This window comes from Amphiura filiformis, chromosome 7 (genome assembly GCF_039555335.1).
Source record: "Amphiura filiformis chromosome 7, Afil_fr2py, whole genome shotgun sequence".
Lineage (NCBI taxonomy): Eukaryota > Metazoa > Echinodermata > Ophiuroidea > Amphilepidida > Amphiuridae > Amphiura > Amphiura filiformis.
The window spans coordinates 64547730-64614653 of NC_092634.1; the positions used below are offsets into that span (position 1 = coordinate 64547730).

At 36.4% G+C, this 66924-nt stretch overlaps 2 protein-coding genes across 2 annotated transcripts in view; both read left to right on the forward strand.

Moving 5' to 3' along the window:
• LOC140157472 (uncharacterized) overlaps positions 1 to 7921 on the forward strand; it is an 11638-nt gene extending 3717 nt beyond the window's left edge. The window contains exons 2-9 of the mRNA XM_072180674.1: positions 2874 to 3086; positions 3825 to 4079; positions 4619 to 4702; positions 5060 to 5329; positions 5567 to 5758; positions 6186 to 6293; positions 6557 to 6638; positions 7293 to 7921. Coding sequence (XP_072036775.1) covers positions 2915 to 3086; positions 3825 to 4079; positions 4619 to 4702; positions 5060 to 5329; positions 5567 to 5758; positions 6186 to 6293; positions 6557 to 6638; positions 7293 to 7866 — 1737 coding nt within the window. The 5' untranslated portion in view covers positions 2874 to 2914 and the 3' untranslated portion in view covers positions 7867 to 7921. The remainder of the gene's footprint in view (positions 1 to 2873; positions 3087 to 3824; positions 4080 to 4618; positions 4703 to 5059; positions 5330 to 5566; positions 5759 to 6185; positions 6294 to 6556; positions 6639 to 7292) is intronic.
• A 35334-nt stretch (positions 7922 to 43255) lies between these two features.
• LOC140158007 (uncharacterized) lies at positions 43256 to 57291 on the forward strand. Its single transcript, XM_072181256.1, has 3 exons — positions 43256 to 43290; positions 43465 to 43982; positions 56853 to 57291. The coding sequence occupies exons 1-3, from the start codon at positions 43256 to 43258 to the stop codon at positions 56882 to 56884; spliced, it is 585 nt and encodes a 194-aa protein (XP_072037357.1). The 3' UTR covers positions 56885 to 57291.
• Positions 57292 to 66924: the final 9633 nt, after the last annotated feature.

Here is a 66924-nt window from a genome sequence, read left to right on the forward strand (position 1 = left end):
CACTCAAGGCTATCCACATAGCCGGGGTCACAAACATTCTAGCGGACGACCTCTCTCGAGGTCGAGGTGCGGGCCCGACAGAATGGGCACTGTCTCCTCAGGTGGTCCAAACCATCTTCCGAGTAATGTTTTATCCGACAGTGGATCTGTTTGCATCAGCAAGCAACCACCAACTACCAGTATATTGCTCCAGGATGCGAGATCCAAGAGCACTGGCGGTAGACGCACTACACTTGAACTGGAGAGGAATGACGGCCTACGCATTTCCTCCAATTTCGCTGCTACAGAGAGTAATACAGAAAATAGCCAGCGAAGATTGCAACATAATACTCATAGCACCCTTTTGGCCAAGGCATCTATGGTTTCGGCCCATGGTGAACCTTCTCATAGGTACACCTCGGTTTCTTCCACAGTTACCAGACCTCCTGAGACAGCAGGATCTGGAGACAGTGGTGCCGACCATTCAGCTGGGTCATCTGAGGTTAACTGCATGGCCGTTATCAGGCAACGCTGCGAGGAGAGCGGCTTTTCACAAAAGCTGCTAACCTCATCGCCCACGGTAGAAAAGACTCAACACTCGGAATCTATTCTGGACGTCTGGGTCGATACTACAAGTGGTGCGAAAAGACAAATTGCTCTCCTGCCAGAGCAACTCAGTCTCAGATAGCCGACTTCCTCACGGAAGTGTTCGACTCTGGCTTACAGGTAGCCACAGTTAGCAACTATAAATCGGCTATCGCAGCGATCCATAGGGGATTTGAGGACGGATCAACTCTATATAAGAATGACTACATCCGTCTTCTCCTCAATGGCATGTACAATTCTCGTCCCCCTAAACGTAGAATCGTTCCTGCATGGAATCTAAGCAAAGTTTTGGAGCTTCTCAAAGGAGCACCATATGAACCGATGAAATCTGCCACGTTACGAGAGATCACTCTCAAAACGGTCTTTTTGGTAGCGCTAGCAACCGGCCGTCGTAGGTCGGAATTGCAAGCTTTATCGTTCAAAACTCTTGTTTTTTCACGCAATGGCGTCTCTATGACCTTTAAAGTAGGTTTCATAGCTAAAATGAACGCCAGACGTTTCAACACGGGTCCATCTTGCTTCCGAGGATTGGCACTAAGTCATCCGTACGAGAAGATAGACTATGGTGCCCTGTGCGGGCTATCGAACACTATATTTATAGGACCAGTAATATTAGGGGATCGACTGACCAACTTTTTATAACCCATGCTAAACCTAACAAGGCAGCTTCGAAACAGACACTAGCACGATGGTTGGTTTCGCTCATAGTAGATGCTAAAGCGTTCGAAGGAACATGTGCCCCTGCGGCACATTCTACTAGAGCAGTTTCAGGCTCGTGGGCATTTCAGAAAGGGGTCACTCTGAACGAGATTTGCGAAACTATATCTTGGAGCACCGCCTCTACGTTTACTGATACATATCTGCGTAATGTCGGAGAGGACGACTCCAGGGTCAAGTTCGCTAAAGCAGTCTTGACGAGGACTTCGACTAACAGACAATAAGGGTAAGATAACAATTAGCATTAATGTCTTAATCATTGATTGTCTAACCTTATTTGTTTTCAGGAATGACCAGGTCATAAGTGTATTGAATAACTTTACTTGTAGACATTCTTGAAATCCTATTGTCTTTTTAGTCTATGTTTTGCTTTTTAAGCAATTCTTGTTTTTGCTTTTCAAGCAATTTTCAGGGTTTTTGCTTTTTAAGCAATCTTCTTGGTATCTTGCTTTTTAAGCAAAATGGGATTTTCCTGACCTCGCGTCTAAATAACAGACCGCACCTCTACCACCTATTAGCGGTGCTAGTCAATGTTAATGCAATTTGTATTTGTATCAACATTGAAGGTGGGTAGTTCTATGTATAAGTATGAGTAAAACAAGAGTGTTTTTTCATACTAATAATAGAAGTCTACCCACCTGAATATGTTGATCCGCCTCCTTAACCCCCTTGCGGTATGTTATTTCTCTGGGCGGTGGGGAGTGAACAGGGATCGTTGCACGCATGCGCTCAACTCAAAGGGCGCCGATAGGTCGGTCTTAGGGACAGGTCAGAAAAATCTCTGTGTGAAATTATGTTGAAATCACGTTGTATTTGCAAATGGACTTCAACCAGATTTCAACCCGATTTCAACCTAAAGGTTAGTTGAAATCAGGTTGAAATCAGGTTAGGTTGAAACTTCGACGTTGTATCAACGTTGATTCAACGTCGAAATCCTAACCTGTGCCCACTGTTGATCTCTGACTTCCATTGCACATAGAAAGAAAAGTAAACAGCTTAGAAGGTAAGTTCTAATCGTTTCATGATTCTTATATCAAGAGGAGCAATTTGATACTATTTTAGCCCAAATTGGTTTGAGTTGAAATTTTGACTCCAGTAGAAGCAAAAACACGGGAACTATATTTTTCCTAAATATGAGCGGTTTTGGGTTAACTCAACAAAGGACAAGTCGCAGAAAGCACAAAACTATACATTTTCTTAATCCTTGTCATTAGTCGAATAATTTGATATATCTTTCATCAAGACAGAAGTATTTTCAGTTTTTTAACCCTGTGTGACCTCTAGCGTAAAACGTACCCTACAATTTGAATCCACTACCCCCTAGCAGTAATCTAGAGGGCCTATCCTAACACCTCATGGTATTATACATTGGTAGAAAGGGTTGTTGAACCCAATCATTAATTAAGGCCCGTATGAGATACACCTCTTAGACTAAATAGTTTTTACTGTAATGATAATAGTTTTAATAATTCATGTCATCTGAATTAACATTCAGATGACATGAATAATTTCAATGCAAAACTATGAAATTTCGTCTAACACCAACATTATCATTATCTTTGATCGACAAGATTCTAGGCTTCAAAACGCCACTGTTCATGTTGGAGATGACATGGACACAAGCAATAATCCGGTGTTTGGAAAAGTTTCTACTGTTGGAAACATTGTGCAATTTACATGTGGTCTTCAAGGACGTTATATCAGCGTACATGTATCGAATGTGAATGATAATCATTTAACCATTTGTGAGTTAAAAGCATATGATGGGGATTGCCCGGTTACAAGTAAGTGCGTGAACTAATCAGGTGCTCGTATTAATATCAAACATAATTAATTAGTGCAAATATTTATATAGGAAGCAATAAAAAGATGAACATTATAAGAAACTACATTAATTATGGAATATTTAATACAGATCGTTTAAACCGAGGTGGGTTCTATAGTTGGTTTCAACCCTTGTCATGCAGTGATATGTCGTATTACTTAATTATGGCACGGTTAGCAATCCATTATCATGATAATGGAAATCCCAGTAATGACATAGATTATAGTAATAACTGTTAACCAATGAGTGCGTTGCATATCTTTGGTATGCGAACAATTTTTCTTAGCTGCATACATTAGTTAGCCGGGCGTTGACTTGGCCAATCACATCGTATTTCTGATATTTACTTGTTTACATTTAAAAGCCATAAATAGAGGGGGGTATAGTAAATGGTAGAACGGGTATTACGATTCGGGTTATAGGAACAGATTCTCTATTTTTTGCTGATTTAGCAATGCAAGAGAAAGGTCTTAGGATAATTATAAAACCAGAGGCAGTTGAGAGACTGCACATCCATTTTGTCCGTCGGAATTGTTCGCAAAAGCAAGTTTATCCGACAATATTGGCCACCGAACTGTAAGATTGAGTACCTATTTAAGCTTACCGATTCACTCGCCATGTATAGCTGCTAAACGTCACTTTTGATAGCGTCGTCATTATGACGTTACATACCTCTTGTCTGTTTTCATCAATTAAGATATTACCAACATCAGATTACAAGACTCTCCACGTGAGACACCTAATACTGGAAGACTGCAGGTGTTTTCCAATAACCAATGGCATGACGTCTGCTCCGATGGGGACGATGAGTTAGGCAACCAAGATTGGCGTATCAAAGAAGCCATTGTAGCATGTAGACAATTGGGATATCCAGGGACAGCAATGATAACTAAAGGACAATTTGCGAATCAGACAGCAGGACCAGTGATAGCCAATATGTACTGTGATGGAGGTAATATAAACAAGACTTTTGGATTAAGTGATCATTAAAGTGATACCTTTAAAGTTATCTTAAATATTTGATTATTATTCACTGAAAACAGAATCGTAAATGCTAGCCAAGGTATCCATGATATCAGGATAATATGATTGTCCCAAAGAAGAGTAGTCAAGTTAGCGTAATCGATAAGGAATTCGACTATGGTGCGAGAGGTTGCGGGTTCGAACCCCGGAGGTGGTTAGTACGTACGCTCTCGTGTAAACAATTGAATTAGCTTGAAATCCCCCTGAACAAGGAACTTACTGCTAATTGTCTCGTTGTTACTCGGGGAACTGATCCTGGCTGCAAAGGTCTATTATGGAATGTCTAGGGTGTGCGGTTCTTCGCTGCAAGTCCCTGTATTGTTGTTCAATGGTTTATGGAATGATGTGTGGCTGTAGTAAAGTGTGATAAGGCTTGTGGATCAACGTCTGCGCGTTGTGCCTGTGTGTAGCGTAAAAAAATTACTGCGCTTTTTTTTTTTTTTTTTTTATTGCTTATAACACTTACAGATGAAGAAACGCTGGACGACTGCAGATGTACCGAGGGAAAAGAAAGTTGTGGCCATGGTAATCACGTTAATATAATATGCACAGGTAGGTAACATCATAAAAAAGTGGTAAAACTGTTTACCGTCGTGAGGCTGGGGTAAATCCGAGGTTAAATCCCCCTTGAATTCTGATTTTGTCACTCTCTACATTCATTATTGTGTCAGTTTGCACGAGCCTAAAAAAGTCATTTGTATACGAATTTGAAGTCGAATCTGGAATAGAAAAGTTGGAATTGGGAAAACCTTTTGAGTCGATGATGTCGTCATATAACCCGAGACATCATGTTTAAAATTATTTCAAAAACAAACGAATAGCTATTTGTCACTATGCAGAGTTCACAAAGATATCGGTTACACCGTGGTGGATGTTTATATAACATAAGTATTGCTGTTGCTCTTTCAGCACCTGGGTATCAAGGGTGTTTCCAGAATGTGTCACCGGAAGATGGAATGTCACATGATCAGATGACGGTTGGAAAATGTCTTCAATTCTGTCGAAATATCACTAATCCTGTAATGGAATTTGCTGGTCTAAAATCTAGAACAATATGCCTTTGTGGTGATGAAAATGCAACTTATGAAGGACAAGTTAGTGACAGCGAATGTAATCTCCCATGTGGTGGAAATGATTATGAAATATGCGGCAGCGAGGAATGGGTGTCTGTTTATAATTGTAAGCAAACTTCTTGCTTCCGAATTCAAATCAAAACTCGCTCCTTTTTGAAAAAGAATATAGTTCCTGTGCGACTATTGTACATAATAAAAATTATAACTACCATAACATTGCTTTCAAACATTTAAAATCAAACCTTCTTTAGGATCTAGGATCAATAATAGCAATAATGAAATTAAAAAGTGTATAAATTAAATATAATTACATTATCGCAACGTCTACCTCTATTATTTATAGTGTCTCTAGGACTTTGTGAAGAGCCACGAATACCGTTTGGAAGACCGCTCGAAAGTGATTATTCTTTTGGAAAGTGGGTTACATTTGAATGCGATACAAACCATGAACTACTTGGAAGCGCCAAATTACAATGTGTGTTAGGGAATACACCAAATGATTGCAAATGGAATGAGGACTTCCCATCATGTCAAGGTATGTTCGTTATATTATTCCGTAGAATTCCATCTACAGGCATATGTGCCTCTAAATTTGGGGTTTGAGCAACCATATTACTGATACATACGGCTGTACAAACATGTAATATTGTAAGCCTTATTTATTGTTTTTGTGGAGGGTGTCTGCCTTTCGCCAAAAACACTCTTTTAGAGGCATATATTCTTATTATTATCCAATGTGGATGATCTACAGTACTTTCGATTACTTTAGATGGTGTGTACATTATCATATATCCGACTGACAGATACGCGTATAGGATTTTCAGAAGAAATATAAGTATTTTAATATAAGTATTTTAAGTTAAAACTTGCTGATTGAGCGTGTTAGTGGTATCAGCGTCATATTCTGTACTTCAAATCAGCAGAGTATTCAACGTATTTGATCTGGTGTATTTCTTCACCAGTGATACCACCTGCTACTACCAAGGAGACACCACCTTCTACTACCAAGGAGACACGCACAACGTCACCCAGTGGCAAAACTCCGCAACCTCAAAAAGGTTTATCAACAGGTAATAAAAGGCCGAATTTGAGTTGTGTTCATCTGATAAACATAATAATAATAATAATAATAATAATAATAATAATAATAATAATAATAATAATAATAATAATAATAATAATAATAATAATAATAGTAATAGTAATGAATGATTATTTTCGTGTGATACAAGAATATATTGGTCTTTTTTGTATGACAAGAAAATACGTCTTTCAATTTTATATCATTATTATGCTGACTTGTATATACATTCAATATTATTTATCTTCACAGGGACGATAATCGGAGCGGCTGTTGGATCATTAGTGCTTATATTAATCATGATATTTCTGGTTGTGTTTCTTCTAAAGCTAAGGTATATATTACTATTCCTGTTTTAAGCTGTACGTGACCTTTGTAGTCTAGAGCCTGTATTCGCATAAACTAAAGGGTGTCTTAATACACAACAATATTTTCTCAAATGCATTGTCTAACACCTATACACTGCACGGTAGAGTAGTGGAGCGGGTGACAACTCTGCATAGTGACGAAACTATTCGTCTGTTTGTGAAAATCATGTTAAGCCGCTTTGATGTATTAGTGAACAAGATTTTGGAGGACACTGCAAACTAACCTGTATGCCATCCTCTATTATTTCTCTAATAACATTGAATCAATTAATTTCACTGTTAATTATTTAATATGCCGCCTTCTCCAGCTTTATTTTTGATGAATTAAGAATTACGTATAAAGCATTTTATTATGACAACCATCTGGCCATAAAATTAAAACTTCTCCACAGAAGAACTGAATTACACCTGTTACTTTGGTGACAGACAGAACAGAATTTACATGGATGAATTTTAACCTTGACTAATTCCCCAAGGAACTTGAACCAAAAGTGGGGCTTCCACTGAAAACCAATTCAGTACAATACTATTTTCCATCATCTATATTCTCCCAACACATTAACTGACTTTCAAATACGCAACGCTTATACGTACATATTTTTGTTTTTGTCACAATTCAGGAAAAAACGTGCCGATAATCAATCAAAACCGACACCCAGTACAACTACCAATCAATTCAATAGGTCATATGACTTGACAGTTTCCGGTGTCACGTCTAATCAACCATCCAATGATACCATCAAACAACCTGTGTATGCTAACTCTAACCAAGAGAACCAATCTGCAGGTGCGATATATCATGATTTCCCAGAATCATCTACCGATGACGACCCAGGTGCGATTTATTACTCCCCTGTTGGTCCAACCGCTACTGGCAACAACAACGTATCAGTCATTTATGCTAAGCCGCAGAAGAAACGTACAAACGTGGATACAGCAGAAGACGGGAGTCTGTACTACGCTACTTCAGATACAAAAGAAAGCGTGGGTTGGGAGGAGAATGCTGCGTATGATAGTTTTGCAGGCGATGACGGCAATGTTGAACGGGAAAGAAATACATACGATAATAAAAATGGCGGCGATGATGCAGAAGGGTGGGAAGATAATATGTTGTATGGTGTAGGGGATAGACAGGGTGAGAACACTACTGAATGGATGGATAACGATATCTATGCCGGTTCCGATGACGAATGAACTTTCAAAGAAGGTGGAACAAATCCCTTCCGATTTAGCAATAATATAAACCTGTTACATTTGCTGAAACCTTGCAAAAATCAAGGCTTGAGGTACAATATATGTGACAAAGTCTGAGATATTTAATAAAACGAGGTGTTCCGCGGTTTTATTCATACGGTGGAAATACTAGTCGAATGCAAACACGATGTTCACAAGACTGTACGTACATGGCGTACGTGATGGTCATTTCATATAAAATCGATCGATAGAGTGACAAGAAATGCAATGTTACAGTATTGCTTTAAGGGGTCGAGCAGTCTTGTTTCAAATATCTCCGAAATGAGAGAAATTTGCCATGTTTGCTGTGAATTTTTGCCTAGCAATATTGATCATAGGTTCAAAATTGATGGTGCATATCAATGACCAAACTCTCTATATTTGAGCCTGATCACTTGTGTAAGGTCTTAGGAAATTATGTAAATAGGCGTGTATATTTGATGTTACATTATTGCTCACGCACTTTCTAGTGGCAACGAAGATTTCATGAATTTGCTTTGCGTCGATTTCGCCAAAAGTTCGCCTTAATATGTTGGACACTCTATATAAATAATTACGGTACTTACTTTCAACTTGAGGGTAAGGCATGTGCCTTAATTGGTATCGTTTGTGCACACAATTCATCGTGATTTTGCAAGCTTGGAAACGCCTATTTCTTATTGCTATTTTGTCCATCAAAATTTAAAAAATGTCCCACTTTTTTAACGAAAAAGGCTTCTACACCCATTCCGTTAGCAAAGAAACCCAAATTTGTGTGTATTTAGTACATGCATCCTATTCAAAACGTCCACTTTAGTGCTGATTTTGGCCTTTATATGTCATATCTACAGAATTGATGTTATGGAATTTTTTAGCATAAATTCATTGATTTTAATATTTCTTACTCACCGCCTTGCCTCGAAATTTCACACATAAGGAGACCAAACACAAGCGTTGCACAGTGGTTACTATGTTTCTTCCGATTGGTGTCTTGAATTAGTATAAATCCACATTTTCCTGGTAAAAGTCCATTGCAATACTTCATAACTAAAAACATGTGTCACCCTGAGCAGCTCTGGATTCAGTGTCGATATATTTATCATCATTTCAAGGGGTCTCAATGTAGGTTGTCAATATACGCTTAGTGTATAAAACCGAACTTAGTCTCTGCCGCGATACTGCCGAGATCATTTTTCTACTGCCAAAACATGTTCTAAAAGCCTTCTAAACATTGATCGCTTCGGCTAACGACTACAATTTACAGGGACCGGCTTATTCTATACACTGTTCAATAGCCTTATTGTGATCTGGAGCTAGCATTTTTTTCCTAAATATCGCTTTGAGCATCTATTGGACTATAAACCATTCGATAAAGTAGGCTGGACATAGATCGGAAAAAACGACAACCAATATTCTATATTCCAACATGTATAATTATTTTTAGAGTAATTTAGTGATGAGTTATTAGTAGAATTTAGTGTCGAGTTATTAGTAGAATTAGAGTTAGATCAGAATGGGGTATTTGGGGGTAGCCCGGGGGTAGGGTTGTGTTTGAAGTCGATGGAGTGTGGATTTATTGATGTGGGTGCTGTAGAGGCGGTGTGGGATGTGCGTGTGTGAGTATTACGGGTTGCGAGGTGGAATGTGTGCATAGGTGAGGAGTTGGAAGTCAGAATTAGGATTCAGAGAGTCAGGGGTTAGATAAGGTTTGGGGCTAGGTTTAGGTTTAGGATTAAAACTTAGGTTACAGGTTTAGGCGGCGTTTAGGGTTATGGTTGGGGTTAGGTTTAGGATATATTTGTGTCTTATCATTAATTGTGAACAAAAAGAAAGAAAGAAAAACAATAAAAAGATACATTTCAGTATATACCTTCATATTACATAAATGTTTCATTCAGTCAAACATTTTACCTCAATCACCCTAAGAAAATAATACCACAAGGCAAGGGTAAAAATTAGGAAAATTAACATTTTTCGGCAGGCATAATTGATGACGTTTTAACGTGAAATGTGTACAATATTTCAAAACAAAATTGTTTTTTGTTTAGGACAACGGATCAATTTTTAATATGCCACAAATGGCCATATTAAAAGATAAGCGCACCCTAAAACAAGCAACCTGCCCTACACACCATCACATGTTACGCCACACTATAGGCCTACATGCTACCACACAGAGAATGCTGCAGTATTTTAAAACGTAGTCTAAAAACTCTGCAAAGTAAATCACAACTCGCCAATACTATATTCCACAAATATGGACATCAATGTATTCGGATCACTGAGGTGTGTCCAATTTAGACATTGGAACTGATTTCTATAAAGCTTAACAATATCAATTGTTATACCTTTACGGTTAAGCTCGGTTGGTTTATTCAGGGATGAGACACGGGACAGCTTTAAGGTGATAGAGGCACAGGTGTGTAGTTCGATTCCAAAACCACTAACTACCATTCATACCTATCACCTGTTTTTATCTGTATTATCATTCGAATTGCCCGTGGTACCTTATACGATGTCAAAATTTTATATCGATGATGAGGTTGACATGAGTGACATTATATTGTATACCCTCTGTTGCTTTAGACTTGACCAAGGGTTGACCAGGGATATGAGACAACACAACGGGGTGGGGGTGGGGGTGTCATATAAAGCAATTGTTGAATAGGCCTATATTGTATGCTTTCCCACATGTGACTTATAGAACCAAAGCCTTGGGCCAAGGCTACTATAATGGGCTGTTCCAGATAATAATCAATCCCCCCCTATAGAGGGCACTGGTATTCCATACTCTTTTTGTATGTATTCTGGTCTGGAATTCCAGACTTTTTTCACCCAAATTCCTTCACATCATATAATCCAAACCTATAGAGGGCGTCGGAATTCCAGGCTTTTTTCCCCCAACGCGTCGGAATTCCAGACTTTTATTCCCCCAGCGGCATCTGAATTCCAGACTTTTTTAATCCTTTTTTCCCAATGCGTCGGAATTCCAGACTTTTTTCACCCAAATTCCTTCACATCATATAATCCAAACCTATAGAGGGCGTCGGAATTCCAGGCTTTTTTCCCCAACGCGTCGGAATTCCAGACTTTATTCCCCAGCGGCATCAGAATTCCAGACTTTTTTTACTCCTTTTTTTCCCAATGCGTCGGAATTCCAGACTTCAAAGTCATGTACTCCACACTATAGAGGGCATCGGAATTCCAGACTTTTTCCCCGAACGACGCGTTGGAATTCCAGACCCCCCCCCCTCAACATCCAGTGGACTGGACTTCCAGACTGTCTTCCCCCATGAAACACCTTCAAAGTCATACTCGAAATCTATAGAGGGCGTTGGACTGCCACCCCCCCCCCCCGGCCTGCCAAGAAACCTTTGCCTCCTCCAGGCGGCGAGTGGCATGATAGAGCCGGCAACTTGTGAAACCGCCTGGCCGTTTGGCATTTTCCATATACTCGGTTAGTTTTGTGGGATTCATTATCGAACCCCAACGGTTTTAGCTTGTGTTTATATTATTTATTAACATAGGCCTATTTGTTTGTGATATTTCAAGCGTTTTAAAATTTCAAAATAATCCCATTCAATTACACGGTTGACGATGAAAATTTACTGAATTTAGAGAATGCACGGCGACCACCACCTGGCCTCCTCCCTTTTCACATGCCAAATTTTTGGGATCCCAATTTACAAACCGTAAATGGTCAAGAGCGCAGGGAGTAGGAAAATTTGCCAATTTAAGTGTTTCCGTACTGCGTTTTATTTAAAAGATGGCCTATGTATGCCAAAATTAGCCTCTCCCCTGTCTAGCCAATAATTGCTCCCCCTTTCAGCAGGTAAAAACAAAATCCTGCTCCCCCCCCCCCCCCATTTTTACCCTCGCCCAGGGCTCATAATTTAATACTGCATTACCCAAATATACCCATTTATTTCGTATGATGCCCGGGGTGTTTTATCATCATTCGTGTTGGACATGTTGTTAATATGCGAGTTTTAAAACTCTTTTACACATTCCACTTTGTAATTTTGAGAAATACTAGAAAGAAATCAAATTCAAGAATATTATTGAACATTCAGCCATAATGTAAGATTTCTGTCAATTTTGTTATTCAAATTACCGAAAACGCAGAAATTTTAGTAAGACCTGCTAGGAAGGGTTTCTGTCCATCTTAAAGCCATATTATAACATTTGCTGAGGAGAACGCCCTCAAAAAATTTTTTAATTCAGGTTTTTACACGATTGTAATGTACTTTAGTAAACAAAGATTCTCTGCAAAAATCAAGACTTTAGGTGCTGTAATTTTGTCAAAATCCGAGATTTTGAATAAACCGCCTGAATCAGCGTTTTATTATTAAGATAGAAATATTAGTCGAACGCGTATGCGATGTCAACACACCCTTACGTACACGGCGTGCGGGACACACACACGCCCCCCGGTCGTACCATATTACAACCGCCGGCGTGACATACATTGGCGCTAGTTGTAAATTCCGATTTTCTTTGCTTTACCTCACTTGTTCGGCTCAAAATTAAAAGGGGACATATCTGACAGTAAATGCTAATATTTTATTGAAAATTAATACTAATCTATTTTTAAAGAAATGTTATAATATGGCTTTAAGCTGAAATATCAAGGATTTTGACCGTTTAAAGACCCACTCAGCAGTGGCGTAGCTAGAGGTTGTGGTGCCCAGGGCTAAGGATACATAATGGCCCCCCCTCCGATACTTGGAAAAAGTTACCCGGTATGAGATATCTAATCTATTTTTATCTTTTTGGAGGCTAAAATGACCATCAAATATCACTAAAAGCTTGAATATTTGGCAACTAAATTTGATGATTTTTTGGCAAACATATTTTGAAAATGTTCTGATTTTTTTCAAAACTGTTCAAAATCAATCAAATTTTGGCCTGTACATGATTTTAGCAAAAAGTTTAAAAAATGGTTTTCTTGTTGTTTTTTTCGTTGTGGAGAAATCTAGGCCTACTATATACAAATAACTAATTCATGGTAGATCAGCCCCCACCCTCGATTTACTTTCTTTTTATCTGTATACCATCAATATTTGTTATACCAATAGAAAGTGTTTTTTCGTGGTATATTTTATTATGTTTACAAAAAAATGAACAAAAATATTGCTGTAAGGCCTAAAAATTGTTTTGTTTTGTTTCCTGTACACCTTTGTTTCATAACCACTAAGGTATAGGACATTTTTTGTTTTAGCTATAGCCCCCTTTCCAGAAGTATTTAATTATATTTGTACTTGCTCAAGTAGCATTTTGTGCAAATTTTATTACACAATTTGTTGCCGTTCTTTTTTATGAGTATTTAAGTGCCTAAAACGGCCTATAGTGCATTTTCCAACCTTCTCTAATATTAATCTCCATAGACTTTACATGTAAAATGAAAAGGTCCATAAAAAAAAGAACGGCAACTTTGCACAAAATGCTAATTGAGCAGGTACAAATGCAATGCACTATAGTTTTCGTGAGGGGCCTATACGAAATATTTTTTCATGTATTTTTTTTTCATTTCAAGACTAGATTAAAAAACAACAACAACAACAAAACGCATTTCGCATTTGACTTTTTTTGACTTGCTACAGAAAACAATCATGTTTTGTGTGTTTTTGGCCTTATGTTAAATAAAACATTTTAATATAATAGTTGATGCCGGAGTATGAGACAAAAAAGTAGTATGCGAGTGAAAAATATGACATTCGATGAGACAAAAAAGTAGTATGCGAGTGAAAAATATGACAACCTTATTTTAGTCCGAAAGGCCCTTTCAGTGCTTACTATGATCTTACTATGATTCACCGGAATCTGTCTGTCTGTCCGCTTCTTTTCTCGGAGACCAGGGAGGGGTCGCACGTTCCTCAAACTTGGCGGGTGGGTGCAGCTTGATATGAGGAAGAACGAGTTTATAATTTTAAGGTCAAAGAGCAATTGAAGTCTAATTTCAAATTACTCCTATGGAGCTCAAACTTGGTGGGTGTGTTGACCTTGGACTAACAAATAAAAGTTTCCACGGTGACCTTTTCATCAGACCTACAGTTAAGAGGTCATAGGTCAAAAAAGGTAGAAATTTCAAATTGCTCATTTTAATGGAGCTCAAACTTTGTGGATGGGTGTAACTTTGGCGAAGGAAGCTCAGGTTTGCGTTTGTTAGGTCATCCATGGTCAAAGGTCAAGTCAAATTTCAAATTGAAGACGAAGGTCAGGTCAAATTTGCAAAAAGCTACAATTGAGCTCAGCTGTGAGGAACGTGATCCCAGCCAAAGGACACGCCCTGATTTTGAGATCTCTGCAAAAGGATTTTGAGATCTGCAAAAGCCAATAACCATGATAGCCGAAAACCGCGAAATACGGGTAACCGCCTAGTTAACTTAATTTGACCCCCTTAACGTAAAAAAATCTAAAACAATAATGTAAACCGTAAAAGTTTTTAGCCTTACCAATTCGCCAAACTCAGTAATTTATTATAGATGCTGCGTCTTCTTGGTAAGCGATTCCAAATGAGCAAAATTTGATAAATAATGGAATTGGATAACTACTCTCTTTATATAAAAACTACAGCTGAAACTAGAAGGACGGTGATAACAAAACAGTTTTTTGTCATGTCAAATGTTCACCTCTAAATGGACTTCTAAAATTTAATCGGTACTGGTTCTGATTAATGGCGACCTTATAGGTTAGTAGCAAAATACAAAAGGAGAAAACAATCACTCAACATGGGTTTTTAGGGGGCACACATTTAAAAAAAAAAAGATGCATGCATGGTACACGTTTTTAAACCATTTTGGATGTACTTAGGTTAAATTTACAATTCATAGAAGGTCTGTTTTTTGTTTAAAATTACATCAGTCATTCATATTACACTAAAATGTTTACTCCAAAACGTCTTCGATTTCTTTAAATACTTATTTTTATTATGTATGAAGTGAATCCTCACGGCCCTCTACACTACACTCTACGCAAAAACATTAGGTACCCTTAATAAACCTTTCTTTGTATAATACAATGTACATGATGCTTTTGATTATATAATTATAAAGAAATGACTATATTTATGTACAAAATCAAAATGCTATAGGTATCACATTCAGCTGATGGACTGTTCTGAATTGAACAAAATCAGAAAAATAATGCATTTTACACCAAATTATACATCAAGATATGCATAACATGCAATATTTTTTCATGGATATTATTTTTTAAATGTATGTGACGTAATCTCTGAAACAAATTTGAAGTCTGTACTCGGCTTGCTTTTAAATTTTTAGCCATTCTAATATTTATTGAGTTTTTAGTAAAATGTGTGTAAAATCACAAGATCTATTTTTCAACCCCCGGTCCCAACTCCATCTGTTTTCACCTTTCAGAAAGGACTGTTTTTGGCCCTCATAAAGTTATAAAAATATTGGCAAATATTAAAATTGGACTTTTATTGCCAGTTAAGTCCAGTTAAAGAATTATTATGTCTTAAATTAACTTTTATTCAATATTTGACAATGCGACAATATAAGTGGAAAATCATGATTTAAAATTAAGGGATCTGGAATGAGCGTTTTGAGCGTTTCGACAGTATGTTTTTGTGGGACATGAGAGCACATCAGACATATCGAATTGCATTCTGAATACGAAGAATGTCTTTCTGATATCAAATAATTTTCATTTTTTGAAATTCACGATATAATACAAATTTTACTACAAATTATGAAAATTTGATATTTTTCACATTTTTGATATAAAACAGTCCTCGAAGTAAATTTTATAAATCTAATGATATATTCTTAAAGTGTATGTAGCTGGGAGGAAAAGCCGACGATCAATTGAAAATTTTGACCTTTCATATTGAAGATATGGATTTTTTCCCAAAAGACCTAATTTTTTCTGGTGTTTTGGGAAAAAATCCATATCTTCAATACGAAAGGTCAAAATTTTCAATTGATCGTCGGCTTTTTCATCCCACCTACATACACTTTAAGTATAAATCATCAGGTTTATAAAGTTTACTTCGAGTACTGTTAAATATCAAAAATATCAATTTTTAATAATTTGCCATAAAATGTGTATTACATTGCGAATTTCAAAAATCAAAAAATTTTGATATCAGAAGGACATTCTTCGTATTCAGAATGCAATTCGATATGTCTGATGTGCTCTAATGTCCCACAATAAATACTGTTCAAACGTTCATACCCCATCCCTCAATACCGCTATATTTTCGAAAAAGCTGTAGATTGTCAGGTACCATTTTTTTGTTGAATTTTAGATTGTCCCATGCATCCATTTTATTTAGTACAATGGGCACGATTTGCTTGCAAGTGTTGCCCTGCAAAATAGCAATTATTGCGAGGAATTTGTATTGAAACATTAATTATTGTAATGCCAGGATGAACTAAGGAAAAAAAAAAAATATACTAGGCCTAGTTTAGAAATACATACATTCTTGCTTATTTTTAATTGATTTTATTTGCTTTTTATTCTTGATCTATTATTCTTAACATTTAGGCCCTATTTAGTATATAGTTTATCTATTTATTTATTTATTTATTTATTTATTTATTTATTTATTTATTTATTTATTTATTTATTTACTTATTTACTTATTTACTTATTTACTTATTTACTTATTTACTTATTTACTTATTTATTTATTTATTTATTTATTTATTTATAGTAGGCCTAGTTTGTTTATTTATTTATTTATTTATAATATTTATTAAAAAAATAAAACTGGTGTTTATAAAATAGGTAGTGTTTAAAAATGCAAAAAATTAAGTTTATACAGCACTGAGGCCTGGTTAATTTTGATTGATATTGTAATTTGGGGGGGGGGGAAATGGCTAATGTATATTATAAATTTAGGCCTACACATTACTCATTAATTGTTATTAATTTCATTTTGCTTATTGCAAACAAGCTATATCAAATTTTATATTTTGAAACAAAAAGAACAGTTTATGAATGAATGGGTTACAGAAAACAATTTTTGTTACACCAATGTATCTGGAATCACTTTGGAAAAGAATGGTGATATTATCGATGAAAAAAATGGAACTATACTAAGGAACCCCATATACGGAATTTGTATACAAAATAAATGCAATTCTTAGAATTGGTAGGGGATTTGGCTATGATTTATTTGGCAAAACAGGATAATGTATTCAAAAGTTATGGTCATATTTTCACTTTCTGGGATAAATACAGTGCTAAAAATAAACTACATTTTTAAAGCAATAATGTGCGATTTCAACAAAGAGTAGATTCTTATTTGTTTTCCACAAAATGTTAGTTTTCAATGATCACATTATGTCCCCATTTAATTTCAAGCCAAAAATTAACAAATGAGGTAAACAGAGAAAATTGCTATTTCATTCCAGCGCTTATAATTATCGTCAATGCAAATAGAGCCGGGGGTATGGTGGCAACAGAAAAAATGGGGACGGCAAAGAGTAAAGTGTCATTAAAATGACTAAAAATGGGACAAAATGGACAAACGGGGACAAAAATTTGGCCTCCACAGCAAAAGACTGCGCCCCTGATTGAAGGCGTCGCTGTGGTGCAAATCACACATTAAGTTTTAAATTCGTATCTTTGGCCTTCGTCAAGTCCGTATGCAGGGGAGCGGCAGCACCACCCCAAAAGGGTCCGGTGTTGCTATTTTTCCAATAAAAAGGTCCAAATGTGGGAGAACAAATTTTAAAAAGGGGATAAGGCATTTACACAGACTAGGGCAATTTGTAGAGGGATTTGGGTACACAAATCTGCCCAAGTACAGTTAGGCCTATCATTTGAAAGTCCGCTTTTTGGAATTCCTGCACCCCCCCAAAAAAAAATCTGTGTATGTATGGCCCTGGCCTTTACAGGCTCAAGCTCAACTTCAGTTCAATTACACAATATTATGGTAATTTTTGTTTGTTTGTTGGAAAATGAACCACATTTTCAGGGGCTATTCAGGCTCGCTAAGAAGGTCTAAAAGCTCTGAAAATTATTTTTTCAAACAAAAACCAAGAATACTTTGCAAAAACTATGCACATGATTTTTCCAAAATCTGATTGCATTTATCTTTGTCTTTTTAATACTATCATGACAGCTCATGCCGGTATGTTAACCTTGTTACTTTTGAACAGATGGTGATCAATATTTATTCAAAAACTGCCCAAATAAAGTGATCCTTCCTGCATTCTGTTAAATACTAAATAATTCTATTGAGATAAATATTAAACACGTAGGCCTAAATTGTCGCCGTAAAATTTGAGTCTGAAATGCATTTATATCCTAATTTGAATATGTCTGCAAATAAGAAAAGTTTATAGGCCACCAATATAGCCTACACTCATAATAGGCCTACCAAGATTAATACCAAAAACAACGAAAACTAGACTAAGCTGTGGTCTAACCCACGAACACAGCCGTGTTGTTACCCCTAATGACCTTTGACCCCAAAATATATGAAAACGGCCATAGACATTGGCTAATGTCAATGCATGGATGCATGTGGCACCACTTTGCTATGTTACTTGTGGCAGAAGGGGCATTTTGAAGGTTTTTCGTCTCAGACCGGAAGTGACCCCTTAATGACATTTGACCCCAAATAAAAAAATACCACATATGAATTGGGTACCCACAATTCATGTGTGAACATACCGTTACTGTCCTATGTTTTTCTTAGCAAATAAAAAATTTTGACGGTTTTTCGTTTTATACCGGAAGTGACCCCTTAATGACGTTTGACCCCAAATAAAACTAGACTTAGCTGTGGTCTAAGACCACGAACACAGCCGTGTTTTGACGCCTTAATGACCTTTGACCTCAAAATATATAAAACGCCCATAGACATTGGCTAATGTCAATGTATGGGTGCAAGTGGCACCACTTTGCTATGTTATTTGTGGCAGAAAGGGGCATTTTGAAGGTTTTTCGTCTCAGACCGGAAGTGACCCCTTAATGACCTTTGACCCCAAATGAAAAAATACCACATGTACAATAGGTAAACACAATTCACGTGTGGATATACCATCACCCTCCAATGTTTTTCTTAGCAAATAAAAAATTTTGAAGGTTTTTCGTTTTATACCGGAAGTGACCCCTTAATGACCTTTGATTCCAAATTTGTGAGGACCCCATAGACACTGGGTAATAACAATGCATGTGTGCAAGTGGCGTCACTGTCATACGTAATTTGTGGAAGAAGAAGCATTTTAAAGGAATTTCGTTTTATACCGGAAGTAGCCCTTAATGACCTTTGACCCTAAATGAAAAAATACCACAAATGCACAGAGTAACTACAATTTATTTGTGAACATACCGTTACTGTCCTATGTTTTTCTTAGCAAATAAAAATGTTTGAAGGTTTTTCGTTTTATACCGGAAGTGACCCCTTAATGACCTTTGACCCCAAATCTGTGAGGACCCCATAGACACTGGCTAATAACAATGCATGTGTGCAAGTGGTGTCACTCTCCTACGTAATCTGTGAGAGAAGAAGCATTTTGAGTTGAAATCACGTTTTGACCCTATGACCCCTGTTTGACCTTTGACCCCACGAGTTTCATGTGACATGTAGGGGCATGGTCAATGATGGTTGTGACCAAGTTAGGTCAAAATCGGTGTAAGCATGTAAGTGCTAGAGCAAATGTAGTGGTCGGCAGAAAGAAAGAAAGAAAGAAAGAACTAGACTAAGCTGTGGTCTAACCCACGAACACAGCCGTGTTGTTACCCCTAATGACCTTTGACCCCAAAATATATGAAAACGGCCATAGACATTGGCTAATGTCAATGCATGGGTGCATGTGGCACCACTTTGCTATGTTACTTGTGACAGAATTCATGTGTGAACATACCGTTACTGTCCTATGTTTTTCTTAGCAAATAAAAATTTTTGACGGTTTTTCGTTTTATACCGGAAGTGACCCCTTAATGACCTTTGAACCCAAATCTGTGAGGACCCCATAGACACTGGATAATAACAATGCATGTATGCAAGTGGTGTTACTGTCCGACGTAATTTGTGGGAGAAGAAGCATTTTAAAGGTATTTCGTTTTGTACCGGAAGTGGCCCCTTAATGACCTTTGACCCTAAATAAAAAAAATACCACATATACACAGGGTAATTACAATTTATGTGTGAACATACCGTTACTGTCCTATGTTTTTCTTAGCAAATAAAAAATTTTGAAGGTTTTTCGTTTTATACCGGAAGTGACCCCTTAATGACCTTTGACCCCAAATCTGTGAGGACCCCATAGACACTGGGTAATAGTAATGCATGTGTGCAAGTGGGTTCACCGTCATACGTAATCTGTAGGAGAAGAAGCATTTTTAGTTGAAATCACGTTTTTGACCCCTATGTCCCTAGCGTGACCTTTGACCCCACGAGTTTCATGTGACATGTAGGGGCATGGTAAATGATGATTGTGACTAAGTTAGGTCCAAATCGGTGTAAGCATGTGAGTGCTAGAGCAAATGTAGTGGTCGGCAGAAAGAAAGAAAGAAACGGCTGTGTAAAGAACCTGTAAGAAAAAAGACACAGCCGTGACTAACGTCACGGATGTGTAACTAAACAGCAAATGACACTTTGCAGGAAGTCAGTCACAACACAACAACAACACTAAAGTATTAAATTAAGGGAAGTGGTATGAACGTTTGGACAGTATTAATTGTGGGACATTAGAGCACATCAGACATATCGAATTGCATTCTGAATACGAAGAATGGCCTTCTGATATCAAATAATTTTGATTTTTGAAATTCGCAATGTAATACACATTTTATGGCAAATCATTAAAATTGATATTTTTTATATTTAACAGTACTCGAAGTAAACTTAAATTATAAATATGATGATTTCTACCTAAAGTGTATGTAGGTGGGATGAAAAGCCGACGATCAATTGAAAATTTTTACCTTTCGTATTGAAGATATGGATTTTTTCCCAATTAAAATTAGGTCTTTTTGGGAAAAAAATCCATATCTTCAATATGAAAGGTCAACATTTTCAATTGATCGTCGGCTTTTCCTCCCAGCTACATACACTTTAAGACTATATAATTAAATTTATAAAAATTTACTTCGAGGACTGTTATATCTCCAAAATGTGAAAAATATCAAATTTTAATAATTTGTCATAAAATTGAAATTGTATTATATCGTGAATTTCATAAAATGAAAATTATTTGATATCAGAAAGACATTCTTCGTATTCAGAATGCAATTCGATAGGTCTGATGTGCTCTCATGTCCCACAAAAATGCTGTCGAAACGCTCAAAACGCTCATTCCAGTTCCCTTAACATTAACAATTTTCATTAAAAAGCAACTCATTACTCATACTTTCATGTGCTAATTTGCTAAAGTGTTTGAAAAGTGTTATATAATGTACACAAATATTTTATTATAATGACGTACGTAACTACTGTCTTTAGGTTTGGTTCTAATATTTTAGAAGTATAGAAGTACATGCATGTATTTCTAATTCACTGAGTGTACCATATAGTAATTAGTATTATATCACTAGGTTCTTTGTAGATTTGTATATTACTTTTATATTTTACTTATCAAATAAGGCCTATATAATTATTTCATTTATAAAATATGACACTTTTATTCATGTTTAAGTTTATTTAAAATATTCCATTCAGTAAATAAATACGTATCTTGGTTATACTGTAATACCAGAGCAAATATGGCAAGTAGAGCTATTACCGATTCAAACAACAGTGAATTCGAACCTACCACTATATTACAAAGGTCAAATAGGGCGAGCTAGGGGCAAGAGGCTAACATGCTTTATGACGTTTGGAGCATTCTTGTACTGTGATTAAAGGCTCACTGGCCTGGTTGGAGTATATTAAACACATTCTTATAGTGCTTTTGATAAGATCATGAAGATAATAGCAGTGAATAATATGAGTCTTAAACATAGGCCTTCTGTATGTACAATGTATTTGAATTATTTACATGATTAAAATACTATAGAGTAGTCTTTAATAATATTAAAATGCAACAAGTGGCAAAATCAATCATTCGCTTACTAGTACCAAAAAATCAGCCATATCTGTTTAAACATGTTAAAGGTTGTGTTCATCATCTTTTAGTTTTATATTGTTAATATATTATTCAATATTTATAATACTAGGTGTATATAGCTTATACAATGTGTATACAATTTTCCATAAAACAGTGAAAAATCCTGCTCGTTTTATAAAAGTTGATAGGACACAATTTCAAATAGTATGTTTGATGTATGAATAGTAAATTTCTGGTTTAGGAAATTTGTCAATTTGAACATAACCTATTTCTTATTTGCAAATGTGTTTGTCTCGCATGAAAATTGTAGGCCTATACTAGTATACTTCCCTGATGTGTATTAAAAGGTCCAACCGTGGACCTTAATGCCTTTTTTGCACAACACATCTTGTCGATGTTTGTTTATTTGTTTCTTGTGCAATAAACATATTAAAATAAAAATTAAAATAAATTACTTAAAAATGAATTTGGAATTCCAGACTTTTTTCCCCAAAAAAAGTTTGCCCTCTATAGGGGTTCTGGTGGAATATGCCCGGAATTCCATACTTTTTGCGGAGATTGGGTCTGAAATTCCAGATATTTTTTCCAAAATGAATTTGGAATTCCAGACTTTTTTTCAAAAAATAGTTTGCCCTCTATAGGGTTTTGGTGGAATGTGCCTGGAATTCCATACTTTTTGCGGAGATTGTGTCTGAAATTCCAGATATTTTTTCCAAAATGAATCTGGAATTCCAGACTTTTTTTCAAAAAAATAGTTTGCCCTCTATAGGGTTTTGGTGGAATATGCCGGGAATTCCATACTTTTTGCGGAGATTTGGTCTGGAATTCCAGATATTTTTTGCAAAACAAATTTGGAATTCCAGATTTTTTTCCAAAAAAAACATTTGCCTTCTATAAGGGGGGGTCTTTTATTATCTGGAATAGCCCAATTGCTTTAAGCAATGCATTATGTAAAGCCACAAAATTTATTATTCAAGGTCTGACCGTCTGTTAATGACCTGGCAACAGACACGCCCACGGTACAAATAGTTGTAGCTTGTAAACATGGTAAAAGATACTGTTTATCGCAAAAACATTAAAAATGATACTTTAAGGTATTGTTTTGTTAATTTTTGTATGGCACATCATACATACACATGTGCTGAGGTCAAAAAGGTAACAATTTTGTTTTTGACCCCTGACTCACCTGTCATTCAAAAGAACCCCTTAAGCTTGATCTTACTAAGGTATTTGGTTACACGATTTACTAACGGGACTTTTATAACGGGAATATTTATATTAAAATCATATTCGGGCTCCTAAACTCGATGTTATGCCAAAAATCAAAACCACAAAATGAGCTTAAAGTCGCATGTTGGTAGTTTCAAAACACCCTGGCTACTGCGTTGGTGTGTTTTTTTTGTTTCACACGCACCTGTTCAAGCCAGGAGTATGTATGCATGTCCTTTGTGAATGGGGGCAAAATGGGCCATTCACGAAGGACATACTACCATGACTACTGTCTTGTACAGGTGAGAGACAAACAACACCAAATCAATCAGTCAAGATGTTTAGAAACTACCAATTTGCGACTTTATATTCATTTCTTTGTAGCAGGTCACATTTGGACTTTTGGATTGATGTTTGGACTTTAACAAACTGTATTAGGTGATAATTGTGAATTAAAGTTGATCATTATCATCATAAGATTGTGAATTATACAAACAGTGACCGGATCTCTTGAATACCTCTGCATTGTTTTTTGTTTTGTTTTGTTTTTGTTTTGTTTGTTGTTGTTGTTGTATGGTTTTTGTTGTGTTTTTGGTTTGTTTGTTTGTTTGTTTTTGTTGTTGTTGGGTTGTTTTTTTTTGGGGGGGGAGGGAACTCAATCATCTGATTGTTTTAGTGGCCGGCCATCTCCTGCAAACCTACAAGAAGTTTACCATGTTGACCGTTCGACGAGTGCCTCAATCTGTTGCTGCCGCACGCGTAATTTCTTTCTGCAACCATAAGGCTGCGATCACATAGAAGTATACAGTATACGGTATTCGCTATATGAAATACGCTCATTCGATCAGGCTGAGTTCATATAGGAGCATACTATGTGAACTCAGCCTGATCGAATGAGCGTATTTCGTATAGCGAATAGCAAGTATAGGCTGATAGGTCAGTTTACCAATTTTCGTCGTCTAATCAAATGCTTGTAACTTTACTTCTTGAGGTCACATTGCATTCAATGAGGTGTCAAAATGTGCAGAATTAGATAGTGCATCTATTTAATTTAAAAAAAATTAATTTATCCACATATGGTTTAGTTTTTAAAATTAGGACGGTATACGCTGCACTAAAATCGAACACGCACGATTCCTACTATACTATACTATACGCAGGTATACGGCCTTTTCGAATAGTGCCCTATGTGACCCGTACTATGAAATTACCCTGCTCGATTTAAGCTATACGCGTGCATCTGCAAAACGTGCACCGTATACCCGAATAGTATACTTCTATGTGATCGTAGCCTTATGTGACCCGGTACTATGAAATTACCTTGCTCGATTTAAGCTATACGCGTGCACCTGCAAAACTTGCACCGTATACCCGAATAGTATACTTCTATGTGATCGCAGTCTAATGGGCAGCAATGCGATAACACATAGTACATACATGTAATTATAGGCATATGAGGCTAGATATAACACGAGTTTATTACCATTATTATTTCCTCTTACTTAATAAAATAAAAAGAAATCGATAGAATTAAAATTCTACAACGGTTTACCTGGGGTTCGAACCCAAAATCTATGTACCCATAGTCTAATGCCTACACGACTGTGCTATGATTCGTTGTGCCAGAAAGGAGATTGTTTATGATACTTATTGATTACGGAATAAAGTGCATACACACAATATACTATTACTAGTATATTAGTACTAATAAATACGAATATAATCCTAACCCTAACCCTAATCCCTAACCCTAACCCTAACCCTTACCCTAACACTAACCCTAACCCTAAACCCTAACCCTAACCCTAAACCCTAAACCCTAACCCTAACCCTAACCCTAACTATAACCCTAACCTTAACCCTAACCCTAACCCTAACCCTAACCCTAACCCTAACCCTTACCCTTACCCTAACCCTAACCCTAACCATAAGACCCTAACCCTAAGACCCTAACGCTGACAATAATGAACCTTGCCTCGGACTATGCGGTTAGTGATATATTGCGGCCCATTATGGTTGCAGAAAGAAATTAAGCCTGCCGCACACAGGCTATATGTGACCGTCCACGACGAAACGCTTGTAAAGTCGGCCTCCGGACAATTTTATTGTATTTCTTGTTTAGAAAATATATATCATAAGCTTTAAAATAATGTATCATTTGACTCCAAAAGATACCCAGAAGCGGAGTTATGGTTTTGTTGAACTTTTCTTCTTCAGCAAAGAGTCCCTTATTTCAGTGCTACATGTGTTTATTTTTCCACATGGCTAGTAATAAATATCAAACAGTCATAATTGGCGGTCATTTCGAATCGCCGCCAAGTCAACGAGGTTCAGGAATGTCCTCTCATTGTTAATTGTTAAATCCCACAACTTGAACAGGATTTAGCCAAAGCAAACAAAGACTAGAGGTATTTAAGAATTCTATACATAGGTAGAAGCTCATTATCCTCTTCAACAATAGGATCAATGATTGATTTCTACATGTTATAGGTGTTTACCTAACAAAATGAGAAACATGTCGCCCCAACTTGAGGCACATTATGAATACAACCTTTATGCACATTTTGCGCTGTAGCTTAGAATACAAATTGCCGACTTTACGAGCGGTTTGTGGTGGACGGTCACATATGTGCCGTCATTGCCCAATCGTTGAGGTACATGGACTTTCTTCACCACTCTCAAAGACAATTCAGTGGTAACTCTCTTTACACTTTTTTACGTCCTCTTTTATTCCGAGTACTGTGGTTTTGATATTAGCAAGCCTTGTTGTTCATTTCATTTTGTGTGGTAAAAGCACGACATCCAAGGTTTAATGATATTGAATGATCTGAATGTTCTCTACATTGAGCAGGACACTGGTGAGAAAATCGGCAACTCACATTACGCAAAAAGGACATGCCATAAATGGACACGATTTAAATTCAAACATATTTCGCAAACAGAAACTCTTCTAACATTTAGAGCTTTTGTAATAAGTATGTATTATACCGAGATCTAAATTAGGGTGATAGAAAACGAGAAGCAACTTCCTAGTGTAGCAGATAGAGAGATAATTACACTTTGTCCGCCAATAGTATGCGAACTTGTCAACCTTCATTTAGCAATTTTAAACAAAAAACATGCAACAAACCTTAGTATAAGGGTATATGATGTGCAAATGAAATGAAATGTCATAAATATGGCCAAAATAGGTTTGAAAAAACTTTATAGTAAACATACAAGGATTTAACTGTAAGATGGCTCGATTTAAAGACCATGTGAACATCTTTAATCTGATACTAAATTATAAATCTGAAACTAATGAATGTACTGCTTATGATGTTAGATCAAATCATAATGTTCATAGTTTTAATGAATTCACCATTATGTCCCCTGATGATGTAAGAAGACTAGTGAGGGTTTGTAATAGCAAGTCTAGTGTCATAGACCCCATTCCCACATGGTTATTGAAAGAAAATCTTGAAGTATTTCTCCCAACACTCACCCGTATTATAAATTCATCTTTGAGTACTGGTATATTCCCTAAAACACTTGGAAGAGCTGTGATATCTCCGATCTTAAAGAAGCCATCATTAGATCGGAATAATTTCAAGAATTATAGGCCAGTATCAAATATTTTGTTTGTGTCAAAAGTTATTGAAAAGGTTGTGACAAACCAACTTAACGACCACATGGCCAAATATAATCTGGGTGAAGTTTACCAGTCTGCGTATAAGTCAAATTGTAGTACAGAAACAGCGTTACTCAAAGTAAAAAGGGGTGTACTGAATGCTGTAGACAGACAAGAAGTGGTTTTCATGGTCCTTCTTGATCTGTCTGCAGCATTCGATACAGTGGATCACGGTTTGCTACTTCATCGTCTGAAAAATGGTATAGGTGTGTCTGGTACTGTACTTAAGTGGTTCGATAGTTATCTGAGTTCTCGATGTAGTAGCGTAAGTATTGATAATGTATTTTCTGAACAGTCAAAACTAGTTTATGGTGTCCCACAGGGTTCCGTCATTGGACCAGTTCAATTTGTTATATATACACAACCGATGGGAGCTATTATTCGTAGTCACAATGTTTCTTTTCATTCATATGCTGATGACACTCAACTTTATATATCATTCAACCCAAAGATAGCAGGTGCTGCTGAAACAGCACTTGCGAAACTTGAGCAGTGCATCGCCGAAATAAAGGAATGGATGAATCAAAACAAACTCAAATTGAACAATGATAAAACTGAATTTTTATAGCCGGGTCATACCAAAGCCTTCAAAAGCTCCCCAAAGTACAGTTAAAGGTCGCCGACATCCATATTGAACCATCATGTAACATCCGAAACCTTGGAATAATTTTTGACTCGAATATGACAATGTGTAAACAAGTTAACAGTCTGGTTTCATCTGGAAACTATCAATTACGCAATATCCGCCGCATATGCCGTTATCTTGACCAGGACACACGTCACCTTGTCGTCCGAGCATTGTTTCTCTCCCGTCTTGATTACGGCAATGCCCTCTTGTATGGCGCAAACTCACAAGACCTAGTTCGCCTCCAGTCCCTTCAAAACCGAGCGGCAAAACTGATCTTCTATGCATCCAGACTCGATAGTCCATCACCCCTTCTGAAAAAGCTGCACTGGTTACCGGTCACAAAACGTATTCAATTTAAGATATGTCTTCATGTTTACAAATGTCTCAATGACTGTGGTCCTGAATATCTTGCCAACTTACTTGCTCACATAAATCGTCCTTCAACGGCTCTGGTTACACGGTCTGCAACAGACAAGACTCTTCTTGCAATACCATTTAGTAAGAAATGTATAGGTGAACAAGCCTTCTCTGTTGCAGGCCCATCACTTTGGAACTCACTTCCACAGCATGTAAGAAATGCCAGCTCAATTGGAGTTTTCAAAAATCTCTTGAAAACCCATTTGTTTTAATCTGAATTTGTATTTTTGCTTTGTATTATATTTCATGTGGTATTATATGTTGTATTTTGTATGGCGCCTTGATCATACTGGATATTGCGCCTTATAAGAATTTAATGTATGTATGTATGTATGTATAGAAGTTGTAGTGCAATAGTTCGAAGCCTTTTTGCATATTTTGGTTCATTTTCCTATTTACGTGGAATCGCCCTAATGTATAATGCATGTTGGTGATTAAATTATTTGTACAAGTGGCCAGACTTGAATCAAGAAAACAGTTTTACAAAAGCCGATTTAATGCAAATGTTTGTAAAACTCATTTTACAGGCTTACCTTTACACATTTTGGTTAAATTTTGTTAAAACTTGTTGTAAAAATTATTGTTTCTGTTCCATTTATTTTCATGAGTGGAAGACTTAAACTATGATATCTATAAAAGTTTATACAAATTTTGGTCATATTTTACAAATTTTTGGGCAGTAAAACATTCGCACCACTTCGAATTCTACATCCACCCTGGCGATAATATCTATGCTCCCATCACGTGAGACCAGTAGCTTTTTTTCTACCATCTTGTGTTTACCTGACGATACAAATGGGGTCTTGGGTCCGCTACTACAACAGTAAGTGCAAGTGCATTTCTTGTGTAAAAATAATATTACAACCTTTGATCCAGGAACTGAAACTATTTTCTAACTATGCTAATAGAAAGAAATCAAAAGTTCTTTATATTAGCATAGTTTGCGATAGTGCTAGGATATAGTAATAAGAATATGACTGTGTCCCGTTCCATGAAACCCGGAAGATGTCGGCGAATCTTTTTACGATGTAGCAAGGCTGAAGACTGAAAAAGCTTTTCTCAAGTGTACCCAAGGACACACATTTGCTTAATTCTCGTAACTACATAAATAGAGAAGATCACTGACTGGCAATGTTACTGAAATTAGAATCTTAATACAACATTGTGACAAAATTTATGATATTGGTATTTCTACTTATCAGGCATTTTGTTTCTTGGTGCTGATCATTATATTTAGTTCAAGACGACTTTCTGAAGTAATGCTTAGTTCCAAATTTATGTCAGGCGAAATCCACTTTAGACCTGAAGACAACAATTACTAGTTCAGCATTTATATCATTGTGGCAATGATACCCCCCCACACCCCACCCCGATGTTACTTTCACCATTCACTAATTTACGTGAAACAGAATAATTACCCCAGTTTGTTTCTTTTGAATAAATTGTAGAATCCTATAAAACAACATGTCGTTGAGAACCAATATAAATCCCATTTGTGGAAAAATGCGCATTTGTGGCGTATTCCAAATCCCATTCCCCGATTTCTTACGTTTTCGCCAGTTATAAACACTCATCAGGAATTACCACTCTTGCAACATTTTAAAATAAAGACTTAGCAATTTAGGTACTAATTTTTGTTCATTCTAATGCATTTTCATTTCATATTAAATCATACGTATTGCTTTCCGTTTGCTCCCGCTTACGCCAATAAAGGGCTTTTCCAAATTAATTAGATTATTTTTAGCCAGGTCTACATCGAGACTAACGTTGGAAAATGCGTGGAAGTCTATCTCTTGACTCTGGATTTTTGTAAATGTTGATTGCAAATCAACATTGTTTTACTAAGTGGGTTTCCAGTAATGCGTATGACTCTCTGTATAAAAAAATAGATGATATTCCTGGTTTTGTGGACACGGGTTACAATAATGATCAAAATAATCTTGAAATATTTATGCTTTATTGATTTAGTTTATATTGCACAGATAACACGACTTTTCAACTGGTTATGTTTTGTCGACATCTATTATAGTAGTGAGCTATAGTTAGAATGGCCGTGCTTTATTTTGTATCGTTATTCCTTTGTCTTCAAATAGTGGCTGTATCTGCTGAAGTTAAGTATATTACCTAATATGCTGCACTCTAATACTGTTCATGTATTGCCGCATCTCTTAAACTTGATGTGTGTGGCACATTTTTCTCCGACTTATCTCTTTTTCACTTGATACAAATCTAAATCAGCTTAATTTGCTTCTGCCCTGCGAACAATCGACGTTTATGCGCCGGAGAATTGTTGCTGTTGTTATTATTGGGTGAGCTGCATTTGCCCCTTTTTATACATGGCGTTATTAATTTGATCTTTTAATCAGCCTTCACACAATGTTTGAATTCTGCGCATGGTGGTGTTAAACTTGGCCCAGTCACCTTTTTTACCAGAGTTCTTTGCCTTGTTGTAATGCTTTTCTTTCTTGCTGCAGAGTCTTTGTAACTTTGACCAATTTGTGGGAAACAATCTCAGAAACTATACAGCATAGTGAATCACGGAACCAACTCCAGTTCTCCTCCACAGTCTTAGATTCAGGTGTGCGTTCAAAGTAGTCATTCTGCATCTCATTCACCTTTGATTTAAAGTCCTCCGGCTCAACATTGCTCCACATAAGAATATTACGGGGTGATTTTTGGGAGTCTCGTCTTAGTGGCAACTCTTGCCTGGACGATGCTGTGATCGCTGATTCCTGCCAATGGTTTTTAAACATGGTTTAATGGTTTTTAAATATCTGGTCCGATGGCTTTGGACACATCAAAATATCTGGTCCGATGGCTTTGGACACAAAGCTCCTCCTGAACATTGATGTGTCCAAAGCACATCCAATATCTGGTAAATGTTTTTTAAATGGTTGTTAAAACATCAGAGATCAGAGAAGGATGTGTCGTTATCAGCAGATCCAGGGTATTTTCAGTACCGTTCGCATCACGTCGAGTGGGGAAGGTTACCATTTGCGTCAGATGGTTGTCATTTATGAAGTTCATTAGCGATCTCTGTAAGTAGCCACCAATTTCGGTAGTCTCTCCAAGTTCCCAGGTAAGACCAGGTACGTTAAAATCACCGCCAAGGATAATGTGGGGTGACTTAACAGTGCTGTTGATCTTAGTCAAGCTTTCATTCAGGTTCACAATACTGGTAGCAGTTTTTTCGCTCGGTGGGCGATAAAAGGCACCAATAAGGAATGTTTGGTCATTCAACGAAGCTTCACACCACAAAGATTCAATATCAGCATGGGAGAGGTCCTTTCGTTCGAAGCAAGGAATAGCTTTATTGACCGCAATAAAGACTCCACCTCCATGTGTATTTCTGTCCTTTCTGAAGACTTGAAGGTGACTCGGGAAGATCTCAGCAGAGGCAATACTATCTTCTAACCAGGATCCAGATCCAATTAAGATGTCAGATTTCTCATTCAGGGCGAGAGTTTCAAGGACGGCAATCTTATCTTTGATACCTCGGCAGTTAACAATAGTCACATTTCGGCTACCAAGTGAATTTCCAGGTGTTGCAGATCTCGATTTAGCACGCCTAGATTTCTTGGTACTATATAGAATTAGATTTACTTTAATTAATTTCACCAAAAAGTTTTCTAGGTTGGACTTTGTTTGCAAAAGGTGGTAGGCTAGGACACATAGTTTCTGTTATGGATGATTTCAGCCGACCATCATGCGAGTTTTGGCCCACATGCTTTCCATTTTTTCGCACAACATTCCAGCCCTCGGATGTCTTTCTGATCCTAGTAGGAGTGACTACAGGGACAGGGTTGTTATGGGACACATGCTTGCCATCTTTCCGCACAACATTCCAGCCCTCGGATGTCTTTCTGATCCTAGTAGGAGTGACTACAGGGACAGGGTTGTTATGGGACACATGCTTGCCATTTTTCCTCACACCATTCCAGCCATCAGATGTCTTTCTGATTCTAGTCGGTGTAACTGCATGGACCGAGTTCCTAGTCGGCGAATGATTTGTGTGATTTGGGTGCTGGGCATCTGGACAATCAGATTTGGTCACACATTTCCATATATCAGTGTCTAGCTTCAAGAGTTTAAGCGGAGGTACTTTAGGAGCAGTAATTGTATTATTTGGACTGGATGTGTCAATAGGGCTTGGTCTTGAAGCCCGTAAATCAGGTAATCTCACCTCATTTGCCTCGTCAGATGAGTTGAAAAAAGTGGAATTTGTAATGTTCACAACACTACAGGCTGGGCATATCCACACTGCATCAGGATGGTTCGTGTGGAAATTCAAAGTATCATCTGAAACTTCCGAGCAGTTGTTATGGAACTAACGTCCACAGTATGAACACTGAATACAATCTGTCTTGACAGCATAGTTACAGATGCCGCATGGCCATTTTGGTTTCCTATACCTTTTCGGCGACGTCGAATGGGGTCTACGATGGTGGGTTGATCAAGTCTATCGTGGTGGGTACCACTACTACTACCAGTTGTTGGAGGGCCTGGGTTCAGGCTGATGTCGCCAAACAGAAGGTTTGTCACAATCAGCAGCGGAAGGCTACCGCTAGGATAACCCAAAAAAGGAGTTGAGTTTGTCTTGAGGCCACACCCAGGATAGGGTTTACTTGCACAGGAGTTTGAGATAACATACATCGTGCTCTTTAAACTCCTCGAAATGGTTGTCAGTCTCCAGCCTCCTTCACTGACTAATCACAGATGCTGTTATAAAAGCCTTTGCAAGTCCATACTTTTGACCCAGTACTTTTTGTATACACATCAAAGCAACTGGCCTTATTATACTCAAATCCCACATGGCTAACCTTATTGGGTGCATTTTGACTACATATTGAAAATGTCCTAATATTCTTAAATGTTTGTGGACCAATGTCTTTTCCATTTACATGAGTGTGCTTTTTAATCTAATTTAGTATAAAATGATATGTAATTCATTAAAATCGCTCAATTTTTGACAAATTTAGCTCACAGATATATAGATATGATATTAGTAGTTATTTTAGCTACATATGTTAACCCATTAGCTTATCTATACTAATTTAATTTAATATAAACTGCGTTGTCGTTTTTAAAAACAGCTCTTGTTGAAATCGACCTTAACATTGATCTACGCTGATTCAACCAGACACTAAATAAGAGTACCACCATAACAATTACTGTTCGTCGATATCTGACCAATAATGATAAGTTATTCTTTCAGAAAGATCACAAATTAGCATATTTTAAACTTTTAGAAAAACATTAAGCACTCTTGCACCTTTTTTCTTCCCGTACTAGTATAGGTCTACGTGGTGAAAGTTACACATGTGAAGGTGAAACAGCGAACATAGAATGCCAGAATAATCACTTAATTTACGTTACGTACGCGTTATATGGGCGCAAAGATAAATATCGGTGTGGATATGCGTACGTAGACAACTGTGAAGCAGCCAATTCTACACCAATAGTACAAAGGCAGTGCAATGGGAGCCAATCCTGTAGTATTAAGGCTAGTAATGGCGTATTTGGTGACCCATGTCCTGGGATCCAAAAGTATTTACAAATAAATTACCATTGTAAAGGTGAGATTACTGTAGTATTATTGTTCTTAAAGTGCATTATTATATCGTTATGAATTCGGCAGAGTGACGAATCGAGCATTTTGAGCAAAATGAGTTGTTGTATGCTTGTGATTATGTATCAGGCGATCTTTCATTTCCACCAAAAATTAATGATAAATCTTACTTCCCGACGTAGATATTGAAATTGTGATTTGGACGAATCGCGCCTAAGTGCGATTAATGAATTTGACCAAAAGACGAATCGTATACTTAGCTGTACAAAACAGGCTGATAAATTGTATAGTATAGCTGGAAACTCAAAATTTTTTATATTACATGTCATATATTGTTATTTTTGATACCAATGGGTAGCTATAGGTATCTTCTATCCAGTGATAGCAAAAGAAGTACAAACATTCCCCACATGATATCGCTATGGCGTAATTATGTCAGAGCGCCGTCGCAAAATTGGGAAATCACAGAAAATTATACACAAAATATAGGCCAATATTGTTATATCTACACTAAAATTCTTGATTTCAACTGGAGTTTTCACTAAATATTACGGGGATGACTAATTATAACTTATAGACCAAGTTTAGGAGCTATAGCCTTAGGACAACCAGCAATTTTAACATAAAATCCCCAAATCAAGGATGAGTGCTATAGTTTACACGTAGTTGAATGCGGATTCGTCCCCGTATACAACCATTTGCGCAGCGGTTGACACTTTTGGATTTAGCATAAAGCCGAATAGCTGTAAATACCTGTTTTGAGGGAAATATCGATTGTTTTAGAACTTGCGAATATTGCAAATAATTAGGGTACATTCACTTCTATAATATACATTTCAAATGAGTGCTCACGAATGTTCTCATATTTTAGAAGGGCCGATGGAATGGTACCAATATTTTCAAACGCCGTTTACTCAGAACAGCGATTTTACGGATTCGTCACTCTGCCGTATTCATAACGAATTATCAATGCAAACCTAATTTTAAAAAGTAAAATACAATAAAAATGTTGTGCACTTGAACATTACATATTATACTACTTTTACTTGGGGGTGCGTTTGTAAATGCCTCCAAACGAGGACCTACACATGGATACACACCATACAACGAAGACACACCTCCAAACGAGGATGTCCTCAGTTTGTTACTATGACCAGGATGACGTAAATGATGCAAACATGCATTTAAGATAGGTCCCCATAGGGGGTGTAGGATGGGTCACAGGATAGTATGTTGGGGTGTATTTCTGTGTGAGGTCCACGGTGTGTCGATTAAAAACGGGTGTGTGAGTCCTCGGTTAGATCCTCGTTTGGAGGTATTTACAAGTAGGGGTGGGGGGTGTGTGTGTGTGTGTGGGGGGGCGGGGTGGTGCACTGGCGTTGATTGGGGAGCACCGGGTGGAATGGGGGGGGGGGGAACAGGCCGTTTTGTGGCACGTGCCGAGTGCCACTACGACGCTACGCCAATGTGATGAATGTTTTACTTCTACAGACCACCAATTTCAATAACATGGCCTCAGTCAGCATTGGGCGATTTCAGTTCCAGGACTGTCAAAGTTCATACAGAGGTCAAATTCAAAATTGCTCAAAATATTATTAAATACCTCACCAAATGATGCCTCTGGTCATAAGGATTCAGAAGAATAGTTTTACTGTTCTGGAGTTATAAGCAGAAAGGTCGAAGGTCACATTCAGATTGCACAGGGGTAAACCTGAAAATGCGCTAATCTTTACTAAAACAGTCTCAAATTGTTCATCATAGAAAATCAACTCAGAAAAATAATAGTTCTAAAAGGACATTGACCCTTTTTTATGATTGCATGTACTGCAAATGTGCCGAATTTGGAACGCTTAAAAGTCAAAATGGACACAACATTGAAAATAAATGACTAGATGCGTAGTTATTGGCCCTATTTACTTTTATTTCCATTGTATTTTCAATATTGGGGCCAATTTGACTTTTAAGCCTTCAAAATTCAGTGACAACAAAAATATTTAATCTAACAAAAACGTGAATTTAGGGGGCTAAACTTGCCAGTATACGAAACATTACATTTTTTCTTGCATATTTAATGACCCCGTGACACAACGCGCAATTACAGAATTTTATTAGTTTTTACTTTTTGACAAATTGGGTATGCAGTTAGTGTTTATACAATGTTTCAGACCTCTCTCTTTTTTTTTAAAGAAGGCACATACTCCCGAAGATGAAATTTATTTAAAAGGCAACTTTTGGGTCCAAATTTAGATCCCCTACTCCAACTTTAACTAACTTTAAATGGCTGCCACATAAAATCCGTAAGAGCTACAGACCTCAAACTTGCAGGTTTTTAATATTTTTACAAGTACACCATAATTATGAGTAAAATTTAAAGCAAATCTGAGGGGGTCAGGTGGGGGCCTCCTTGATATCATATGGAGTGACCCAAATGTATAATTAAGTGCCTTTCATATTGATCCCAACAGTTGAAGCAGTTTCTACCATGGCGTCAATTACTTCGCACTCAATCACATCATCTTCAAATGAGAGAACCACGCCACCTCAAACAGGTATGAAAACAGAGAATTGCCATGTGTCAACTATAATAAGATTCAGTATATTTATAACGATGTTATCAGCAAATCCAGGAGAGGTTTCCCTTGCCTTAATCATAATAAGGGAACAAATAAACAAAATAAAGAAATGCGATTGCTTTAAAAACGGCGGCATTTTTCGACGGGAATAAGCAACCAATGATGAAAATTGATCAGTTCTGCCGTCAAGCCATTATTAAAATAGGTAATAGGAACGGTGATCCCACCCGGGAATTGAAACCAGGACCCGTGGTTTACGAGATCCTGGGTTTATTGATAAATTTTCAACATAGTTCGTAATTGTATATATGTGACGTGTCATGTCAAAAGGAGACACTTTTGGGCAGGTTATGAATTTTGAGGTTTTTACAAATCTTAAATATAGAGATATTTTGCTCCACAACGCCGTTTTCCAAAATGAATTTGGACATTCCTAAGCAAAGATATTGAGTTCGGAAGTTATGGTATTATAAAATTGGAAATTGAGATATCGGCCTTTAAAAATATTATTGACAATATTGAGAGTGGGAATTAACTTGAAAAATGTCTCAAAAAATACAAGATGCCAGTTACATTCCGGTCTGAAACTATCAGACAATATTTTTAACATTAATAACATCACAAATTAGCAACAAACCCAAATTGTGAAAAAATCACCCACCAGCAGATTTTTGGCTATTTCTCCATTTACGATCCTGCCCAAAAGTGTCTCCTTTTGACATGACACGTCACATATCAATGTTGAAATATGGTGACAATGGGCAGTTTCGACCCTGTATCAGTTTTAAACATTTTCAAAATAAAATTTCTAGGGCACAGACGAAAAGAAATTACAGTTGCATCATACATTACATAGAGACTATATTATGTTTTAGTCTATCGAGATCCTTAGAAGGGAGGCCTGCAAGAATGCTATTGTAAACGCGAGGTGATAAATGTATGGACCAATTTCTCTGCACTGGGAGCATCAAGTAAAGTCTTTACCTATTATTACTCCTCTTTTCGCCAAACGCCAAGTGTTTCTAGAATGCTGCTAAAATTAAAAAAAAAATAATGCTAATTTATTGCACATTCTAGGGAAGCGTGGCTACCTTTATGAAATAGCCGAGTGGGAGGGTTTTCAATGAAATATTTTTTGTGTCAAACCTGAAGCATCCTATGTATAAAAGAATATATGAATATAAGCTGCACATCATATATAACGATTCGTGATACCCAATCGTGCTAAAGTTTATGTGGTTTAGGAGGCAGATAATTTTATTTCAATTTTATATACGCCAAAATATTTTTTGAATTAAGTAAAAATGAACACTGAATTGATGGTGAAAATTGTAGGTCCCCACTGAAGATTACTGTTTCGTTTTTATGGGAATCTAATCTTTTAATATCTGAAAGAAACTTTGGGGACCTATGTGGACTTTTCCTATACATTGCAAAAATTCAGACCGTTTTACAAGAAAAATGGTAGGCTGACTATGCTCCCTACCTTACAACCGACGCGATGTCCTGAGCACAGAGCACGTGGCACAAAATCAAAATCGATTTATGTATTGTGTATGTATCATAGGCCCTCGTATCGTCTGTATGCGCTTGAGAATTCAGCAATATTAATAATGGTAGCTCTATTATAATACACATTAATGTTTTTATATAAGCAGATGAAATTCCAAAATATGGTACGTTTTCTGTCTTTGCTTGTCACGTGCTATGTTGAAGTAATGAAGTTCACACTAGAGAGATTGCGAAGTTTACGTGAAACGCGATACGGGAACGCCAACCCGATGCTACATTAGTCGAAAACTAGTTATTATGCCCCCTAGAGGGTGAAATCCATTGTGAATTGGTCAGCCGTGGAATTCCCGTAAGGCGGTTACGTTTCGGTTGGTAGCAAAAAATGACGTTCCAAAATGACAAAAAAAACGCATTACAAAATGCAAAAAAATGTTATGTTTGTCGTGTTATGAAGCAAATCAAAGTAGTCCGACATGTAATAAAATTCATTTTGGGGTTACAATTTGACCTAGTATAGACAAGAAGAAGTGAATAAATTTCGATTTTTTTTTCGACGCGAATTCGAACGGGCAGATTGCCTATTCATTCGTGTGCGGAGAATGCCGTCCAAAAATCATCTTGCGATGAGGCGTTTTAGGCAAGATCGTGTCGTCTTACGACATAATGCGGTATTAATTGTCTGTTTTGGACGGGGGACAGTAGTTCGTGCAACGTCATTTTTCGCCATTGCTATTTCGTTGCATTCAGCAGCTGTCAAAATGTTTTGCTTATGGATACTATTCAGCAAGCACCTACATGTTTTTAAAACATGATAATGCATGTGTTTTTGGTTTTAGTTAAAACATTTTGATAACATATCAATGTCTGTTTATATATAAATCATGAAAACTTTTTTTTTAAACGTGTTATACTGAAGAAATAATACAACAACATTTTAAACTAAAATTCGAAATGCTATAGTAAAATATCATTTGGCAAACATTTTGTGTATTAAATTATATTGTGTTATATAGAATGTTTTGCAGCAAGTTTTGAACAAAATGTTTTTTGAATGTTAAAACCTTTTATACCCTTGACCCTCACATACCCTTTAACCCGACATTTATCATTTTCTGTAATATTTGTGTTTGCTGATTAGTAATCGAACTAGGCATATTAGATTATTTTTTTTCATTTTGCCTTAAAAAGTAAACAGGGTACTATTTTGTTATTCGAATAATATACACCATGGCGACTACCTAGGCATCTAACACCAAACTCTGTTTAGGTTATTTAGACAAATAGCATACACGTGCGAACATAGGCCTATACTCATTTTGCAATAGCCCGCAAAACTCAAATATTAATAATCTAAACTAAATGCCTAGAGCAATTATAGATACAGCCAGTCGTATTTGCATATCAATACCGAGGAAAGTGAGTTCGAAGAAAGAAGATAATCTTCTCTGGTTTGATGCACCCAAGGTGAATCAATGGGTGATATATTTGTCTCAGCATAGCGCCGTCATGAGCTTCTTGCAATTGCGTTTGCATGTACTGTAGTCTTGGTTCAGACTCGGTGCGGCTATCACGAACATACTAGGACGACTAGCGTTAGGACCGACACAAACTGGCTGTGTAGGAGGCTAGTTTGGATGTGAACGGCACTATGTCGTTCTACCGCATAATGCTGTAATCCGTAACCCGTATGGCGTTTGCAGTGAATTTATGACACCAACAAGTCAGGTGGCCAAGCGGTCTAAGGTGCTGATAATGTGTCGATACTGCATATATGATAACAGCGCAGCGTGGGTTCGAGCCCCACCTATGCCGAACTATTTTTTTAAATTATTTTATTTCATATTATGTTAGGGAAATGTGTTATTAGAATAAATAATAATAATAATAATAATAATAATAATAATAATAATAATAATAATAATAATAATAATAATAATAATAATAATAATAATAATCTCCGCGTAAAATAAAATCGAGAAAGCATGGGTAGAACCTTAAAAGAAAGTTGCCCAGCTCAAGTTTCTGCTGAGATTTAACAAAAGAAGTTACAATGTATCAACAATTTAATGCAACTTCTTAACAAGTTAGGAGTTTCAAAATACGATTATTGTTATCGCACTATGAAATATTTGAACTGCAACAGTGTGATAATTAATGTCTTTTACAGTGATCCCGACAGTTGAAGCAATTTCTACCACGTTAACAATTACTTCGTACTCAAGCATATCTTCTTCAAATGAGAAAAACACATCACCTCAAACAGGTATGAAAAACAGAGAATTATCATGTGTCAGCAATAATAATGTTCGGTGTCACGATGTTATTGGCAGATCCATGAGAGGCCCTTCCCTTTCCTATTAAAAAAAGGGGGAAATGAAAAAAAAAAAAAATGTAATTGCTTTGTACATACAAGAAAATTGATGTTAAAATACGGTTACAATGGACAATTTCAACCACACATTTGCATTCGGGGGCATGAAGGCGCTAAATCTGACAATATCAACAATCGCGCAAAGTAGCACAAGTTAATGTGAAAGTGTGATTCTTGTCATAAGAGCACAGAATAGCGCAAAGTAGCACAAGTTAATGTGAAAGCGTGATTATTGTCATAAGAGCACAGAATAGCATAAGTTAATGTGAAAGCGTGATTCTTGTCATAAGAGCACAGAATAGCGCAAAGTAGCACTGAGTTAATGTGAAAGCGTGATTCTTGTCATAAGAGCACAGAATAGCATAATGTAACGCGACTATGATGCGTAGTAGGTAAATATCAATAGTAGCACAAAGGAGCACAAGTTAATGTGAAAGTGTGATTCTTCTGACAATAGCACAAAGGAGCACAAGTTAATGTGAAAGCGTGATTCTTACCATAAAGAGCACAGAATAAACAGAACAGCAATTCACGCGATTTTGCGTTTTTGTACATCACCTTCCGTACGGTACCTCAAGCTTGTGCTATTCACGCGATTTTGCGTTTTTGTACTACCGTACCTCAAGCTTGTGCTATTCACGCGATTTTGCGTTTTTGTACATCACCTACAGTACCTCAAGCTTGTGCTATTCACGCGATTTTGCTCATCTCGCTGATTCCATGACCTACCTCAAGCATGAACTATTCACGCGATTTTGCGTTTTTGTACATCACCTACCGTACCTCAAGCCTGTGCTATTCACGCTATTTTGTGTTTTTCTAAAACCTCCCTAAACCAGATTTAGTTTTCAATCCCACAATTTAATTTTATGAAACAGTAAATGAGTATCTATTGGCTCCTTCTTATTTTATCCACGAACACCTCTCCTAAACATTATCGCCTTTTTAATTTTCTGCAAACACCCCAAAACCGTCCACACCAGATTTTAAATTTCTCTTTGCCGAGTACCGCTGTGTCTAAATTCCCCATCCTCTGAAAGAGCCGTCAGGACGAGGATGTTTAGATATGAAGTACTTACCGACAAAAATCCCTTTCCCGAAAACCGCCCAACCCCAAACATCACTTCTCTTAACTTAAAAAGCATTCGCAATTTGACCATTCGCAATTTGAGCATTCACAATTTGAGCATTCACAATTAAATGATATGAAACAGTAAATGAGTATATATTGGCTCCTTCTAATTAAATACAAAGCATTCGCAATTTGAGCATTCACAATTTTAATTATATGAAGCAGTAAATGAGTATATAATTGACTCCTTATTTTATCCACGAACACCTTTCCTAAACATGATCGCTTTTTTTTCTGAAAACCGCCCCAACCCAAAAACCGTCCACACCAGCTTTTAAATTTCTCTTTGCCGAGAACCGCTGTGTCTAAATTCCCCATCCTCTGAAAGAGTTGTCAGGACAAGGATGTTTAGATATTTTGTACTCACCGACAAAATACCCCTTCCCGAAAACCGCCCAACCAAACATCACTTAAAACGGCCACAATGAAAAAGTATGGGTCGACCAAATTCGGCCCCACCCTCTCAAAAACCTGTATTCGTGCTGGCTATGACACTGAATCTGGGCAGAGTGTGCATAATACATAACAGCTCAAGTTCCTATTTCCAGCACTACATAATTAACAACGATGTGTTCAATTAATTTTCACAGGGACAATAATTGGAGCCGTGGTTGGATCAGTTTTAGCCCTTATACTCATCATCACATTGGTTTTGTTTCTTCTAAAGCTAAGGTATTCTTATGAATTAAGTTTTACCTGACCGTGTCTTGTTTCCTATTCGTGCAATCCAAACGTTGTGTTTAAAAATATACAAAAAAATGCAAACAAAAATTAATGTCCATAGCCTGGACACTTTGGGTCATGTGGTCAAAAGCGTTAAAAGGATTTATGCTGTATGAACAAACTAATACTTATGTGAAAATAAATAAAAACTCAAGAATGAGCTTTGTTTCTTTTATGTGTGTAGTGCATAGCATGAAACTTAAATTTACGCGGTGCACACCGACATCGCCCGGTTAATAATTACATTATACAACCAGAGACACTGAAATGAATACCCGGGATCGATACAAGTAAATGTGCTATGCACGATTGATATTCAGACGATAAATCTTTGGATACCGGGGTAGAAAATGATGAATATCTCCCGTAAATGATTTCGTATAAAGAAACCAGATCTGGTTCCTTGCACTTGAACATATATTTTCAATGGATATGATAGCCAACACAAAAACGTTTTTAAAACGTTTTAAATAAGTTATATTTTGGGTTTTGGTTTAGGTAAAAACGTTTTAATAATATTAAAATGTCGGGTTATATAAAGGTCATGAATTCGTTTTAAAACGTTTTGTATGAAAACACACTACAACAATATTTTTAAAATGTTTTCGTAATGTCATTGTAAACTATTTTTGAAAACATTTTTGGCCAAATATTTTGTCAACACTTAAATAACATTGCGTTAAAATATTTGCACCCAGCAAACACGGAAATGTTCTTAAAATGTTTTTTACAAAACGTTTTAATAACATTTAAATGTCGGGTTATATAAAGGTCGTGAAAACATTTTAAAACGTTATTGTAAATATTTTGGGCAAACATTTTTTGCAAAACATTTGTTCAACCCCAAAACAACATTCTGTTTAGAATGATTTGTACCAAGTTTTCAAAAATCTTTTTGGAATGTTATTAAAACGTTTTTATATGCTTTATACAACCCGACATTTAAATGTTTTCTGTAAAACATTTGTGTTTGCTGTGCAGTAAATTACCAACAAATGTTATTTAATGTTATGAAAACGTTTTTAATGTACCCTTTATATAACCCGACATTTAAACCTTTTCTGACAACCTTTTATAACCTTTTGCGAAAATTTCGAAAACGTTTTGTGTTTGCTGGGTTGCGTCTTGAGAAGGAAGCGTGCGTCTTGAACTTATAAACTGACAAAAATATTCTGATTTTCTGATGTGAACACTCACTCACATGGCGTATACATGTTCACTCACACACAGAGGTCACACACAGCGTAGTGTGAGCACTCACTCACATGGCGTATACAAGCTCACTTACACACTAGAGAAGTCAATTACCGAGGTATTGACAGTAGCCTTAGTCAGGATGTCCCTCGGCTCATTATGCGTCTTAAAGGTCGGAACAAAATGGCCATGCGTGGCTGTGGATTCAACCTACCATGGCGGTTTCTGCCATGAAAATATCGGGGCGATGACACTGTGCGGTGCAATGCGTGAAATGGCGAAAATGATCAAACTAATTTTCTACACGATAACTATACTAAAAAGTGAACCCAAGCGAAAAATGCCTCGGGAAGCATATACGTTACTTATTTCAATGTATGAAACAATTACGCCGTTGTCTGTTTTTATTTATTTTTCTTCCAAAATAAATTCCGATTGTATTTGCTTTGTTACTTCTTGTAATAAACAAGCGCACACACTAAAATAAAATAATATTAGCTTGCATAATCACTATTCTATCTGCTTTTCTTGATCTTTTCTTGAATTCAGGAACTACCGGGGCGATAATAAATCGAAAACCTTTATATTAACGTCCAAGCAACTGGAATCCAATGAGACATTTGACTTGACCATTTCTGGTGCCACGCCGAATCAACAATCCAATGATACCATCAAACAACCTGTGTATGCTAACTCTAACCAAGAGAACCAATCTGCAGGTGCGATACATCATGATATCCCAGAATCCTCTACCGATGACGACCCAGGTGCGATTTATTATTCCCCCGTTGGTCCAACATCTACTAGCAACAACAATGTATCAGTCATTTATGCTAAGCCGCAGAAGAAAGGTACAAATGTAGATGCGACAGAAGACGGGAGTCTGTACTACGCTACTTCAGATACAAAAGAAAGCGTGGGTTGGGAAGAGAATGCAGCATATGATAGTTTTGCAGGCGATGACGGCAATGTTGAACGGGAAAGAAAAACAGACGATAATAAAAATGGCGGCGATGATGCAGAAGGGTGGGAAGATAATATGTTGTATGGTGTAGGGGATAGACAGGGTGAGAACACTACTGAATGGATGGATAACGATATCTATGCCGGTTCCGATGACGAATGAGCTTTCGAAGGAGGCAGAACATAATATAGCAATCATTTGATAATTTGGAAAATATTGAAGTTAAAGCGAGTTTGGCTATTAGAGTATCCACGTCTATAAAAATAGTTTTTTTATTTAAGAAATAAAGAGTAATGCATTATCCTTTACACCCAAATGATGTGTCGGAAGCAGTAAAAACGTAAATAATGACTGAGGCGCAGCCGAACCCATTATTTAAACGTTTTTACTGCCGAGGACTCACTATTAGGGGTAAAGGATAATGCTTAACCCTTTATTTCTATTCTATTACCAAAAAAAAAAGAAGAATGTTGCGATTTGAAGAGAAATTCCCTTTTTGTTTACGTCGAGGTGGGACGAGTACGCGTAACTAAAACGAGTATTGCAGAAATATTGTGCACGTAAACCAAGCGTACTGATTTGCGGATAATGTGTTACGGCGCTTATACTGCATTAGTACTTATTGTTATTTAATGCTCTGCGTGCTAGCCATGCGCTTCAATATCAAGAGCTATCTTAAGATCTTCTGTACCAATACTAGACTTGTTTGTACTCATTTTAATGCATTTGTCATGCTGATTCTAAATATGGTCATGAGAAGTTACATTTCTGAAATATTTGAATTTTGATTTTTTTTAAACATGTCGTCTGCAGTCGACACCTGTGTGAGGAGAGTTAAGGTCTTTCACGTGATGCGTTTTAACAAATCACAGGTCGTGATTTTGAATAACGGGTTGTAAAGGTAATAGAATAATAATAAAGTGGGATTCTATAGGGTGTCATAGAACAATATGCACCGGGCAAGTTAAATTGTTTAAGCTGCGAATATCATTGGTATTGGTCATATTATTATACTGGTTATAATTTTATATATTTACCTTTCTTAGGAATTTTAGATTTTAAAAATTGGACCTTTGTGATACAAATTACACATTAATATTTTGTTCAAATGGTGGATTCCAAATTTGGTCAAAACGATCTGTTTTGAAAACCTCTAAGATCACTGACCAAAATTTGATCCTACACAAAGATATATTAAACGAACTAAAAGGTCAATTGTCATATTGCACTAGAATGCTTAGTTCAGGAGCAAATATCAATCGTAACTTACTCCTCTCGGCAAACGAAATAGGAAAAACATTTGTGTGAAAAATGTAGTACCTCAGAATCGGATGAAATCATGGGTCAAAGGTTATACATGTACATATTTGTAATGGACTTTGGCTGTATTAAATATGATAGGGGACATTATAATACACGACAATACAAATCGCACCAACATTGTAAGTTAAGTATAAATTATGTTAAGGGGTGTAGTTTGAAACCAGATTTGATAAAATCGGACCATTTTAAAAATTTGACCTCTGTGCATGAATGTTTGACATAATATTATGACGCTATAACCGCTGAATTAAGCAATATGACAATTGACTTTTAAAAATAAATTTTGAGTTTTGGCCCCATTTTGACCTTAGGTGGCATATAGCAAAAATGGAACCAATTCTAGTTTGTTATTTTAGGTGTAAAGATGCCAAAAACATTGGTTCCAATAATGCAGCAATATAATAATCTCCCAACTCATAGCGCCATATGTACCGCTACATCTGTATCAAATTTGGCGCTTTTCCTTAAAAAGCGAACTATTTGTCAACTATGCTACATGGTAACAGCACGCGAACGACGAGGATAAAGAACGTTTAAACTGTAAAAAATAATACAGGTATCAAAATTCACAACACGTTTGATTTAATACCTCCACTTGTAGCAAATCACAATTTTAAACATAACTTGTTTAATTTCTTTATTTTTTTACTTTTCCCTTTAAACAGTGTCATTTTTAACCTTGAAATACGAATGTAAATATATACATATTGATATGGGTCATTTCCGATTTAGTCATACTATATCTTAATAGTTAGGTTAAACTTTGATACCGGAAATAAACCGGAATTACATGTATATATAATATCAGGTTCAGTTTCACACAATCAATGTTTGTACTACCGGTGTGTTTTATTTCTGACCAGATTATGCGCATATAGATGGTTATTATTGCATGTTTTATTTTCTAACTGAACATAATATCATGTGTATATACAAAATATGTTTGTTGCATATTGACTTTCCATAAATGTCAAAACTAATCATGACTTTTGGTCGGTTACTATGGGCACTGTCAAGTCTTCTTGTGGTTGTATCAGCAGAAGGTATGTACACTGAGCTATGTTTCAATCTCTATGTCTCTCCCCTCTTCTCTTCTCTGTTTCACCCTCGTTTCACTCTCTCCCTCCATCTTCTTCTTCTTCCTTATAAGTGCCTCCCTCATATGTATGAGTATTGTCGCACTGCGTACAGACAAGCTATACTTATTTTTTACTCTGGAACCTAGAGTAGATGAGTGTATTTTGAAGTACAGTCAACATGACCGGGATGATCCCCTGCTCTTTTCGAATAGCCTGTGACGTTCTTTAACGTGCACACTACATTAATGTGAGAAAATATGCATGTACACGGGACCGACAGCTTAAAGTGCCCTCCGAAGCACTAAGCAAGTAGAGTGAAGTGTCTTGCTCAAGGACACAAAGAGCCGGACCTGGGATTCGAACCCTTGACCCTTGGGTTCACAGTCCTATGCCTTAACCGCCAGGCCACGCTCTCCTCTCCATCTCTCTGATTTTAACTCTTTCTTTCCCCGAATGTGATAAAAGCTATTAGTTTTATTGAAGTTATGCATTTGATTTCCCAATATTTGTAAATAATAATTATGTAATTTACTGCAAATCTTCTGAGCCGATCAAACGGTATTTAAATGCCTCTACATTTTACGCCGTAATATAGTTTACGTCTTCTTTGATGATATCTGCACAAAATTTCACCGTTTACAACAAACTTCGAAAAGGTATTAAAATAATTTTAGTCAAGTATATCATGTTTGTTTGGTGGTAATTGACAGTACCAGAGATATAAAGGTTGTTTAGCACGTTCCAAATGAACGGTCCTCTACATACAATGTATTAAAGCTCATGCATCGTTTGGCAAGACAAACAATAATCCATTGAGCTTCGACATTCGCATAATACTGTTGAATAGTACAACATGCACCTTGTTTAAAAAATATATATTACATTCTGAAGTTCAACGCATTGAACTTTACGCATTACTTTCTTGTCTGACATTGATAGTTGGAGACATAATATCAATAAAATTGCGATCACTATTTCGGTAACAAACATTTTATGACCTCCCCCACCCCACCACCGATACACCATACCCCTTAAACAGGCTAAAATTGTATTGAAATCAGTCGCTTTGAATAAAATAAACACACTATCTTTGGTCATCTTGTGATTCCATACATTTTGGTCATCATTTTATAACTCTCTATTTTCTTTCCAAAAAAAAAAGACACCCCTGCCCCCAGTATATTTGGGACCCCCCCCTTCGGAAGAAAATGCCAGCCACTTTCTGTCATATGAGCATTAACCTTGTGGGTACAGTTAGCATTTAGAGCCACATTTTGGAAGGTCATTTCGAGGTCACCAGGGGTCATCGAATGTCAACTCTTTGCAGCAGTTGCAGCAAATTCCATTGATCACAATATTCGATATTCAACTTATAATATATATTGGTATCACTGTCACTCAAGAATAATGCTTATTAATAGCCTAGTCACCAGGTGGCTTTGCCATGCCCTTAAGGAAAGGGGTATGAACGTTTGGACAGTATTTATCATGGGACATTAGAGCACATCAGACATATCGAATTGCATTCTGAATACGAAGAATGGCCTTCTGATATCAAATAATTTAGATTTTTTGAAATTCGCAATGTAATACACATTTTATAGCAAATCATTAAAAATTAATATTTTTGATATTGAACAGTACTCGAAGTAAACTTTATAAATCTGATGATGTATGCCTAAAGTGTATGTAGGTGGGATGAAAAGCCGACGATCAATTGAAAATTTTGACCTTTCGTATTGAAGATATGGATTTTCCCCAAAACACAACAAAAAATTAGGTCTTTTGGGAAACAAAATCCATATCTTCAATATGAAAGGTCAAAATTTTAATTGATCGTCGGCTTTTTCCTCCCAGCTACATACACTTTAAGACTATATCATTAAATTTATAAAATTTACTTCGAGGACTGTTATATCTCAAAAATATCAAATTTTAACAATTTGTCATAAAATTTGTATTATATCATAAATGAAAATTATTTGATATCAGAAAGACATTCTTCGTATTCAGAATGCAATTCGATAGGTCTGATGTGCTCTCATGTTCCACAAAAATGCTGTCGAAACGCTCAAAACGCTCATTCCAGTTCCCTTATCATAGAACTTTACATCGGGTCAAATTTCAAACTTCATCAAATTGTGTCGAAAATATTTCTAATGTATTCCTCTGGTCATAAGGATTCAGAAAATATAATAGTTTTACATATCTAGCGTGTACCGTTCTTGAGTTATTACCAAAAAGGTCAACCTCTAAAGGGTCAAAATTTTAAACTTGCTCTGATTTTGATGAATAAGGTGTCAAAATCTTCGTTTTAATAAATGATCTTAAATAATGCTAGTTAGCAATATGTAGGATGTTTCATTACCTAGATTCTGCATCAAAATAGGTCAATGACCATAGAAACCCATTGGCCTTGGCATGTTTTGGTGCGTACATATTTATTTTATTTATTTATTAAAACTTTCTTTACCCAGGGTAGCTCCTTCAATGTAAAACACTGATTTCCAAGGAGGCACTGCATTTATACTGTGAACAAAAAGCATATTTACAGTAATAAATCAGAAAATAAAAATATTAATTATAAATGGTAAATAAAATTGTGAACAATTGGGAAAACATGAAATATTTAGATGAAAAGACATATTACACGGGTTTTATCAAAAACAACTGCTTAAATTGAGCAATACTCACTGACTTATAATTACATATACTATCAGTTGGAAGGCTATTCCACAATTTAGTAGCACGTGAATGAAAAGTTCTTTTCCCTGCATTAATATTCCATGGTGGTTCACAAAGAGCAAAGTTAGTTTGACTCCTGGTTCCTTTAGAGTGTATATCATGCATAAAAGTGAACTGAGAGGAAAGGTAACTAGGAGCTATTTCTATCAAGCATTTGAAGGTGAGTGTTGCAATATAGTTGAACCACCTACCCAGCAAACACAAAACGTTTTCGACATCATTCGCAAAAGGTTATAAAAGGTTGTCAGAAAACGTTTAAATGTCGGGTTATATAAAGGGTATATTAAGAGTATAAAACGTTTTCATAACCTTAACAAACATTTTTTGATAATCTACTGAGCAAACAAAAATGTTTTACAGAAAACGTTTAAATGTCGGGTTATATAAAGGATATAAAAACGTTTTAATAACATTCCAAAAACATTCTTGAAAACTTGATTGGGGTTGAAAAAATATTTTGCGAAAAATGTTTGCCCAAAATATTTACAATAACGTTTAAAAACCTTTTCATGACCTTTATATAACCCGACATTTAAACGTTATTAAAAGGTTTTGAAAAACACATTTTAAGAACATTTCTGTGTTTGCTGGGTTCAAATATTTTAACATAATGTTATTTAAGTATTGACACAATATTTGGCAAAAATGTTTGCAAAAAGAGTTTACAATAACATTTTTTGAAAACATTTAAAAATATTGTTGTAGTGTGTTTTCATACAAAACGTTTTAAAACGTTATCATGACCTTTATATAACCCGACAGTTTAATGTTATTAAAACGTTTTTACCTAAACCAAAAGCCAAAATATAACTTATTTAAAACGTTTTTAAAACGTTTTTATGTTTGCTCACCAACATTAAACATGGTTTTAGATACACTTTGTACCCAGCGAAAAATATCATACAGGGTGTCCCAGAAATTTTTTTCGGGCAAATGAATTTGGACGTAAGTCGAGAAATAGACATTAGAATCTAACAATCTAAAAATTAGCGTGTAGCGTGTATTCTGCATCTTATATGCTAAATTTACTGGAATCGGTTGACTGATTGCGAAGAAATGAGCGTTTACATAACGCATGCTCTAATTCACTCCATTCCAAGTTTGAAAGAAAGATCATTCAACACAATGCGCACTAGTGGTTAACTGTCAATCGGCTTCCTATTTTGTTCGGTGAAATCCTTTTCGTTCCTTTTAAATAATCGTTCGTTGTGTTCAAATTTGAAAATCTGCACGATATTAATGAAAGCTTGCATGTAAGATAATGCTCAGTAGGCCTACTTGTAAATGTCTTTTTTCGTTAATGTTGATATAAATGTTGCATAAAGAATTATTGCATACAGAATTCCAGCTGGTTAAAAATCTTTCTCACACACGTTAATGTTTTGGAATATTTCTAAGAAATTGTAATGCAAAGTTTAAAACTTCAACATTAATGTCGCATGGTATCAAGAATTACACGTGAAGCTGTAAGCACTTGATCATTGTAATTCGTGGCTCAAATGTTCTTTGGAAAGTTAAAATATAACATATTTGCACAACCTAAAGAATTAAAGTTGGAAAGCTACCAATTGCAGAAATCAAAGTTTTCTCGGACAAAGCAGTGAAAGCATGAATAGCATAACACCGTCGAATTATACAACATATAATGTGAACTAAATTTAATGAGATACACAAACTTTAGGAAGCGGTGAGCGAGTATGATAAAGGTGCCTGTTGATCAAACTTGGAATGAACTGCATTGATGCGCGCATTATGTAATCGTAATTTCTTCGCAACCAGTCAACCGAATCAAATAAAATTTTCGTATGTGATGCACAATAAAATAGGCTATGCGTTACATTTTAAATTGTTTGATTCTGATGTCTATTTCTCGACTTACATTCAATTTTATTCACTCGGTATTTTTTTCTGGGACACCCTGTAGAACAATAGAAGTCAAGGGTTTTAATGTTAGGTGTAAATCTACCAAAAAACGTTGACAACGTAAAGAAATCAGCAAGTTTAAAAAACCCACCTCGGCTCACTTTTTGAAACTTGGTCCCATTTGTAAAAGTTACTGATTTAAACTTTATCATATTTATATAAATTTAAAACATTTCCAGAAGTGTCAGGTATCTTTAATGTGCAGATGCGATATTAATTTGTAAGCTTTCTGGAACGACCTGAAAGGTTATTATCTTGTTCTTGCATGGTAAGCCAATATCCTATTGTGTTTTGTTTTATAATAATCATGATTAATGATTGAATTAAACAAATAACACGTAGGCTTGTAATCTTGTTGGAAACGCTGTGTTCTGTTGAAATAAAATAAAAACACTGATTTACTGTTGTGTGTTGGTGTTTAAAATGGGACCAAGTTTCAAAAAGTGAGCCGAGGTGGTTTTTTTTTAACTTGCTGATTTCTTTACGTTGTCAACGTTTTTTTGGTAGATTTCTTTTCTTTTTATGAATGTAGCCAAACCCGACAGTTTAATGTTATTAAAACGTTTTTACCTAAACCAAAAGCCAAAATATAACTTATTTAAAACGTTTTTAAAACGTTTTTATGTTTGCTCACCAACATTAAACATGGTTTTAGATACACTTTGTACCCAGCGAAAAAATATCATACAGGGTGTCCCAGAAATTTTTTCGGGCAAATGAATTTGGACGTAAGTCGAGAAATAGACATTAGAATCTAACAATCTAAAAATTAGCGTGTAGCGTGTATTCTGCATCTTATATGCTAAATTTACTGGAATCGGTTGACTGATTGCGAAGAAATGAGCGTTTACATAACGCATGCTCTAATTCACTCCATTCCAAGTTTGAAAGAAAGATCATTCAACACAATGCGCACTAGTGGTTAACTGTCAATCGGCTTCCTATTTTGTTCGGTGAAATCCTTTTCGTTCCTTTTAAATAATCGTTCGTTGTGTTCAAATTTGAAAATCTGCACGATATTAATGAAAGCTTGCATGTAAGATAATGCTCAGTAGGCCTACTTGTAAATGTCTTTTTTCGTTAATGTTGATATAAATGTTGCATAAAGAATTATTGCATACAGAATTCCAGCTGGTTAAAAATCTTTCACACACGTTAATGTTTTGGAATATTTCTAAGAAATTGTAATGCAAAGTTTAAAACTTCAACATTAATGTCGCATGGTATCAAGAATTACACGTGAAGCTGTAAGCACTTGATCATTGTAATTCGTGGCTCAAATGTTCTTTGGAAAGTTAAAATATAACATATTTGCACAACCTAAAGAATTAAAGTTGGAAAGCTACCAATTGCAGAAATCAAAGTTTTCTCGGACAAAGCAGTGAAAGCATGAATAGCATAACACCGTCGAATTATACAACATATAATGTGAACTAAATTTAATGAGATACACAAACTTTAGGAAGCGGTGAGCGAGTATGATAAAGGTGCCTGTTGATCAAACTTGGAATGAACTGCATTGATGCGCGCATTATGTAATCGTAATTTCTTCGCAACCAGTCAACCGAATCAAATAAAATTTTCGTATGTGATGCACAATAAAATAGGCTATGCGTTACATTTTAAATTGTTTGATTCTGATGTCTATTCTCGACTTACATTCAATTTTATTCACTCGGTATTTTTTCTGGGACACCCTGTAGAACAATAGAAGTCAAGGGTTTTAATGTTAGGTGTAAATCTACCAAAAAACGTTGACAACGTAAAGAAATCAGCAAGTTTAAAAAACCCACCTCGGCTCACTTTTTGAAACTTGGTCCCATTTATAAAAGTTACTGATTTAAACTTTATCATATTTATATAAATTTAAAACATTTCCAGAAGTGTCAGGTATCTTTAATGTGCAGATGCGATATTAATTTGTAAGCTTTCTGGAACGACCTGAAAGGTTATTATCTTGTTCTTGCATGGTAAGCCAATATCCTATTGTGTTTTGTTTTATAATAATCATGATTAATGATTGAATTAAACAAATAACACGTAGGCTTGTAATCTTGTTGGAAACGCTGTGTTCTGTTGAAATAAAATAAAAACACTGATTTACTGTTGTGTGTTGGTGTTTAAAATGGGACCAAGTTTCAAAAAGTGAGCCGAGGTGGTTTTTTTTTAACTTGCTGATTTCTTTACGTTGTCAACGTTTTTTTGGTAGATTTCTTTTCTTTTTATGAATGTAGCCAAGCAGCTCCAAGCTTGGAAAGTCATCAGGTTATATAGGATGTGCTCCATAAAACAAATAAAATATCCATATTTCGCGGTTTGTGGTTCTTTATAATCTGGCTTGTTGGATATCCATATTTCGTGGCTTGTGGTTCTTTGAAGCCCTGTGGGGCAATAGTTGCATATCGAAATTCCGCGGTTTGTGGTTCTTTATAGCCCTGCGGGCAATCTAGTTGGATATCAATATTGAGCGGCAGTTGTTGTTGATCTTTCGCGGTTTGTTGTCTTAATTTGTTGGATATCCATATTTCGCGGATTGTGGTACTTTATAATCGATAGGCCTGTGGGAAATCTGGTTGGATATCCAAATTGCGCGGTTTGTGGTTCTTTGTAGCCCTGCGGGGCAATCTAGTTGGATATCCCTATTAAGCGGCGGTTGTCGGCGATCTTTCGCGGTTTGTGATTTTAATTTCCCTTATCAAGCCCTGCCCTCTATCGGGAGCTAATTTACAGTTTAAGCTTGTTGGATATCCATATTTCGTGGTGTGTGATTCTTTACAGCCTTGCAGGGCAATCTAGTATATATCCAAATTTCGCGGTTTGTGATTCTTTATAGCCCTGTGGGGAAATCTAGTTGGATAACAATATTCAGCGACAGTTGTTGGCGATCTATCGCTGTTTGTGATTTTAACTTGTGACAATTTATAATATTTATTCCAAATATAATTTCAGTCTGAGCTGTGAACAGAGCCACTGATAAATGTGTTTTAAATGACGAAGATATCATGATAGTCAGGCATGGTGAAAGCATCTGGATGGTGAAAGTAGGCCCCAGGCCTAGGCCTAAATGTGAATAAAAAATCAAACATGTTTGTTTGATAAAAAAAATATATAATATCACAATAGCAATGGATATTCGAAATGGTGTTATTCTTGATTTATGACAATAAATTGGTTAATAAAACATTAAAAAAAAGGTGGTGGGAAGTTTCGAACTTGGGCAAAACTTCATAAGTGGATTAGAAGTCCATGGCCTTAACCACTTCGCCACGGGGACGTCCCGATATAACGACGTGTAAAAGTGGAGTATTTATTAATATGAATGTATGCTGTGGTCCGGAAAGAATAAAAGAATTGTGAAAAACTTGATTTGTTGGCGAATGGGATCCAGAATTTGTATGTATGGTATCCAGGAAAATGCTAGGGTATATTTTGAAAGTGAATCTCAAAAAGTAGTGCGACAGTGACAGCCATGTATGGCTGTAGCAGTGACGAAAGATTCTGGATATCAGTATGATTAGCTATGATTTTACACTAATTTTGGCTATGAAATACCGCGTGAAATAATACAAGAATGTTTGTTTATTATCAAACAATCGGATTGACTGTCCAAGATTGGTGTAACTTTTTGAATTAATGAGTTATTAAAATATTACACTTTGGACAGTAAATAAGATTTAGCATGGTTTTAGATATATTTTGTACCCAGCGAAAATATCACAGAACAATAGCGTTTTGTTTCGTGTAAATATAGTCCGCGGTGCATCTGTTTATTCTTCTTTATCAGTCGTTTTTTTTAAAAACTTGCTGGTCATGCTACCGCTTGACTCTAATATTCGTGTAAATATAGTCCGCGGTGCATCTGTTTATTCTTCTTTATCAGTCGTTTTTCTTAAAACTTTAAACTCTTAAAAACTCTAATATAGTCTCGCGGGAGCATCTGTTATTAGTCTTCTTTATCAGTCTTTTTTTAAAAACTTGCTGGTCACGGCTACCGCGTGACTCTAATGTAATTAGGATTGTTGCTTTGTTCACATAGTTTCGATACATGAAAATTGAGCATGACCTACTTAAGTGTTGCCAAGGTTACACCAGCTAGAATTCTTTGGTCTTACATGAAAATACTGTTGAGCATACAATGTTTTGGGAAGGTCATATTTGTGTTCCAGAAATCTAATTTTCAGCATAATGTAACTGAGACCAGAATACCTAGATTTTACTGTGTTGAAATGATAGTCAATTCAGGTCTTTCTTGTATGAATTGTGACATGTGAATAGCGAGAATTGACTATGCTTCAGTGGTCGTGAAACGTTTCAAACAGTGGCGTAGATTTCTTTTTGACATGGGGGGGATGAGGTTGGAAAAAAATTCTTGAAGTATAGTGAATCCAGCACTTTTGGCGACGCAATAAGTTTATGGTACAATTGCGCACGAAACGCGCGAAATATTTTGCCATATTGAAGCTAAACTGGTTAAATATGGTGTAAAAGTGTAATAAATTCGCGCAAAGCTGAAATGGCAAAATATGAGGATAATTTGGTCAGAAACTCACAGGTGTCAACATGGGGGATGATTGTATGGACTATCTCCCTGGCAAAATATTGGGGATTTACCCCCCCCATCCCCAGGATCTACGCCTATAGATTCAACAGATAAGCCAAAAGATTGTCTGAAACTGCTCCCCGGAGGAAGTATTATAAGAACCCAGTCTTCAAATAATAGTCATTGAAGCGACTAATAGATAAATGACTACAATTTCTATTTTGGAAAAATCGCGTTCCTAGCGGCAAGTTTGCGTAAACGTTGGCAACCAGCTCATTTTTGTTAATGTGGGTATACTGAACTCGAATCTGCTGCCTGCCATGCATATTTTAAGACCGTGACCATTAAAAAGACCCCCCAAAATGACCTCTTAGGATCGTATAGAGGGCAAAATTAACACTTTCAAACAGGTCATATTATGCGTCTGGCCCCATGGATCCCAGAAATGTAATGTTTGTGCGTGTACGACCTATCGTTAAGAAGTTATGGGTCAAAGTTGCTCCAATTTTCGTAAAAGTTGAGGCAAATTGTTTGCCTATGTTAGAAGTTTCCGGAAAAGAATAGTTTGCACTATTCATAAGATTGAATGAAATTGTATTTATTTATCATCTATCTTCTGAACTTGACATCGCAGATAGTAAAAAGTATTTTTCCTGAATACCTTGAACTTGAGGAACAGTTTGCCTCCATTTTTACGAAAATCGGAGCAACTTTAATTTTTCACCCCTGTATAATATTCAAATTGGCCTTGGACCTGTGGAGCCTCATAACTTTGTAAGTATATCCTACTCGCAAATATGTTACATTTTTGTGATCCTTTGACTACAGACAAATAATTTGACATGTTTTTGAGTGAATTTGGAGCATGTTTAATGTTTGCCCCTGTATTATCATGTAGGGGTTTGGGGGGACCTCTTTAGGGTCACGGGGTTACAATGTAGCTTGGTAGACAAAATTTTGGAATTCAGCATTACCCAAACTAATCGAAATAATTTGGTTTCCAGCTTTTACGTGAACTTAAATAAGCACATTATTTCCAAAATAGAAGTTCAGCAGTCAAAATTCCCCCAGTAAAAACCCAAAATTACGAATATGTCCACTTTTTGCGGTAATTTTACGCAAAAGTTGATTGCTTTTGCTCCCCAAAAAGTTTGACAAAAAAACATGTCGCACTGAAAGATTCCTAGTTTTTCTTGTCAGCACAAACAACCCGATACTCGAGTTCCCGCCCCTACGGATCTGGAAACCCCTACCCACTTTATTTTTACGATCTCCAAAATTTTCAACTATACATGCTTATTTTTTTCATTATTTTGTTTTACTACAGAAATAATATCATGGATTCTGTGTGATTAAATTACAGGACCTTGGAACTCCACAAAGATGAGCTACTGATTCATTTCCAGCCATCATTTTGATAAATAGATGGAGCAGTCTTCGGTGGCAATCTGTGTGGAACTTTTGAAGCACGTTGTATTTTAATAACCACCAACATATCGCTGAAGAAACCATTGACCATATGGTAAAATTTTATATTCAAAGTGACCAGCTCAGTGCGGGAACGAAAATAGTACATAGCTTCGATCATTTAAATCTTCCATCATTCAGATCTTCGATCAGTTAAATTTTCGATCATCTAGAATTCTTCGATCATGATTCCATGGTATTAGTATACCGGTTAAGTACACTACATTCACCCACAGTTTACATGATGAACGACTCTTTTCAGGGCCACATTTCTCAGGAGACAAAACCAGAGGCCTACTCACTATATGAGGTATTCTGAGCCGGGACGACAGAGCCCCCCCAACCCAACTAAACACAAAAGTTGGTAACCATATGTGTTACCAAATGTTTCAAAGACCACCCCCCTTTGCAATTATTTTTCATCAAATTCCCCCCCTTCTCTCTGAAAACAATCATATTTTACGCTATATTTTTCTCATGCTTGTATCCATTCTTAAGCCAGTATTTACGATTTTCCAAACTGTACCAACTTGATGAAAACAAAACTGTGAAAAATGTTTTTGATATCAACTCTAAAAGACGAACACAAGCTGAATCATATTTAAACACAATAAACCCGAATCACACCAAGCAAATGTATTTGAAAAACGGCGCCAAAAGTGATTTACAATTCGCAATTGGTGTGGTTACAGTTGCGAGATCGCCCATTCATGACGACAAGCCTATGTATCTGACCCAAGTCATGAGTCGACTGCACCAGGTGTTGACCGAAAGTAACGCGGCAGGTGATATATTCCTCTTTATTTGTAACGTCGATGCACATCCAGAAAAACACAAGGAAGCCACGTACTTGGCAAACTTCTTTCATAATATCACACGAGTATACGACGCTCAGAACTCGCTACTTCACGATGCACACTTACGCCGAACTCGACATAGTGAGAGACAAGACTATGCTTATTGCCAAGAATCTGCGTTACATTTTAATCCCAAATACGTCGTTTTAGTTGAAGATGACGCTTACCCACATCAAGATTTTTATGAAATTTTACACACTAATCTACAAACACAACTTGAGACTAGAATCCGACGAGGTGAACTTGTTGCTGAAGATCCGAAAGATTGGGCTTGGTTGAAGTTAAGCATTCCGTACTATATGAACGATTTCCACCGGGATAATTTTGTGAGAACTCAATGGATTACACTTACATGCGTCATATCCGGCATTATCACGCTGACCTTTTACCTTTATAAAGAAACCAGATCTCTTCAAAGTACGAAGATACAAAGAAACCATATACTTTCTTGTTACATAGTCCTTATAGTAAGCTTTTTATTCTTCTTCTTACCAGTCGTTTGGACATTTGGGCGTCCATACTATCTTAAATCACGCGGGATCTCGCACTACTTTTATTATTTAGAACCAGGTACTTCTTGTTGCACGCAAGCAGTACTCTACCCATTCGATAAAGTGCCTGGAATAATTGACTTTTTAAGACATGCCGATTTTAAAAGCATACCTATGGATTGGGCTATGGACGAGTACAGACGCGAACTTAAACTCAAGCAGTATCTTTTGACACCCAATATTTTCACGCACATTGGATTTTATTCGTCTTTGAATGGTCTCCGGAAGAAAAAGTCTTTTGCTTATGAATATTTTAATGATTGATTAAAAATCGAGGGTTAGTAGTGCACGACGACTCTATTCGCAATAGCTGCCCTATAAAAGATTTGACAATTTCTGTATTCTTTTATTGTACAAATCTAACAATATGACATCTGGCAGCTATTGCAGATAGCGCCTTCTTGCACTTGAGAACATTTCCGAAACAGGTAAAGAATTAGTGCCCCAAATGTTATACAAATACAGCATGTTTTGAGGGGAAGTAGTCAAAACTACTGGTCCCGAGGTGTTGGATGATTTGACTATAGTTCCAACGCGTCAGCGGAGGGAAGTAGTCAAGTTTTAATTACTTCCCCGAAATGGAACATGTTGTATTTGTTTTACTATACCTCATAAATATTTTCACTATCACGGTAAAATCGTAAACAAAAGTCAAAACATACCGATAGGCTGTACCAGTCAGCGGCCAGCCGGCATGGTAAAATTAAGCTTAATATTTTACTTACCTGATTTTATTGGAGGATTTCTGTTCAATTAATTTACATTTAGGCCTATATTATTCCAATTTTATTTTTACCACTCCATAAATAACATTTTGTTTCATAAAACGTCAAATTAATGTGTTATTATCCATCGGTAATCTCGGCAAAATAACTACAGCATTTTCACGATAAATGCTACGTATGAAGGAACGGTGACGCGCGGGGTCGAGACACCGTGTGGTAGTAGGGTGCGGAAGTTTTACTACTTCCCCGCGTCCGCGTAATTGCGCAGGCGTGGGGAAGTAGTCCAAATACTGTACTCGGACGCTGGCGTTATTAACCAATAAGATGTCTGGATTCCCTAATAAATATGTATGAGGTATAGTAATTTGATATAATTATAGATTAAACCAATATAATTGTAGGCAATGGAGCCAAATAATTTTATGTTTGATCTTTCGATTGACATTCGATACTTTGTCGATTCTTATATATTATTTGTGAAATACCAATATCCTATTGATTGACATGTTTATTGTGAACCATTAAACGTTTGTATGTAATGTATTGATCAAATAAAATGTTACCAATAATTCTGATTACTTAATCGATAATCTATACATCATCAACACCTGTTACTGATCGACGGTCGATCCCAAGACAGACTACATTCGCGATATAATACACATTTTTATGGCAAATGATTAAAAATTGAACATTTTTTTCCCAAAACACCCAAAAATGCAGGACATTTGGGGAAAAATGTATAATGCGATTCGATATGCCTGATGTGCTCTCAGGTCCCACAAAAATATTGTGCAAATGATGCTATCCGAGTTTTTGAAATATCTTTTCTAGCTATCTACGGTAGACAACAATATAACTATTAATGTTTGATCCAAGCTAAATAATTATTCCCAAATAATATTACGCGATTCTAGAGCAATCTAATGACAATAAACACAATGTGTGTGCTTCCTCAGATCCCAACATTCTTACGGACCGTTCAATACGCCAGGAGGAGTGGGAATTTTAACAGAAAAGTCACAACAAATTTCGCGTCCCCCTCGCGTCATAGTTCATTAAATTTACAACCGTGTGACAAAACAGGCGCAAGATTTTTGTTTTTGCACAAGATTTGCAATTTAAAGAGAATTGGCCATTGCTCATTCTAGTGACGCTAGTATATGGACAATATAAGTGTGCCTTTTCATTTAATGACATAAAATTTGAAAAATATTGCAATGAATACCTGAGGTTTTGACTTTTAAAACCTACATTTTTGTCAAAAATGTGTGTGGATAGGTAGTTCTCAACAGATTTTCCACATTCGCCTTGCTATAACATTGAATCTGTTGACTTAGTGACGAAAAGTGTTTTTAGGGGTTTTTAAGTGTTAGCTTTCGTTTGATATAAAAAAAATTCTGATTGGATGAAAGGAACACTTGAGGTTTCGACAAAAACCAATCAATGAGGCCAATTTTTCAGCTAGAAGCTCCACAGATCTTACATTGCTATGTATTCAACCGTGTAGTGTAATCAAAGACTGTGCGGAGACTGTGTATCGAGGTGGAAACTGTGCGCATGATGATTTATAAGAGAATCGTTTTTGTGTAGAAACCTTTCCATATGCTAATGATTCAAGTAAAAAATTAACATCCCCCCTCAAGACCCCCCTGACAGCTCCTGACGTAAATATTGAACGATCCCATATGGGTAAATCTGTTGTCCTGAATATATGAAAATGTATTTTACTCGAGTATCATATCGTCATAATTACAGTACCAGGGGAAGCCCATTCAACTTTAAGGTTCCTCACTCCAAGGGTCAAGATAGGTTCACTTTCTTTAATAATGCAATAATTGGAACTCACTGCCCAATGAAATCAAGAACATTAATTATTTTAAATTGTTCAAACAGTCTGTCAAACAGTTTTTAGCTGATCAAGGTTTCATTTTATTTTTAGAGTTTGAGCTGGTCTCATATAACTCCTTTTTGCGTCATTCGTGCATCGTCTCTAGTCTTGTCTTTGTTCGACATTTTGCTCAATGTTATTTCTTGCTTGTAAAGGACCCCCAATGGAAATCATGGAAATAAGCGTTTCACAAGGCTTTTTGGGGTATCCTTGGTAATTGTGTTGATTTGTAATTTCGTACAGAATATATTTTAATATATTTTGTAGCATTGGCGTGATACATTCCTTTCCTTTTTCACAAGTGATATGTGTCACAAACTGGACCCTAGTAGTAAGACACCTCCTTCATTATTAACTAAATGCAAACTATAGATGGCGCTATTTATCCTAAATCATATTTCTTTATTTGCAAGGGGTAGGTAACTAATACTGCCATTAAACAGCTGGAATAGGTGAAACAAGCAACAAGGAAATTTTATAAACATATTTTATCAAACAATAAAAGGAGTTGTTTGTATTAAAAGCTTGAAAAAGAGTAATTTCCAGTAACTAAATAGCGCCACCAATTTTGTCATTAATAGATACATTTTACATCCGAAAAAGCTATAAAAATGCTATAAAAGTGGATAATTTTGTTGATGTTTTGTTTAAAAAACATAAATGATCCCATCAAACAACCGTGTGAGGCAAATAAAAATTAATTATATGTTTCTTGAAACTATCTAATTGCCTCCTTTAACGTTGTCATATTCTCTCACTGTCGTGAAAAAAGTCGAAAAGTCTTTAAAAAACACCCAATAACTCGAATGGGTGTCTGTGTAGAGGTCGTGGTAATTTACGATGGAGCCAACAGCCTCCTTACTGTTGGCTCCGCCTTTCCAGCAATTACGAAGTTCCTATAGTATCGGTGCTTAGTAGATGTGCTAGGCATGCGCAGTACAGTGGTCGAAGTGTTTTAGCCGAAACATGACAATGCTCTCAAAATGTGCATATCAAGAGCAGCCAGCACACATACATACACGTTGAGAAAAAACAACCACCAGAGCCTCTAGCTGGAATCGAACCCCACAACCCTTGTGCTAGTAGTAGTAAGACACCTCCCCAAAAAATAAACACACCAAAATAAAACCACTACTCTTATATCAAATGGAAGTGCTGAACAGAGCGTGTGTATATGCAGCTGTGACAGAGAAGATGATAAATGATAACGTGGTTGAACAATACATCTGATGAGCACGGTTGTTTGATGAATATAGAATCGGCTTCATTATCAACTAAATGCAAACTATAGATGGCGCTATTTATCCTAAATCATATTTCTTTATTTGCAAGGGGTAGGTAATTAATACTGCCATTAAACAGCTGGAATAGGTGAAACAAGCAACAAGGATATTTTATAAACATATTTTATCAAACAATAAAAGGAGTTGTTTGTATTAAAAGCTTGAAAGAGTAATAATTTCCAGTAACTAAATAGCGCCACCAATTTTGTCATTAATAGATACATTTTACATCTGAAACATACTGCAGTTACTGTCCGTTTTCCTATACATAATACACAGTGCTCTTTCCCATTGACGCGTGACCTCTACAAATAGCCTACGTTAAAAGTATGGGGATATGCCTAGTTAACGTCGCTGTGTGAAAAATAACCGGCCAATATTAAAAGTACTCTTCTAAAGTTCTAGAAAATATAGTTTTGTAACATGTTCTAAATCTTTAGCTAATTTAGATGTTTGGAAATATTCGCACTTTGGTGTTTTAGTTAATGTTATAGGTAATAGTACATTGCCTAGTTAACGTCGCTGTGTGAAAAATAACCGGCCAATATTAAAAGTACTCTTCTAAAATTCTAGACAATATAGTTTTGTAACATGTCCTAAATTTTTAGCTAATTTAGATGTTTGGAAATATTCGCACTTTGGTGTTTTAGGAAGGATATGTAAACGACAGATAACACCAAAAATATGAAGAAATTATTTCCAAACCGTGTTAAGTCTGCAAACCACCATGTTTCTCATTTTCAAGAACGCTGGTTAACAATAAGCACGTATTGTCTCATTTCGTAAACAAAGACCACACACAATTGTTCTCTAGCGCTCGCTTTATAATCGTTCACCCAACTGAAACTATAATCCCAGCGCATTGCTCCATTGTACGTGTAAAAGCAGAAACATATGATGTGTGTATTTAACCAGAGAAGATATGATTTAATCAGTTGAGCTGTTTTCAATGAGTGTTATCTTGGTTTAATAGCTTTTAATTTAAGTCCTGCAAAGGTCGAATTGAATTCTACTGTAGACATGACTGCATCATGAAAGCTATAAAAATGCTATAAAAGTGGATAATTTTGTTGATGTTTTGTCTAAAAAACATGATCCCATCAAACAACCGTGTGAGGCAAATAAAATTTAATTACATGTTTCTTGAAACTATCTAATTGCCTCCTTTAACGTTGTCATATTCTGTCACTGTCGTGAAAAAAGTCAAAAAGTCTTTAAAAAACACCCAATAACTCGAATGGTTGTCTGTGTAGAGGTCGTGGTAATTTACGATGGATCCAACAGTCTCCTTACTGTTGGCTCCGCCTTTCCAGCAATTACGAAGTTCCTATAGTATCGGTGCTTAGTAGATGTGCTAGGCATGCGCAGTACAATTGTCGAAGTGTTTTAGCCGAAACATGGCAATGCTCTCAAAATGAGCATATCAAGAGCAGCCAGCACACATACACGTTGAGAAAAAAAAACCACCAGAGCCTCTAGCTGGAATCGAACCCCATAACCCTTGTGCTACTAGCACAACTCTCTAACCAATCAACCAATACTGAGCCACAGAGGCAAGTTGGAGAAAAGCAGTAGATTGAAATCAATCAGGTATTGGGCTCGAATGCATTGCATATTACGTTCGAATACCTATAGATTTCAATCTTCCGCTCTTCTCCAACGTGCCTCTGTGGCTCAGTTAGTTAAAGCGTGTTGCTAGTACTACGAAGGTTGCCGGTCCGAATCTAGCCAGATGCACCGGGTTTTTTTGTCAACATTTATATTTGTTGGTATCTCTCGGGGTCAAGATTAAGATTTGTTCATCCTATCAGTCAACCCGCTGCGCCTATAGATCCTTTTGGAGTCAGGACACTCTTCGGTGGCTGGTGCTGATCCTTAAATCCGACAGCGTGTGACAACCCTAAGAAAAATAGAGAGACAAAGGGGAGAGAATTGGAAGGAACGAGGATGAGTCCAGGAGAAAATTAATGCGAAACGGTGTGGAAACTATTAAATGACCACCCTCTTAAAACAACAACTTGATTAACGTATGAAGGGTAGGCCTTTGTATGTCTACAATCTGTTTTGTTTACACTTTGCCCCACCAAACACAAAATACTCCAAAACGTGTAACGTCCAATCTTTACCCCCGCAAGAAATAAATACCCTTTTAATCAAGCAAAAATACCCACTTTCTTATCTGCTAATTTGGTTTTGAAAATTGGTCTTTTTATCGGAAAGAAACTGCTTCCTACCGCGACTTGTGCGATGTTTTGACAGGTAAAGTACAAATTAAATCAAGACACACACTCTTAGAAAAAAAGGGTACAAGTTGGAACCCTAAGGATTCTTGACCTTGTCCCGTATTTGGAACCCTCAAGGGTTCTTCCAAGGAACCTTTACATTAAAAGGTGCTTCAAGGAACCTCTAAACGGTCTCCAAAGAGCCTTTGTGATAGGGTTCTTTGAAGAAACCAATCACAAAGGTTCTTTATTGAACCTCTAAAGGTTCTTCAATTTTGTCCCGTATATGGAACGCTACGGTTCATCAAAGAACCTTCATGGTGAGGGTTCTTTGAAGAACCCTATCAAAAGGTTCTTCGAGTTTGTCCCCATATATGGCACCCTATGGTTCTTCAAAGAACCTTTGCAATAAAGTACTTTGAGACATGGTGACACGTACTCTAACAGTTATCCTTAAAAGGTGAAGGTGAACGGGCAGAAAATTCTATGCATTTGCTTGAAAATATATAATTCGTGGTGTTAAATAGCGTTTCTGTAGTATGTAATACGTGTACTAGGAACCCTTTTCAAGTAAAATAGGGGTTCCTTGTGGAATCCCAAAGCTGTGAAGAACCTTATTTTTACTGCGAGAACCCCATTGAGACTTAAAAGTTTTTCTCTTTTTGAAGGTTCTTCGAGCGCACATGGTTCGTGAACGTACCCTATATCATGTTGATGAACCCTTGTTTCTAAGAGTGAAGTACAGTTGAGAATATCTGTACAGATGAAGGTTTGTTTAATACCAAATATGATTGGAAAAGTAGTACGTCAAGGATATCTGCTAAAACCAGTGCTGTACTACATATAATGTTGAAATTATGATAGAGATTGCAGTAATAGAAAGAGTTGAATATGAACATGATAAAGTAGTCATTGGAGAATAGTTATTGCAACATCGTCACTGGGCTGGAAAACCTCGTATGTACTTTTTGCCCTTGAACATGTTGAACATGGATGAGGCAAACCAGTCAATATAAAGTCTACTCCACACCTACAAGACTTTATTCATTTTCAAGGGCCAAAAGTACATATGAGGTGTTTACTGCGTGTACTTTTAGCATTTGAACATGGATGAAGCAACCTCTTCAATATAGAGTCTACACCTACAAGGCTTTATCCATGTTCAAGGGCCAAAAGTACATATGAGGTTTTTCCCGCCCAGTGACGACATGTAAGCATACATAGTACGTTTTGGAGATGACCAACCCCACCCCCTAAACGATGTGGCAAGCAAAGGTGAATTAGGACTACATAGTCTGTTATTAGAATAAAAGAGTGGTTTATAATTTATACTCAAATTCAAATGTATCTAAGAGCGGATATATGTTGAGTTTACCAAGTCAAGCCAGCCTTCCCATGTCACTAACCCATCAACCGGGAATTCAACCTGAGTCTTTTGTACCAGAGGCAAGTAACTATTGCGTCAAGATCTCCCGCTGACTCTAATCTGAAAAACCCCACTAATCTTAAATGTCACGATTCAAACATAGTTATTAGCATGATTTCCTTTCTTTTTACCTCGCATTTTAAAACGAGATATCGGATAAGTAGCACCCCGCATGCCTCCAAATACTAATAGGTATAGGTAGAGCCCTGACTTACTGAATATTCCCTGCGTTTTGTCAGTAGCAACAACAAGTGCAATTGGTTTATTTCTCTCCGCTTTTCCATCAGCATCTTCTGTTGGCCAATCGCGATCAGGATTCCATATAAGTTGTGGTGTACCAAATCCAGAGATTCCTGGTGGCCAATTACGCTTCCCCACCCTTACATCAATTGCATAGACGTGGTAGAACATGGCAGAAGCAAGGAAAAAGAGCACACTTCTGCGCATAGCGTACATGTGTATCTATAAAGTGGTAGACATAATTTGTATATGCATTTTCGTAAAATTGTTATGCAGATATTTGGGTGTACCTCAAGGTTCCAAATGTGGGACCATTAAGGTTTACTCTCTATGGGCTTTTTGTATTAAACATTATTAGAGGGTTAGATAGGAAACAAAATTGTTGGGCCACGGTTTGTCGGAGCAAAAAATCTCACTGAAAAACATCTAACTCTATAAACTGGCCTTTAAACAAGATTTCATAAACAAAACGCAATAAAAAATCATGCTTTACTCACTTTCTATATTAAAAATAATTGGTAATTCCAGATTCCAAAGAAAACAGACATTTAGAAGGAGAGCTTCTGAACCGATGTCATCGATGGATGATACTGAAAAACTCTGATGCATCTAGATATTTTTAATTTGATGTAAGGTTTTAATAATCTACGCCCAAACAGATGTTTAGTTAGTAAATTAAACATAATGAGCTGACTGATTTGTTTTTATTACTCATAGTGTATAGTGTACAGGCCTGTGACTTTCTATAATACACTAATTTAACACGGTTCATA

Coding starts and splice junctions, on each gene's coding strand:
- LOC140158007 (XM_072181256.1), top strand. CDS start 43,256: ATGCCTCGGGAAGCATATACGTTACTTATTTCAAT. Junction 43,291..43,464: donor TATACGTTACTTATTTCAAT/GTATGAAACAAT, acceptor TCTTGAATTCAG/GAACTACCGGGGCGATAATA. Junction 43,983..56,852: donor TGGTGTAGGGGATAGACAGG/GTGAGAACACTA, acceptor ATTAAATTACAG/GACCTTGGAACTCCACAAAG.